The 70,443-nt window shown below is 45.6% G+C and overlaps 4 protein-coding genes and 1 long non-coding RNA gene across 11 annotated transcripts in view; 4 read left to right on the top strand and 1 right to left on the bottom strand.

The window, feature by feature from the left end:
- The window catches only part of LOC120808481 (3',5'-cyclic-AMP phosphodiesterase 7B), an 8,870-nt gene extending 8,571 nt beyond the window's left edge, over nt 1-299 (top strand). The window contains exon 12 of the mRNA XM_040161434.2: nt 1-299. This exon is cut by the window's left edge and continues 1,667 nt beyond it. The gene's annotated coding sequence lies outside the window, so the exon portion shown is untranslated.
- Nucleotides 300-5,300: 5,001 nt separating this feature from the next.
- LOC120807640 (uncharacterized) lies at nt 5,301-8,669 on the top strand. The gene is made up of 2 exons (XR_005709856.2): nt 5,301-5,518; nt 7,783-8,669. It is a non-coding gene; the product is annotated as an uncharacterized LOC120807640 (long non-coding RNA).
- A 13,538-nt stretch (nt 8,670-22,207) lies between these two features.
- Nucleotides 22,208-30,395, bottom strand: myb (v-myb avian myeloblastosis viral oncogene homolog). Of its 4 annotated transcripts, none has more exons than XM_040160919.2 (15): nt 30,193-30,395; nt 28,217-28,334; nt 27,907-27,978; nt 27,723-27,815; nt 26,814-27,034; nt 26,175-26,403; nt 25,987-26,055; nt 25,799-25,903; nt 25,159-25,419; nt 24,698-24,804; nt 24,488-24,602; nt 24,292-24,387; nt 23,923-24,021; nt 23,701-23,784; nt 22,208-23,604 (listed from the first exon to the last, which is right to left on the bottom strand). In XM_040160919.2, the coding sequence occupies exons 1-15, from the start codon at nt 30,213-30,215 to the stop codon at nt 23,491-23,493; spliced, it is 1,806 nt and encodes a 601-aa protein (XP_040016853.1). In that variant the 5' UTR covers nt 30,216-30,395; the 3' UTR covers nt 22,208-23,490. The 4 variants fall into 4 exon arrangements, with proteins under 4 accessions (XP_040016853.1, XP_040016854.1, XP_077949396.1 ...); XM_040160920.2 differs by having other exon boundaries at nt 22,208-23,601; XM_078093270.1 differs by lacking the exon at nt 30,193-30,395 and adding an exon at nt 29,977-30,085.
- A 4,283-nt stretch (nt 30,396-34,678) lies between these two features.
- hbs1l (HBS1-like translational GTPase) lies at nt 34,679-52,713 on the top strand. 4 transcript variants are annotated; one of them, XM_078093269.1, is made up of 19 exons: nt 34,683-35,044; nt 35,646-35,714; nt 35,953-36,081; nt 36,240-36,491; nt 37,465-37,588; nt 43,117-43,121; nt 44,715-44,823; nt 44,949-45,199; nt 46,020-46,185; nt 46,752-46,869; nt 47,688-47,834; nt 47,967-48,041; nt 48,131-48,248; nt 48,796-48,864; nt 48,958-49,062; nt 50,010-50,100; nt 50,189-50,297; nt 50,619-50,719; nt 50,839-50,992. In XM_078093269.1, exons 1-19 carry the CDS (start codon nt 35,002-35,004, stop codon nt 50,990-50,992), a joined length of 2,235 nt encoding a protein of 744 aa, XP_077949395.1. In that variant the 5' UTR covers nt 34,683-35,001. The 4 variants fall into 4 exon arrangements, with proteins under 4 accessions (XP_040016483.2, XP_040016484.2, XP_077949395.1 ...); XM_040160549.2 differs by lacking the exons at nt 37,465-37,588; nt 43,117-43,121 and adding an exon at nt 51,569-52,713 and having other exon boundaries at nt 34,679-35,044; nt 50,839-50,983; XM_040160550.2 differs by lacking the exons at nt 37,465-37,588; nt 43,117-43,121 and having other exon boundaries at nt 34,679-35,044.
- A 189-nt stretch (nt 52,714-52,902) lies between these two features.
- On the top strand, nt 52,903-56,451 carry aldh8a1 (aldehyde dehydrogenase 8 family, member A1). The gene is made up of 7 exons (XM_040160552.2): nt 52,903-53,824; nt 54,022-54,169; nt 54,473-54,628; nt 54,715-54,864; nt 54,956-55,212; nt 55,533-55,694; nt 55,786-56,451. Exons 1-7 carry the CDS (start codon nt 53,678-53,680, stop codon nt 56,236-56,238), a joined length of 1,473 nt encoding a protein of 490 aa, XP_040016486.2. The 5' UTR covers nt 52,903-53,677; the 3' UTR covers nt 56,239-56,451.
- Nucleotides 56,452-70,443: the final 13,992 nt, after the last annotated feature.

Below are 70,443 nucleotides of genomic sequence, written 5' to 3'. Positions count from 1 at the left end.
CTTCCTATTTACTTATTGTGGGGTCAGTTGCCTGATGATTTCAAACTTTTCGTCCCGGTGCCAAATACTCAACAATCCTTTTCTTTTTCAGCCGTTGTGGTTTGAGTGCATCTACTTTTACTCTTGGGTTCTCCCCATTTACCTTTGCATTGGATGTGTACAGATAGCACAGTAAATCTTAGCCACAAAGTTGACCTATAACTATTTTATAATTATCACATGTTTGCCAGCTGACTTTTTGACATTACAATTCTGTTCTGACGACAAACCTCCGAGCAATAAAACAAATGTTTTTCTTCGCTCTCTGTGTGTTCTTAATTTCCCTGAATTTTGACCAATTAACCGCTCGGTTTCCACTAGATGGCAGTAAGATCCTTTCAGCTGCTCTTTGCACGAGAGCAGAGCTCATTATGGTAGTGGGCAAGCTGCTTTGTTGACAGTATAAACACAACAGGCAAGCTATGAATCAACGTGATGATTGATGATATGGAAGCTTAGCTGGGGGCCGGGAGCACATGTGTACACAGAAAACTACCAAAGGGGGACAGCTGGAGACAAATAATGTAAAACCGCGCGCTGGTTGAGTTTGCCGTGAGTCACACTGTTGAACTATGAAACTGCACAGTGCGACATTTCAGGGACGTTGGTGAGAATTCCCCCCCCTGTCTGATAAAGAACTATAAAGCGGGATGAAGCAGCAGAAAAAGAGGTAATGCAGAGGAGTGTAAATGGAGCTGACCTGATTGATGGGGATTTAGTGTTCTAAAGAGAATAAAGACATGTGCAGCTAATGTCAATACGAGGTTGAAAAAGAGGGGAAAGCCCACAGAACAACACATACTGATAGTGTAGTGAGCAGAGCAATGCCTCTGCCCCCCTCCGGCCTCCCCCCTGTCATTTGCATATCTCGGATTTGCAATGCAAAAGAGGCTTGTGACAGTCCTCTTGTGATTGGTCTCCCATTAAAATCACATTGGACTGTACTGTATGTCTTTCCTATTGGAAGGTGAGGAAAGCCACGACTCAACTCTCTGCGACTCTGTGACCTCAGCTTCTGGCAGACGACAAGAGTACACCCCCCCCCCCCCCTCCCCGAAAAGAAGTTCCGCCAAGGAAGACTTAAATCTGCTCATCAGAGCATCACATCTGACATCCATTCACGCTGATAGATCTGTCTGTTCGTCTGCACGCACACACACAACACACACACACACACACAATTCCCCTCAGTCAGTCTGGATTAATTGAGTCATGTGTCACTGTAAATATTGACACTGCAAACAGAGCCCCCCTCTTGTGCCCCTTCAATGACAGTCAGCCAACAACTCCCGATAACCATCTACATACAAATGCTAAACTGGGAAACTTTATTTTTTGGGGGCCTTTTTTCTGCATTATGTGGAACACACCTTTTTTTTTTTAAATAACGGAAATAGAATCACATCTTTACTGAAAACGCCAAGTGAGCTCTGAGACGTCTGCTGGTGTGAGATGGAGAGTGAAGGCTGTGCGCGGAAAGTGAAAAATGAAACCTGCGGTGTACATGTGCTCTGTCTGTCTGGCTACTGTGCTCTGCACTGAAAGGGTTAATCTCTTGCTTTCAGTCAGTATCCCTGCTGGATGTGTGCCGTGTCACGGTCTTTGCATTGGCCAGTCATTGCCACTTTTTTTCTGAAGCATGTGTTTCTGTTTTTCTGTACGTGCGAGGTTTTAATGTACCAGCGATCCCTGAATAAAAGGACCGATAACACGGTTGGACTCCCACACCTCATTGCCCTTTATCAACGACTACACGTTTTGTACTCATAATTGCTTTCTGAATTACAGAGTTGCACTTGCCGGGACAAAGCAACAACTCATGTCACGGTGTTATCTTGAAGTCACAGTACACACTTTATTCCATATGTACAGTATCCACTCTATGCACAGAGGAGTAGTTCCAGGTTCCCTTAATCTTCATTTTATCTGTTCTCTCTCTGTTCTTCTGTTTTCAGGTTACTCTTGTAAAAAGGACACTAATCTCAATGAGATATAATAATTGAATACATGAAAGCTCAGACGTTGGTACACGAAAATTCATTGCAAACTAGATTTCGGCGGGTTTACACTCCGCTACATCCCTACATTTTAGTGTCTGTGCGCAGCAGGTGGCTTCGCGTCGTGGAATGACTGTAAGCGCACACTTAAGGAGAAATAAAAGGTTGATTTGCCATGAAGCATTGCGATATGTGACATGCAACGCACACATATTCACAAAGACTCCAGTACGTAAGACTCCAACAAATACGTGCATGATCTACATCCAGCAGCAGAACCTGTTTGCGCCTCGGACTGCGCGTGCGTGTTTGTGAAGATCACATCTTCCCCTCTCAACCCCTATCCCACGAGCGACACACAACCCTCGGATGCTTTATAAGCACACCTGCCACATTTGACCTATTCTGTTTCCCTGTGTGCGTGTGTGCGTGTGTGTGTGTGTGAAAGAATGACAGATTGATACTCTATAACTTTTCAGTCATCAGTGTTCACATTTTTGCTGAGTGGGAGTTTTTTCGGGGGGGGGGGGGGGGGGAGAGGTGTTATTGCGTGCTCGTGGTCATTTACATACTGCAGCTATGTGTTAGATCGTGTGGGAAGATGAGAGAGCTTTTAGCACCTGAAAAGCACATGATGCTTCCTGGATGTTTTTGCTGTTTTCTGACCATTTGACTCAAGTCTCGTCCACAGATCATTACCCAAGCGGCTCTCTGCGCCAGCCTGCACTGACATGCTCAGTTTCATTCACAGGGACAAGTACAAGATGTTTGAGCGGGTGGTTCCTGGTTTCTTCTCTTTTCCTCATATTTATGTTTTTTTTTTAATCTATACCCTGGTAATGACCTTTGACCTTCACAGTATAACCATACATATCCACCGGTGGGCTTGAGAACATAAACTAAAACTTAAACTGGCAAACTAAGTGTTTAGTTAAACATTCACTAAACTACGTGTTTAGCTGAAGGACTAAAACTTCCTCCTGAATAAGAGATGAAAGGACAAAATACTTTAGAGGGTATTATTTTATCACCAGTCATTCAAGCCCAAAAAATGCCTCTTAGTATTATTATTGTGGTATATATAATGACTGTATACATGAAGACACATCTCCACTGACCCGCGGAGAAGCTTCCTCCAAGTCACGTCTCCACTTGTTGTTTCATGTAAAGCCGACCGGTTTGGCCTGCTCCTTTGGCTCGGCATCATTAGTCATACATTTATCACAGACACAATTACAGGGGCTGAGTAATATTGTTGCTGCTGTAAACAAGGCCTTTATTGTTAGATTATGCCGTCCGTGGCAGTGTTTATTTATTGTAGATTTCGGGGATGTGATATGTTTGTTGTTTGCGCGGTTAGATTTTAGGGGGAGGGTTGTGTCGGTACTCATGCACGTGTAATTCAAGAATCCTTCCTCCTAGAGGTACTGTAGATGATCCTTTGGATTTTTCTATTTAGATGGCTTTAACATGAGAATGTGGAAAATCCACGATTACCCCCCCAAAAAGAGTCGAATGAGCTTTTTAGCATTTTAACTTTAACACAGACGTTTGCATATCCAAAAATGCCACCTGTTTTTAAAATGGACTGTTTCCCTGTAACTCTTGCAGATCTTATATTGGTAGAAATGTCTGTCTGTAAGTTCACTTTTTTCAGCTAAAAGTAACTAGCATTACTATTACTACACTAACAAAAAAACACTTTTACATAACAAAAATCATTGGAAGCTGTACTGATTGGCGATTAAGGCCAATGCTGGGAAAGCGTTTATTATGCCTCTTAGTCCGCTTGCACCAACGACACCAACATGCCACTTGAAAACAATGAGTGTGAGAACTTTAAGCACCGACCTCAAGACGAGGGTCGGGGGTCTTGTTTGTGAAATCAAGGGCAGCGAGGTCTTGACCCCCTCGACCGTTCATTTCAAGGTCATTTCTGCCTCTGTCAACAAAGTCTCTCGCAAAGCCAAACAAATGACGGTGACACCACTATTCTTTCAGAGATCGGCCCAGTGGGGGATTTGGGTGTGTGCGTGTGTGTATAAGCTGAAATAATCTTGTGACGTTCTTGTGTCTTTGCAGCCGTAGTGTGTGCGTGTGTACATGTGTGCATGCACGCAGGTGCAAAGCGTCTATCCAACCAAATGCCAGGGAATCATTGAACAATCGTTGAACAATTGTCCCACGATTTCAAACTGTAGACTTCCCCTGACCTTTTTTCCTTGGAAGCAATTTGGGAGTCTCCCAGCAGAGGGGAATTCCGAGCGAGTTTGCTCTCCCGAGTCAATCGCCTTCTTTCCCGTGCATCTCATTTGACTTGCAAATATCTATGCAAATCTGCTGCGCCGGTGAGTTGCAGACTGCACTCGCAGGCTCCATCTTCTTGGATGCTGCGTCTTCCAGCGTGCTCCATCTTGCCCCCTCCGGCCCCTCTTTATCCCAGGGGGCTCACAGGAGTTTCTTTGAAACATACCCCGTCGACAAGTCGTATTTTACATACGAGGTCGGATAAGAGGTGGGAATAACGCGAGCCTGCGTGTGAGTCTCTGTGTTCATTGAGTCGTCCGCGTTGCGTCACAAACCAATGAGTGACACAGGCACCTTCCTCTTTCTAGTTGCAAAACAACTCTCTTCTCCTTCTCTCTCCTTTCCTGCATCTGTGGTTGAGTTTGTGTGTGCCTGTGCACGTGTGTGCGCGCACCTTTCTTCATTCATATACAGCCTCTGGTAGTATCTCGCCCTGGTAGTGAAAAATGTGGGGAAGTTGTCACAAAGAGGGGAAGTGTGTAGTAAAAAATATGTCAGGATATGTCAAGTATTGTTCACCTCATTCAAACTTAATTTCCTCTTTTCTCTTCTATGCATGCATTGTGTGTGTGTGTGTGTGTGTGTGTGTGTGTGTGTGTGTGTGCAGAACGAAGGTTACACCCAATGCTCCACTACTGCTAATACAAACATAAAATAATTGGGAATCCTATTTTTTGTTCCTCGCACATCAAACTTCCTCTAATTAGGTTGGTGATTATTCAATAAAAGAAAACATGGTTTCCCCATTTTTTTTTTTAAAACAAACTGCTTCCCCCGTAAAACTTCTTACTTCCCAAACTCTTAATTTGACCTCCGCTGACCTTTTCCATGAGAACAAAAGTAGCGGTAGTGTAATGGTGAGGAAAGGCCTCTCTGCTTAGTGGGATTTAGAAGTGTGCTTGTATTTATCACCACCGTTTGGTTGCCTGCATCCTTGTGCGCGTTGGCCTTCACGCGGCGCATCAACACACGTGTGCGCGTGTTTGTGTCCGAGTGACACCGGAAGCCTTGCCTCGCCTCGTCATACTCTTCCCCCAGCTGATGATCACTCAACTTCCTGCTGTCTTTCTCCATGACCGCTCGCTCGGCGTCGACTACGGTGCACGATTTGGTCGCTCGGGGGGGTTTTCATCTCCACGTGACACGAGGACGACCCCTGTTTTGTCATCTTCTAGGTACGCTCGGTTCTTCCCCTCCTCGGGTCCAGGGGTTTAGGACACGCTTGCTTCTCTGCGGTTTTGTCCCTCTTGTCCCTCTTATGATGGCTGATGCATTTAGTTTTTGTCTTTGTTTGACATTAATCTTGGGATGGGAGATTTTTCTACATTGAAAAATGTATTTTAAATAACAAGCTGTTGGCAGCTAAATTCTGTTGTTGTGGATTTAGCTTCAAGTTTTGCCGCTTTGCAATGTTGTACTTCCTGGTTTTCAAGCAAATCCTGTTTCCCCTTCGCTTGCTTGGAAACGGGGAGAGGAGAAGAGGAACGAGGAAGTTTTCTTGAATTTGCCGCTTTTTGTTTTTGACGTGAATGTCATTTATCAGGTATTTAGATCTTTTCAGAATCAGAACTGACGACAGATAAAGTGTGTATTTGAACGACAACCACGTCTCTCCTCCTTGACAGCAGGTTTTTTGACGCCACAAGTTTTTTCACTCTAACTGATGATTTCAAGTAAATGATGATTGTGCAAAAGGGACAAATGGTTTCCGAATAACTATCAATGCTTAGACCTCACTTTGACGGTGTAATACTGACTACAGGATACAATCCCACGTCATTACCTGACATCTGAATTCCTTTTTACATTTTGTGCATTTTAGGTTTAAACATTTACAGTAAATCAATGTATGTTTTGTTAGGATTTGTTGGAAAGCGATGTTTGAGTCAAGTTTGATGTTTACTTACACGTAATAAAACTGAGACTCCAAACCCACCGCCACTGGTAACAGGACTGAAAAAGTGGCCAAATGCAGTGTTGCTAATTATTATTTAGTTGCTCCAAAAGTCACTAGTTTTTGCTTTGATTCCCACTAAGCGTGTTTATGGATACGCAAGACAGGTCACGTCACGTTATCATCAAAATCGAGACCTAGGAGTCTGAGTCGGGGTTATTTGGAAATGTGCTCTGGATCTGGTAGTAGTAATAAAAAATGATCCTGAAAAATAGTGTTTCATGTTTATTTTTGTTTTAACCGCTTCATTTTTAAACATTAAATTGACATTTATTTGATATACTGAATAAAAAACCCTCCAAGCTTCTCAGCACAGTAAATCGTCTGCTTCAAACTGTCATTTCCCTCCATGAAAAAAACGCTGTTTACTGAAAATCACGTGACTCAAGGAGCAGAACTTGACTGGGGACTTTGATAACAGGGTTTGACAATAGATGTACCGTTCTTTTATTGTTCATGCTGCTTAAATTCTAATGTAAAGAAACGCAAGACTCTGTGTTGATGGAGTAAGCTGCTACAGTAAAGGTAGTATTAAAGTACTACATTAGAAGACCTAGTTGTTCAAATTTAAACTCGCTTGGTTGGAAATGACATCAAAAAGAATGGGAATGACATCCAACTGAAGGAAAACGACTGGTGAATATAAAAAAGATGATAAGAAACACAGTGATGCAAGAAAAGGACAGAAACGAAAGCTTGAAGCAGAGCACAGGTGCCGTGTTCAACCAAAACCCCATAATCCGGCTGAGCGAGAACAGGCCGAGTTTCCTAACACCTGTGCGAGTCCTGACACGATGCCGGATCGTGACACGGAACCAGGGATGGGATCGCGGAACAGGGAGTGAGACTAGACCCAGAAAAACGGGATTCCGCTCTCACTCCCTGCTCACGGGGCAACATACTTTCCCACGAGAAAAACCTTTCGGCGCTTTTTTTTTTCCGTCCAGGTAGGCGCAGGAGAAACCAGACAGGAGATACCGGGAGATGGATACATAGATACTAAACCTGGGAGGACTAGGGGCATGTTTCCGTGTGTTACTATAGGGGGGGGGCTTCTGACAGCACACAGACACTCACAGGGATTAAGGATGAGCTCCATGAGAAAATACTCTAGATAGGCATCAGCAGGCCGTCTCTGGTCCACATTAGTGTGTGTTAAGTGTACAATACGTATAATATACAGCGGTTTGGATCAAAGTGTCAGGGTGTCAGAATCCACTGAGTCAACCCGGAGTGGTTGAATACACCCCTGTAGCTGTCTACCATGAGTGCAAACACATTTTGAACAATGTGGCCCGGGTGTGGTTCCTTCAGCTGGCATTGGCATCGCACGTGACCCATCAAAGGACCTGGACAGCCGGTGAAGTGACTTTCATGCCTGTCGACTTCTTCCCTTCGTCCTCCCGACGCCTCCAACCATCCTTTGCGCTCTTTGTCGGGAGGATGAGGTCATAGCCGCTGAACCTGTTCTTTCTTTCCTTTCAGCAGCTGGATGTGGAGAGATCTCTTTGCTGCGACGCCTCTTCCTGCTCTTTTAAGGAATACCAAAGGAAGTGATCATCAGGGAGAACAACAGAAAAAAAGCCCTGTTTACTGTGGATGTTATTTTTATTACTCGTGTTAAGAGGGAGTTCAAGCTGTTGTTGAAGCACCTCTTCAGGCAATATGCCCTCAAACCAGGTTACCAACTGGGGCCCGACCCTGACCTTTGACCTGCATGTGAAGGGAGCAGCGGAGACAACAACGGTTCATATGAGGAAACCGCAAGACGTTTTACTGAAATTTGTGCCAAAACTTGCAACTTTACATTAATAAACGTATTTAATAAAAGAATATTAAAGGTAACATTGTAGAACAAAGTATTCAGATCCCTTTTCACAAGTAAAAGCATAAATACCATAATCACTAAAAGTACTGCATTGAAAGTGAGAATTCTTCATTCAAAAACTAATTACGAGCAAATTCTAATTGAAGAACTGAAGTTAAGTGATGGCAAGAGTATTGTTATTATTAATGAACTATACTAATACTACAAAATAAAAAATACTGTATAACAAGCAAAGGTCTCTCAATCAAGGTTTTTAAAGTGGGAGTATTAGGAGCACAGTTTACATCAAGTCTAAGTAAAAGTACACTACTGTACTTAAGTACTGCATGTTCACAGTTTTTAACAGCTTAATTTACTTTTGAGTACTTTTATATGTAACAATGCATCCTTCCTACCACAAGTAAAGCCATCAAATAAGTGTAGAATTAAAAATGTATATATTTTGTGTGAATTGTAGTGGAATAGAAATATAAAGCACCATAGACTGGATACTCAAATGATGTACAAGTACCACAGCATTGCATTAAACTAGGTTCACTACTAATGTAGATGTGCTAAGCCATCATGTTTGAGATGTTCCTTCCCATTGCAAAGAAAATGTCTCACTGAGCCAACCAGGAATTTTCCATCATTGCGCTTACTCAATCTTTGCATCTGATTTGCATAGCTTTGCATTCCACTGTGTTACTTGCCAGGTTATTTTCTTCAGCAGTGTATTCATGAAACATCTTGCTTTGTCTGCCCGTGTCAGAAGGTCGACGTTGTGATATGAAGTAAATCTCATACTGAGATTTTTCATGTCGTGGAACGCTCTCCTTCCCCGGACTGACAGGTGGTGGTAAAAAAAAAAAAGAAAAAGAAGAAAATGTTCTCTTTTTTTTTTCATCTCTTGTGCAAACACAAGCAAGAGAGGCTCTTAGGCGTTTGCACAGCTACATCCTGTTCCAGAGAATCACCCCCCTCCCACACACACATCCACCCTTACCACAGCATGTACAGTAAACCCCTCATATAATGGTGAGGACAAAACCAAAAAACTGGTATTTGGATTTGTGCTGCGGTGGTAAAATAAACAAATTTCCTTCCATGAATCCTCATCGGGTTTTGCAGCAGCGTGTGCTCAATGTGACTGTAGGAGGAACAGAAAACATCACGAGGACGAGGATTGGTCAATGTCAGTTTTTGAAATATCTCCTCGAATGTTTTCCCGATCTACTGCCTCTAACGCGCAGCGGCAAATAAACGCGACGCGTCTTCCTGATATTCCCAGAGGCCTTTTCGTCTCATTCCACAGTTTCAACTCTTTGAAGTGTTTTATGTGTCATTCTATAGAACTGTAACCCTTATTTTCATATGGAGTGGAAAAAAACAGCAGATATCTGTAAAGCATTTTACTTAAACATCCAACTAACAGGCGAACGATGATATTCCCTGAGTCATATTACATAAAACAAACAAAAAGCAAGCATCCTTTCCAAACATCCTCCCACCCATTGTTTTTATTTGTTTTGAGGATCTGACTGGTGCTTTTTTAGCTCTTCTTCTTCGTTGGTAATACGCATTGTAGTACATTGATAGAAACCTGGACTAAATCTGGACAGAAAGTACACTTGTGAGAGACGCAAAACACTCGTCCTGTTTGATACTATCGCTCAGCGCTGTTGTCCAGCTGTGACAGAATTCCCTCTCATGTAGCAGGTGTCAAATTATAAATGTTGTGTCTGACAGTGACAGTGACAGTCATGTCTGTACTGTAGAAGGCAAAATGCTTTAACAGACAGATCAACAGTTCATTTGTGCACAAGAGCAATTCCCCAGACAAATGAATGCAACCCCCCCACCACGACTTCACAGGGTATTATAAGTATAAGAAAGAATCCTAATGGTGTGACAGCCGCATGACGACCAAGCCATTTGAGGAGGGACGCTCTTTTGTCACAATTATATCTGCAACAATAGCTCGCTCGGGACTCAACCCCTTTTATGTCTCTGATGAGGTGTCACAGTGCCCCGAGTGCTCGTCCAACAAGTGTGCATAGTGTCTGTTTTAGTCATCACGCCGGCGGCGTGCATGTTTGAATGTGTCCAGGACTCACGGAAAAACACGCTGCTCAATGTGTCTGCGTGTCGCTGCAGAGGAACACATTCGGAGAGAGGTGAAGCGAAGTGAAGACGCTGCTTATTCATGTTAACTCTCCTTTCTTATCATTCATCATGTGTTGCCTTTTTGTTTCTTTCTTCTTCTCTTCACTCCACCCCAGGCCTCCCATCTTTGGTACCTGTTAGTCCTGCAGAACGGCCGATGGTTTACCAGTTAACAGCCCCGTCAATCACACTTTGTCACTATTTTAGCACATACCGTAAGCCATGCTTTCACACACACACACACACACATCCTGTACTTGCTGGGCGGTGTAGAGAAGAGCATCAGAAGGTGGCCTTTTTGCTGTGAAACATGCACACGCTCTTTTTTGTTGTTGTTGCCCTAACCCATTTCCAAACGCCCCAGGCAACATGGCTGCGCACTTTGTGTGTGTGCGAGTCGCCTATGCGTGTGCGAGCGGGAGTTATCGAGGCCCTGTGTTTCCTGTTTTGCAATCCTCACATGTCCTCCCATAACAAACACCTGACAGGCGGATTCAGGAACAGCCGGGTTCCTCAGCCCCTCTCTGAGATGGCATTGGAACAAATGTTCAGCTCGAAGAGAAGCTCGCCGTCGGTGCTCCAAACTCCAATGTTTCCCGCTGACCCGGTGGAACGAGGACTTCTTGTTAAAATACTTAAGCCAAAGCTACATGTTGCAGGTGAAATGTTTCCACTTTGATAAACGAAACAACAGACTACAGCACAGCACAATGAAGTATGGAAATTTCATTATGTGTTTTCTTTAGTAGGTCCATGTTTTAAGGTTCACGTACAAGAGAAAAGTGTTATGTGATGTGGACTAATATGTGTGCCAACGAATCGCTATCTTGATCAAGGCAGCGTTTCCAGATTCTTGTGACAGCCCATTATCACAAAACCCCAACAATCCCAAAATGTCCCATCGGATCGAGACCCCGAAAATAAACACCCAGGGTTCGAAATGCTCATCATTTTGAAAATACAACAAACTAAAGAACATGGTTGAACGTCATGCAGAACAATGCCATTGGACGGTCTGATTGCCTTTAATATTTAGCCATTTGCATCCTGGGTGATACAATCGCATACCAGGTTATCTACCTGGATCCACTGTGCATGTGTGTGTGTGTGTGTGTGTGTGTGTGTCTACGCTCCTCCTGGCCAGGCAACGGTCCGTCCAGCGGGCTCTGCACCTGCGCTTTACGACCCACGCCACGAAGGGCCGTGCAAACAACAGCGCTTAGGGCCGACGGAGTCAGGCCAAATTCCTCTGCATGCTGCCACAGCTATTTATCACTAACATGTTGTGTATTATAACAAATAGTTTATTTATCTATGGCCCTGCCCATTGGGGTGGTTCCCCCTGAGGCAGGTGTTTGCATGTTTGCATATGTGTATAAGTGTGTGAGAGAGAGACTCTGCTGCCGGGGGTTTTTTTTCCCTCGAAGGCGTGTAATTTACGACTTGCTCTTATCGGAATCGCACATCGATGGATGGCTGCATGACCATGTGAGACTCACATTCCCCATGCAGCCAAACTGTGTACTGGATTGTCAGTATAGCAGCAAGCATCGTACCCCATAAGTGTGTCAGGCAGTAACCGAGTGAGTCTTTGAGATCCCCTTCCACCTGATGCATCACCTCAGCAAACGTTTTAAACATGGCTGCGTGGTCTCAGCCGCTAGTTCTAAGTCCTCTTCGGGCTAGTTTGATGGTAATTTGCTAAATGACACATGTGTATATTTAGTCGATTGTGCAGACAGTAGAGCGGGCCATGGAATTGGGCGTGGCTACGTCGTCATTGAGGGGTTGGCGTCATTCAGTGTTGGGTTGGACCGAGCTCCGCCCTCTCCTGTCACAAGAGAGAAAGCAACCTGGCGAGAGTCAAAAGGCCAAACTCTAGGCCTCCAAAACCAGAATCCACACACCAATGGTGACGCAACGGTGACACAATAGCAGGACCCAAGGGGGCCTTTAGTTGTTGGCCGTTGCTGCTCAGAAGATGATCGGAGGCTATTGTGTGTTGGAGGCATGTTTGTGTGTACTTGTGTTTTGTGTGTGCGGGGACATTCATGTGTTTGTGTCCTCGAAGCCGACGAGAAAAATACAAAAAGAGCTGACAAATGCACGTCGCACAATACAATGTTTCAGCCGCTAAGCCTCCGTCAATAGAGAGCAAACACACCCTTCACTCATTTGATACCGACTCTCTTTAAACATACATACACGCACAAAAAAGTTGACAGAAGGTATTCCCTGCACGACTGTTAAACACACAAGCAATTCTGATTGATGTTAGGTTACGTAGAGAAGAGGCACGTTTAGCCACAAACAAACCTCAGGCCGATGCGCGACGGCCCTCTTCAATCTGACAAAACCCCAAAAAGTATGAGACATTTTTAAAAATGTAATCACTGTGGCAGGCTGCACCTTCCCGCTGCCCGGCGTGCTTTTGGCACAATGGCTAAAGGCTTTTTAAGGCAAACTCAAGAAAGAACTGTGGAGCCTGCTGGAGAGTCCACCAATACAGGAAATATGTACTTGAAAGTAGATGTTAGGCAGACTGATTATTCACCTTTTGCCGCTGAAAAAAATAAACAATGATCCTCTCTGGCTCCGCCCTTCATTGACCTTCCAACAGCAATGTTCAATACAAGGGTCATTTGTGTCGAGGCGGCTACTTTCTAAGGTGAAAAGGTCATCTTGTTGCGTACCAGCCAATGACAACAAAGGAGCACTTTGTCCGCCCCACTTTCACGCCTGTCCGTTGGTCGGCGTTATCTGTGTCCAGCCGCCCTCGTGTTTGTCGTCGCGGCACGGAGGTGATCCCTCATGTCTCTGTCAGCGAGCAGCTGTCAGTCCCTGCACCTCTGCTGTTGTTGTTGTCTTGATGAGGTACTTTCCCTCCTTCACACTTCCTCCCACAGGGCCCAGTGTTTATGACAGGGTGCGTGTGTGTGTGTGTGTGTGTGTCTGTGTGTGTGTGTGTGTGTGTGTGAGTGTGTGTTTCTAACGCACGTGGCGCGCGCGTGCGATGTGTTCCCGCGGATTCTCGGAACATGGTTTAAACCGAATGCACCTTCACCACTGATGATGTGGGTGCCCTCACACACACACACACACACACACACACACACACACACACACACACTGCTGACACATTTGCAGTGTTTTATTCATCTCGCACAAACACACGTTCGTGGCGAGCTCCACGCTCAAACTATTCATCGGCCGCCGTTGATCCGAACGCGTTTCACTCGTCCAACGTGGTGACGTCCCCGATTGTGTGACGGTGTCGTGTCGCGTGATTGTTTTTGCATAACTCCTGCTTCTCTTTTCCTCACGCGCTGACTCCTCCGCCTCGGCTCCCTCTGCCATCGATGTCCACCGCACACGCGTGTGGTGTTCCGTCGGTGGTTAAAATTAAGCTTTTTTTTTGTAAGAAGTACAGGAAAATGACAGGTACTGTGTCTTTGTGTGTGTGTGTGTGTGTGTGTGTGTGTGTGTGAGCAACTGTGGGCGCATGAACAGTGAGCTGGATTTTCACAGCACTGAGATTATTTGCTTACCTCGGCTGAGTCGCGTGGTGAGAATACGTGAGCGCTCGCTTGAATGTGTGTGTCTGGATGCACTTTTTCTTTGTTTTTTCTGCTGCCCTGTTCTTCGCCTTACAGCATCACTGTGTATATGGACCAAAAAGCAGGCGTCAAACTGCAGGTGTGTGTGTGTGTGTCCATGTATTTGGAGCCACGGTGCGACCCGCGCATGCGCTGCCCCGGACAGTCGTCCCCACTGCTTATTTCGGACGCCGGACGTCGCGTGGAGCCGCGTTCGAGGCTCCGTAGCGCATCTCCTCGCAGGAATATTATCCAACGATGACCTTTCACCCCGAACCTGCTTTTACTGGACTTCTTATCCCCAAATGGCAGGAACGAGACAGTGGGAGGAATCGGGAATCCCCTTGTTAACGGCTTCTTTGATAAAAGGAAAGGTAGAGAGCTGCACCCAGCAGATGGTACTTGGTTAGCGGATAAGGGCTGAACATGACAGATGTACATTATTAACTTGCGCTGTGCAGAATAAAAGACGTTTAAAACACTGTTAAAACTGTTTGATCATCATGTGTGGGATCGCTTGCACAAGACAATGTAATAAATGTTTTTTGTACGAGAAGGAATGAGTTGGTGTTTATTCACAAGCGCTTCTGCTTAAAATGTAACCTCTAATATTACCACCACTGTAGTGAAATTGTGGTATAGACACTCACACACACCCACACACACACTCACACACTCACACCCACACACACACACTTACTCTGTCTCTGTTTTCTCTGCTTTTTTTCCTCCTTGCCGACTCGGCAATCCCACAACTTCTTATCTCTCTGCACGGCTGTGCTCCTACCACCCTGATCCTGCCCCCCCCCCCCTTCACACTCTCCACATCCTCACACACACACACACACACACACACACACACACACACACACACACACACCTCAACCCCCCCCCCCCCCACATTATTTGGCTGATGAGCTAAGATGCCCCTGCTTGAACAAATTACCCGAATGTTGCATCCAGATAACTACATTGTGAAGCCTGTGGTTTAGTGTGTGCGTGTGTGCATCTGTGTGTGTGTGTGTGTGTGTGTGTGTGTGTGTGTGTGTGTGTGTTTGGGCGGGTGAACCCATTTTCAAGGTGTATGTAGTATTCCTAATACCATTTCAGATGAGTGTGACTATTAGTGTGATACATGAATGAACAGATAAGAATTGTCTAACTTTCTCGTTGTCCTTTATCATCATGACATTACTGTGCTTGTACTCCACAGGTTGATAATCACACACACTACATACAATTATGAATGAATCTTCACAATACAAATTAAATTCAGTATCCACTGAGATAAAAAGTTGTACCTCAGTTGCATTTCAAATCTCAAAAGGAAAATGAGTTAGCATCCCTAACAGTAACACGATGACGGCAACACCTCTGTCGTGTGCTTGAGTTTAACTAGTAAACACAAACGTGGACATTCATCGCAGGAGACAAAGGCAGTTCTCAGAGCGACAGACAGATGGCATCCCAATTAATTGCGTTGGAAGTTTTGTGCCGCTGTTCATCATCAGCACGCTGACAGTTAAACGATAAGATGAATCCTTGGATTGAAACGGTCCCCTGGTGTAAGAGCTTATGGCGTGTGTGTGTGTGTGTGTGTGTGTCCATGCTTGCGCGTTGTCAGTGCGTTGCTGCCGCGCCATCTGACTTTTCCAAATTCACCAGCCAAGATAAGACCCTTTTTGTAACACACCTTGTTGGCCCTTTGGTGTATCGTGCTCTTATCTTTAGGGGGGCAGGTGTCTGAAAAACCTGCCGTCCGCACCCCTCGGTACATTTATCGCGCCCACGCTCGCACACAGCGATGTTTGCTCAGATTTCCCGCCGGCGATAACACGCTCGGCAAATAATGCTTGAGTAAGTAACCATTTTGGTACAGCAATGTCCATTTGGGTCAATTGTTTCAACATGAAAAAATGTTTGTTCGAAAAAACTTTCTCTCGCCATCCTCTTAAGACGCTTCTGAGAACTCCACCTTCTCCCTTCTTTCTTTGTTTGCATTTGTTCCTCTTCTGGCGCAGTGACTGTTGAGCCCACAGGCCTTTTACGACTCTAACACCAAAAGTTAAAAAAAAGGCACTAATGGCACCTTGTTAGTACACCGACGCATGCTCACACACACACACACACACACAGACTAATTCGGGTTACTGTCACCACTGTTCCTGTTACCTTCCGGTGAAGTTGGGGCAATTAATAGTGCATTTCGTGACACACTGCACTGGATAATGTCTCTCTTCGTGTGTATGTGTTCGTCCCCACCAAATAAACACAAGATCCAACGAGATGTCTTCAAATCAAATGAAGACGCAGCAGTTTGTGCTCCGTGTGAAACCTTGAGTCAACGCGACCAAAGCTCCGGCTTAACGCCAGGTGATAACCGTACGTGAGCAGCATATCCATTGTGACCCCCGAGTAGTCAGATGTCACACATAGTCACACATAGTCAGATGTGATGACGGTCGTTGTTGCTTGAACTCTACGGGGGAGATTTTCATCAGCGTGGTCGGCTTCCACATGAAAGGCTAATGATGCGATTGTCCCGTCGTGCTGTTGGATGAAGGAGAGCAGCCGATCTAAACAGCTCGCATCATGTAGTGTGCGTCCGTCAGCAGCTTTTCCCTCGTAATGACCTTTTCCCCTGATCGCTGCAATGCCGTCGCGTGAAGCTGCATTTGCACTTGCCTCACATACTGAACGTCCTCTCCAACAATCACACACACACACAGACACACACACATGCAGAGAAATAAAATGTACAGGGGAACATTTGCTCGCTTTAGCCGTCTGACTAATGACGTCAGAACGGGGCCGTCATCACTACGTTCGCCGGTTCATTTCATCGCTTGTGTGCAGTTGTATTGATGGCAGCGCAGGGTGGGGTTATGTTATGAGTGTGTGTGTGTGTGTGTGTGTGTGTGTGTGTGTGTTTGTTTTTTCAACCCCCGGGCGGACTGCAGACCACAAACAAGCTTGAGGTCTGAGTATCGTTATCTCTTTGGTGCAATTATGCTCACTTAGGCACATACACACAACTTTCACACCATTACCTCCAACCACACCCACCCTGCTACATGAGTTCAAGGGCAGCGGGGGGCATCTGAAGAGGGTGTGGGGGGGGGGTTTTGAAGGGGGAGAGGGCATATTGGGGAGGGGGGGGGTTGGAGGACGGCTGTGGGGGGGGCGGGTGGGGGGTGGGAACCGGGTGACAAGGCGTCTAAATCGGGGCGGTCAGGCGTGATCATGCCATGTGAATCAACTTGTCACGATCACTTAGAGATAACAATAGAGTGGACGAAGGAGAGGAGAGGAGAGGAGAGGAGAGGAGAAGGAGGGAGGGAGGAGAGGAGAGGAGAGGAGAGGAGAGGAGAGGAGAAGGAGGGAGGGAGGAGAGAAGAGGAGAGGAGAGGAGGAAACGGGGACAAGGTTTGAAGAGGATACACATGTGTATGTGTTTTGAATTGAGGAAGAATTGAAACGTGAGGGTTTGTGTGCAGTTGTATTGATGGCAGCGCAGGGTGGGGTTATGTTATGAGTGTGTGTGTGTGTGTGTGTGTGTGTGTGTGTGTGTGTGTGTGTGTGTGTGTGCGCGTGTGGTAGGCCCCATTGAAAGGCCCTTCCTTCTGCTCTATTTACCCAGGTGAATAGGGAAGCTGGACCAAGCCTGAGCGGGAAAACATGTCATTCTACGCTGTGTAAATGTGTGTGTGTGTCTGTGTGGGTTTGGGGGGGTACTTGTGACTGTATGTGAGTACTAGTTCTCAAGACAAAAAGTTAGCCACATGACAACCCCCCCCCCCCCCCCCACCACCCACGCCTGAGCCCAAGTAGATACAAACACACACACTGACACACATGAGGGCACATACACACATATCAGAAACCCAGAGCTTGTTTTGGAGACGCTACTAAAAAAAAAAAAGACATCCGCTGAGCATTTGGAACAAAATAACTTGTGTTTCTGGGGTTTTTTTTCGTGCATTTAACGAAGGAAACGCAGACGGCACCCATGTGAAAGCAGACGTGTCTGGAGTGTGTGTGAGTTGGAGAAGTGTTGCTGGGCACCAGGAGGCTGTGGTGACGTCTGTGTGTGGTTACTTATAAAACGCTGCTTCACCTGCTCCATTGAGGTTTTTCGCCCGTCTTCTGTTCGTCCTGAATCGGGGATTGTCTCGCATCTTTCGGTCAAACACATGTGAAAGCAGTCACACACGTGTTATATTATGGGTTATGAGGTTTTCATTCTCAAGCCTGGAGAATTCTTCTTTTTATTACAGCCACTGAAATATTTAGTCTTTTTAGTAGTTATGTTCGTGTCACGTGACTGGGTTTGTTGAGTTGGAGAAGAGGCTGTTGTCGTTTTATAAACCCAACCTCTAAACAATTGATCAATATAGAGAGTTTATATTACTATTATATTAAAAAGTGAGAATAGTAAAATCTAGCTAGGATTGTAACTATATTTAATGTCATTTGTCCTTTTAAATTAGCTTGGTTCTAAACTCCTACCGGGTCACTTTTTTCTGGTGATTTTGCTGGTGAAAGTAACATCCGGGTTGTAGTCCAGAAGCACGTCCTGACCTTGGATTCTGTTTGTTATTATAAAATGCAAGTAAACAATCAACCCAACTGTCTCTCCTGCTTTCTTCTCTGCCCACCAATGCCCTTATTTTTATTTTTTTTCGAATGGTCGTGTTCTCTGCTCTTTGACACTGTTGGCACCACTTTGGCGGTGCTGACCCATTTTTTTTTTATGTTTACAGTTATTGTTACGGGCTATCGGGCGCATGCACATTGCTCTATACATCTCTTTGGGATTCTGAAAAACAACAAACAAACGGCCAAACGAGCGGAGGCCAAATCTGGGAAGACAGCAACTGTTGTTGCAGACCGGTGTAATCACCTCAAGAGCAGCTCCAACAGCCCCCTCCCCCCTCCCTCTCTCTCTCTCCCCTCACCTCTCTCACCCTCCTAGCGCTCCCCCCTCGACCTCCCTTTCCACGTGTCCCCACGTCTGTCTGCTCAACCTGTGAGTTCTGGTGCGCGTGAGCATTGGCGTGCACGTGTGGTTGTGAGTCAGCGGGTGCGTGTGTGTGTCTGCAGGCAAACGTTGGTTTGTTTTATTTTTTCGGGGCCAGTGGTCCTGCAGCTTAGGCTCCATCCGATGGCTCCAAACGGACCCGCCCCGTCCTCTCCATTCTCACTCTGGACCCCAGCTGAGGAAAACGCGCGACCTGATTGGTTGGAAGGACTTTGGCGATTACGGTTCCAAAACAAACTTAATTTTTGGGGGGTTCTGTTTTTACTTTATTTCATCCTCATACCAAAGGAAGAATATGTTCCTTTACGCTCTAAATAAATCCTGGCATAACATCCTAGATCAACTGATGAGATAAAACCGACAATAATAATATAGTTATTATTATTTTTTGAACCTGTTACATGGAACTCAGCCAACATCAATTATATCATTCAAACCAATTATTGTCACCGCAACATATCAAAGTGTCTCATCCGCCCGGTTCTTATGTTATTATGTGCTGAGTCTCTACCACTTACCTGACAACCGCATGGTCATTTATGCCATCAACCAAACCAATGATATAAACTCAGAGGGGCTGGTGGGCACTTTTAACCCCCCCCCCCCCCTCCCTCCCCCCTGCTTTCAGTCGGAGCTGAAGGCCTCACACTTTGGATTTGTAGGGAAGTAGGGAGAGGGACATTTATTCTTTATAGTTTGAGTTCTGCTACCAACTCTCTGGGGGGGGTGGGGGGGCTTATCATTTCACTGTTAATACATGCGGCTATGAGTGCTAATCTCCTTTTGCATAGGAAGGGGCCAAAGTTGCACGGTTTGTGACCACAAAGTCACACATGGCTTTGTAGTGCAGTTATTCTACAGTTTTGTGTGCATTTTACTACCGTTTTAACGCTGTAAAAGTAATCTATATGTTTGTGCTTGTTTACATATTACTTATTTCATTATTTGCATCAAAGCCCTTTTCTGCACATGAGCTCGGGCGAACATTTGTACTGTGCAACTTTGCCGCCGTTTCCCTTCTTCACCCTCCCGCGGACTGAAAACACAGAAAGGAAGCAAGAGCCTCTGTAAAGTGACGACCCTAATTCCAACCTCACTTAACCCGGCTCCTTTCTCCCTTCGGCCTTGTAAATTCATCACTCGTCGTCTTCTCCCCCGATCTCCCCCCCCCCTCCCCTCCTCTCCTCTCCTCTCCTCTCCTCCGTACCATGGTGTAGGCTAGTTATCAGGCCCGGCCAGCGCGGCCCAGCCCTCCTACCTGACCGCTGCCAGCAGGGAGCGGCCGCCCTCGCCTATCTCCAACCACAACAGCGCCCAGGGAATGAGGAAATCAGGCTAGAGTAATCTATGCAGGCCCAGAGCACACTGGCCGGCGTTCGAGCTCACCAAGCGTGTGTGTCTGTGTGTGTGTCTGTGTGTGTGTGTGTGTGTGTGTGAGTGTGTGTGTGTGTGTTTTGCAAGCATGCACGCGCGCGCGCGTGTTCAGGAGCCCGCCACTCCTGCAACATCCGCCTATAAATCTATTGTGACAAGACAAACTGAATTTATGAGCCAATCTGCTTGCGACAGACATTTGAGATTTGAAAAGGGAAAGGAGGGTGGCATAAAAAAATATGGTGGTGAGCGTGGACTTCTGCTTTGACACCGAAAAGAGCATTTACCCTTTTAGAGCGTTCAATCTTCTTTTGTCCAAACACAAATATCCAATTAACTGAATGTGAAAATAAAATCTCAGGCTCCTGTTTGCAAATGGAGATTTCCCAGCGTTTCTTGACCCTCTACAATGATGAGAACTCATTCCTCATGTACTGTTACTCTCTACTGGTTCACTTTTCTCCTCATTAAAGGAGGAAAACTTGGGAGCTGGAAGTTGTGAACACTGTCCAATCAATTAGTTCTCAATCGCTACAGTCAAATGTAGAAAACCTCCTATTTGTCTCCAAATTCCCAAACGCCATAATGACAGTACCCATTCAGGTCTATAATGTTTTTGCTAATAAACCACCACATTCTCACACACACACACACACACACACACACACACACACACACACACACACACACACACACACACACAAGCAGATGCCTTCTCACTCAGTGGAAGCAGGTGTCTGTAAATCTCATGGGGTTTGAGGCTTTTTTTTTCTTCTTTTGGGTGTAGTAAAAGATGGTGAAATTCCCAATGTGAAAGTCTGCTTCTTGCTCTGGCCTCTTTCCACAAGACACCCCCCGCCCCACCCACTCTCTCTCTCTCACACACACACACACACACACACACACACACACACACACACACACACACACACACACACACACACACACACACACTACACAGCTACAATTGCAGGCAGAGAACCTTGTAGATTTCAAAAAGCCGGTCAAACCCCCACCACAGTCTCCTCGCCGTCTATTCACATCATTACTTGTGCATTAGTTAATGTTCCCTTAAGGCCTCATCAAGCGCGTTTCTGTCGGGTCCGGCCTTTAATGCCAAAGTTCCCGTTAGCCGTGTGTCCGTGGAGATGAATGTCATTTCTGTCTGCGTATCCCTCTGAGACTTCTACTTGAGATGGGAATCTATATCTGAGGGCCCTGTGGTGGATCGGGGCGAGGCGGGGGTGCAGGTGCGCGGGGCTGGAGGCGAGGGCCGCGGGTGTAAATATAGCCCCCGGTCAGAATCCGGGCCCCTTGGCTTCCACGGCCTCAAAGGAAAACAAGTGCACTCAGGAGACCGAATGCGAAGTGCGCACGTGTGTGATTTTGTGTGTTGTCGGAGAACCATGAGGTGTTTCGCACAGTTATTGTACGAGCGCCTATTCACCGGATAAAACGTTCCCTTTGTGTTTCTGGAACGTTGCACGTGTTTGATCCACGGAAAAAGAGCCAACAGTTGGGTTCATTTGCTTATTGCCTTTTGCTGGATGATAAACTCCACACTCACTCAGTAATTGGCAGATGGAGGGAATGTTTATCGTGTGCTCGGAATAAATTTATGACAGTAAACCTTTGTTTCACTAGGATTGTGTGTGTGTGTGTGGGGGGGGAAGATTAGGTCGGATTATTTCATTACAAAAGATTTGAACCAAATTTGCATAAACTCCAGAGAGCAAATTCACTTTACGGAACAGCGTACCTTCGCAGTCCTGTTTGCAACAACTTCGGGCTGATTGTACTTCAGTGAAATAGCACAAATGTTTACCGTCTTTGAGGAACCGCTTTTAAATTTTAAACTGAATCCGTTTCCTTTTAGTGAGTCATTTTCTTTCACATGATATTCCAAAAATGACACTGAATGCAAGCTGTAATAAAAACACACTTTATTTACTAGGCAGTATACAAAAGTATAAAAACATGAAAACTTGGCATGTACAAATGCTTTTATAAAATCATTTTAGCTCAAAAGCTAGTATAAAACAAGGCGTACAAAAAGATTGTCTGCTAAGTGTTTGACGTGGGCTACTGCAATGCTGATTGAAGAAGCATTATACAAATATACAAAAACTATCCAAAGAAATGTTTGAATACAAAAAGCCATACAAAAGTTTTGATTGGGATTGGTTTGTACCATCGTATAAAATATCCGTGTTTAGTGCCCTCGCCTTTTCTGGAGAGTAAGTTTCAAGTGCAACTCGGCCTCATGCTTACTGGGTGAAGCTCGTGGTTTCAAACATACAAGCTCAATTACGATAATTATCTCAAATGTAGAAATATATATATATGCTTGAAGTTAACGTTTTTTTCCATTGATTTTTTTTACTGAGAAGGCCAGAAGTGAATGAAAACTGAAAAGGTTGAAATGAAAATCAATTGGTATGAAACAAAAGGTGCCAATGTGGTCGTCAGGTAATACTAATAAGGCTGGCCCCTTCCGTTGTGTAAAGCGCCATCGCTCTGTATGGCACTGTAAGTCGAATAACGATGCCGGGACAGACGCGGCTGCTCTTGTTCAGTAGTTAAGTGTTTACATGAGGTGGCACAGACCAAACACTTGAAATAAACAGTAGACACATTGAAGCCCGTTTAGCAAAGAAAAAATAAACAGAAACGTTTCACGACTGAAATAAAGAGGTCAGTTTTAAAGTTCATTAATATGCCTTTGGATTTATGATAATGCTAATAGGGCTTAAATACTTAACTTACAACACTGATCCATTGGCCAATTGAAAAAAACAACAACATTATGAAAACAAAAGAAATAAATTAATCAACTTGTTCTTTATATTAATATCAAAATTCAGAATTAAAAACTCAACAAGCCCGATGCAAATTATATATCCACCGTTTCCCCATTTATAATACAACATTGATAATAACAACATGACGAGACCAAACGAGATAAGACGTACGACAGAAACCATAGCAAATTATAGGTAGAAGAATTCTGAAAAATAATAATAAAATAAAATTAAAAAAACTTGTTTAGTCTTTGGTTGGTTGAAATCCAACAAGTGTGAGTGTAAAAACACCGACGGCATAGAGCCTCTCCCAACTGTTGTACCACAAATGTGTAATCCGCGCCGTCGATCATCCCCCCCCTCCCCTCCCCCCTCTCCCCCCTCTCCCGCCGCAGCGAGGCGCCGCAGCTACATGACCAGCGTCCTCGTGGAGTAAGTGCTGATGTACTTGCGGCTCTGCTCCGCGGCCAAGGCGTGCTCCTCGGTTTTCCCGCAGGTCGCCTGCTCCCAGGAGCCGAGCTGCTGGTTGGCGGAAAGAAAAGCGGGACGGTGAGCTTCCCCCGGTTTCACACATTCACAGAACTTCACACGGCGGCATGGCGAGAAGCCTTTACGCACCTGCGGCGGGCTGCCCGTGCCTCGGCGAGGGAGGTGGTAGTTTTTGTGCCCGTCTTCGCTCAATAGTGAGCCGGTTAGCAGGTCCTGAGTGAGCAACGTAAAAAAAAAGAAAAAAAGAACATCTCAACGGAAGTTCGAAACTACGGTTTCGGAGATTATTTGTGAGTTATCGAGGACGGCGTCACAAAACATGGAAGCCGCGAGGTCAAAACGTGAGCTTACGGGTACTTCCTGCGCGGCGCCGTTTGGGGAGAAGAGCTGCGTGTGGAGGTCCGGTCCTTCCCACTGCATACACGGGCTCCTCTCACACGGGGTCTCCACCTACAACCCACAACACATCGCGGTTAATATCAACAGAGAGTCACCTCGACTCTCTTGACTAAAGTAAATTCCACTTTTTTCCTTTTGCCTTCTCAACACAAAACATAAAAGTGCATGCCTTGTTTTTTTAAACATAACTGTAAAAAGGAAAAAAGGCGGAGGGAGATAATTACCTCACTAAAACAAATTTGTTCCCACGTCACTTGACAATGCACGAGCCAGATGCATTCATCGCTTAAGGCACACTTTGGGTGTAGAAGCATAAAGTACCTCTTGTTTTATCTTCTTCAGAGGAGGCTGCTCAATCGCGCAGTCCATCGGCTCCTGCTTGATGGATTTGACCATCTGTTGCTCCAAATGGGAGTTCTGGAAAAGGCAGAAATCCCCCGGTGAGACATCAGGACACTGAAGTGAGCCCAGCGGGAGGTAGAAAGACACGATCCCGGCCTCTCTTTGTGTTTCTCACCAGCAGTTTGTCGGGTCCATACTTGGCCTCCTGCATGGCCACAGCTGACCGGAACGGCGTCGGCGTGCAAGGAGACGACTCCTGGATCGAACGGCGAATGTTGGGAGTTCGGAACCTGAGGGTGGGGGTAAAGAGAGAGACGGCTGTTTGTCAACAACGTTGTTTACCGCAGTCCGCATGGTTGGATACATTTGAGAGAAAGCGACGTACATGTCCTCCTCTTTCAAGTGCCGGATGGTGTGGTTGATCAGAGGCTTCGAGTCCACAGGCGAGCCGTCGTTGTCGGAGTGTTCCGGGCTCATTGACTGGTTGAGAAACTGTGAAACAAAGAAAGGGGAGGAAAACAAATCAACTAAAAGTTGCTTCTAAAGGTAGGTTTGTTTCTAAAGAAGCGCCATTCTGGACTTGGAAACTCTGCAAACTACATAAATGGCGAGGAAAGGCAAAAGCACAGCATATACGGTTGATCGTTGGATGGATTCTGATCACACGCAGCTACTTTAACTACCCGTGAGGGGTGGGAAACGGAAGCTTTCTGACCCTGTCTGTTCCGAGAACGCTCCTATCCAAGGGCTCACGGGCAAGGGCAGAAAAATACGGCTCAAAGCCCCCGACTTGTCTACGTTATATACCTGCCCCTTTCTAAATCTAAAGCAAAAGCAGATGCTCACCGAGTCGATGACACATTCCATGAACTCTGGCATGGCATTTGAGAACGTCGGGCTGCCGTGATGACTGCCGCCGTCACCGCTGCTGCTGCTGCTGCTGCTCCTCCGGGTGGCGTGGGCGCGCGCCGCGGAGGCGCTCTCCTCCGGTAGGCAGCTCTGGTCCAGGGGCAGGGCGGGGGCCTGGTGATGAGGCAGTAACATTACGCCCTCGGAGCTGTTGGACGGAGAGCTCTGGCTCGCCCAGCTGGGATAGGACAAATTCATCTGTGGGAGAAAAGGGATATAAGGAGAGAGGGCTATTAATAAAGAATAATCAAAGTATGATCATTTGAAAACGTTTAAGAAACTCAATTAAAAAAGAAAAGAAAAAGAATGTGCCAGCGTGACTATTAGGTAAGAGGTGTAGAAGAATTGAACAAATGAGGAAAAAGAGAAGAAGAAACTTTTATGTAAAGAAGTGTTGAGCGGGGAGTTGCACAAGGGGTCATGCGCGCGCACTGAAATGGCGACGGCGGTCCTATTTCATCACAGACCCCCCAGATGTTTCCTCCGCACACATCCAACCACCTTCCGTTAAGCCGGGGTCAAACAATCACGCACATAAATCGTGCTGTCACCCTGCAGCAGCTCGCCCGCAACTTACTGGTAGTGACGGCTGGCCTCTCAGCTCATCTTCTGTCGACATGAGCAGCAGTTCGATCTCCTTCACCCTCTGCTCCTTCTCAGGGTCCTCCTCACCATAGTGTCTCTGCGGGGGAGGGGGGCACAATTTAGTCCCGTCGCCTGGCTACAGGGATGGGAACTGCGCCGCGTCCGCGCGCCGGTTTTTACCTGTATAGCAGCGGCCCCGTGCTGGGGAATGTTGAGCATGTTCAGATGCAGGGCCATGGGGAACGGCACCTGTGGAGCCAATCGGAAACATGGAAATCAATGAGCCGCCTGCAGCCAGAAAGAACTAAGCGGGATAATTCCGCTTTTCCCGCGTTATTTTTTCCTCCCCCCTTGGCGGCCCAACTCACTCTGTGCGCGTCGGAGATGTAGGCGTAGTTGAGCGGCGACAGGGGGGGCGGCTGCGCGTGGCTCGGCGAGTGGTGCGGGTAACCCATGTGGTGGTTGTTGGTCTTGACGTAGCCGTGGCCGACGGAGTGCGAGGAGTTGCCGTTCTTGGCCTGGCACTGCAGGTAGCCCTCCTGCTCCACCTTCCGCCTCATGGTGGAGTTCCAGTGGTTCTTGATGGCGTTGTCCGTCCTGGAGGCCACAAGCGGCGCGTAAGTAACTCGCAACGCAACAAGAGGCGAAAGTCGTTCTGGAGCTCCGGTGTTTCTTGGTAGCGTTATCAACGCGGTCCCTCATTGCCTTTGTCCTATTTGTTTGACCCTGAGCCTCTCTTTAAACTTATTTCCTACCAATCCTTCTGTACTCCCGTCTTTCAAAACAACCGAAATACTTTCCGCATTCACGCCTTTCTTCTTCTTTTGTGTTCCGCGTGCTCGCTTCATCCCTTTTCTCCTTTTTTTGTTTCTTCTCTTCTCATTTTTTCGTCCATTTCACCCTCTCAACCGCAGCATTGCACAGTCAACCAACTAGTGATTCATCTAGATTCCTTCCCCCCTCCACCCTCACCCGCACTGTTCTGTCTCCTACACCGTGTACCTTACCTGCCGGGGAGCAGCTTGGCGATTTCGGCCCAGCGGTTTCCCAGCTTCTCGTGTGCCTGGTAGATAATCCGGTCCTCCTCCTCGGTCCACGACGTCTTCTTCACCTCCGGGTTCAGGTGGTTGTGCCAGCGCTCGCGGCATTGCTTGCCGATGCGGCCCTTCAGGTGCTTGGCGATCACCGACCAGCGCTTGGCTCCATACTTCTGGACCAGCTCGATCACCTGTGTGTGCGTGTGTGTGTGTGTGTGTGTATGTGTGTGTTTGTGTGTATGGGGGAGACAGAAAGAGGAAAGACAAGAGGCGAAGGGGGAAGAGCGTTGAAAAGGAAGAGAAGTAAATGGTAGTGGAGGGGCACGAGAAAAGAAAAGAGGAAGTAGCCATAACAGGCAGGAGAGGGAGAAGTGAAGGGGTAGAGAGAACGAAAAATAACAAAGTAAAAAAAATGGAATAATTATGGGTGCGTGAGGGGTGGAATGGAGAGGAGAGAAAATGACAGGAAAAAAGTCAGTCACCCGGAAAAATGTTGAACATTGTGTGAAAGCTTCTCCTCCCTCCTTCCCGCTGTCTTTATCTTTATCCTGCGGAGGTGACTGAGAACACCTGCTGGTGCGCACAGAGGGAGTTTCCAGCGGAACCTTAGCCACTCCGCTGATCATTACAGGCGTCTGCGTGGAAATATAACTCCTACGGACGGGGCTCGGCTAATACCTCACAGCCTCTTAAGAGACCGGGTTCGTTGGGTAACGGAAACTTTTTGGGAAATAAAAGCTGTGCAACAGCAGCCAAGACGTTGCTGCACATTTAACCCTGGATGATGCTCAATCACGTCTCCTGTGAGTGTTTTCCCTTATTCAATTGTTCTCCGCCATCATGCAAAGGTTTTTTTTCTAAAAGGCTTTTGTCTCTTACCCTCTGGTCCTCCTCTTTGGTCCACGGCCCTTTGATGAGCTCTGGGTTAAGGACCTTCTGCCACCTGTGCTGGCACTGCACATCTGTCCGGTTCTGTTGGTCAGGGAGCAGAGCGTTAGCACTCACACTGCGGGGAGGACATATATATATATATATACGCGTGTCCACAGGCCGCACGACTTACAGTCAGTAGGCTCGCAATCACTTTCCAGTCTTCTGATCCATGGAGCTCAACCAGTTTCTTTAACTTCTCATCCTGAAAGAAAGCACGTTGCAGTTAGACGCATGTCCCTGCTGCGAGCGGCTATTAACACAATGTGAATAGGGTTGGACCAGACAACTATAAAAAGGTCCCCGGGTACATTGGATGTGTTCCCTCCTGGAGAGATTTCTATTTCTATCCAGCAGCTGTGTTGTTTGTAGTAGGATTTTCAATTGCAGTGTGTTTGTGTGTGTGTGTGTGTGTGTGTGTGTGTGTGTGTGTGTGTGTGTACCTCTTCTCGTGTCCAGCGGGTTTTGCCAAGGTGCCTTTTACCCGACTTGACCATTGACCCATCATAATCGTGGTCATACATCTCGGCCTCCTCCTCATCCTCCTCGCTACTGTAAACACTGCAGACGCACAGAGAGAAAGGGATATTTAAGAAAGGAGGCGCAGTCTGTGGGAAAAGGAACAGTGTAAAATAATAGAAAAGCTAAATACTAGCACAATAACCACCTGTCTAATTCCAAACTACTCCCTAATTATCTCTTTGCAGAGTGCATAAAGAACTCAGCCCACTCGTTAACTCATCAGGTGTCAACACAGACAGAACCAGTCGTTCTTGAAGGTTTGGGTGCAGGCTTTTAGCCAAGAACCCACAAGGGGAGAAAAAGGGAGACAGAGAGAGAGAGAGACAGAGACAGAGAGAGAGAAAGAGAAAGAAAGAACAACAAGTGGGAGGGAGAGGGGGAGATGGGTGAACAGGTTTTAATGTTTTGGGTTTCCACAGATACTGGGATTGGCTATGCGATCATAATTTCGTGACCCTGGCGTGTTGAGACCTGCAGTGGCATTGTACAGCACAGTCATACATGGGCGCACACACACACACACACACACACACACACAATTGGTTAACCAATCAGAATGTAGGAAATGGGCAACGCAAGATAGGTAAGGTACTTTGGTGTCAACAGGTGAACAGGAACCCCAATGAGGTGTGACTGTGACTGTGTGTCTGTACGAGAGGATTTTTAAAGCAGGTTATCTTCCTTATTTTCTAACCATTTACCCAAATGCATGATTAACACAAATTGCCGTACAGAAATGTATGCATAGCAGTCTTTTATGTACGTTCTCTCTTTTTTTTTGCGATATGAGACCACACCAGAAATAAAACACACGCAAAGAGGCCAACAGTGAACGCAGCAGGCTCCACTCATATCGAGAACGACGAATCAAATGAAAAGCGCCCCACGAAGCAGCCCGATGATAACCATTGTTCTTATCTTATCAGAGGGGTGGCTTTGTGTGAAGCCAACTTTTTCTCCCCCCCCCCCCCCCCCCGTTTTATGTGTGTTGCACCATGAGAATCAACCAACAAGCCGCACCGAAACAACGACGAGTACAACTTCACACGCGAACTCAATGAAAGTAACCGCAGGGTTGAAATGATGTGGTGCCCATCAATAAAGTGCAAAACACGGCGAGCGAGTGGAGGGGTTGTATTTGCGAGGACTGCATCGAAACGGGGGGACAAAACACAACAAAATGCGAGGCCGGGCGGCCCCCGTGACAGGTGCGCGTAGCGGGCGCAGCGAAATAAGAGCGAGCGCCCCTCGCTTCAGGAGATGCTGCGTTTAGGGTCCGCTTTAAAAAAAATCACCTCTATTCATGCCGGCTACATCGGAGTATTCGAGCCGCTGTGCAAGTGTAAAAAAGAATTCGGCATGGCGTCTAAACAACTCTGGATTAGCCCTTAGGGAAAGTTTTGAATAAAAAAAAAACAATTATTGCACATGCCTCAAAGAAATATAAAGATGTTTTTTTTTCTTCAAAACCTTCCCTACGGGCTAATCCAGAGTTGTTTAGACGCCATGCTGCATTCTGTTTGACTTTGTATCTATTTAATATAAATATTAATTTAGAATAAACCCCGCAGCACCCTCCTCATGTCTCTCTATCTCTTTCTCCCCCCACTGACAGCAGCGCACATGCCAGATGACCCGCACCTGTCACGAGCGCGCCAGACACACAGACCACTATACTCACCTTTAAATCGGCAAGAAAACCCAAAACGCTTCACAGACACAAAAATGTGCTCAAACCAGAAAGAAAGAAGAAAAAAAAAACATACACCCTGTCAATAACATGCACCCGTAACAGCTCGCGCTGACTCCCAACAGAATGGATCATGCGAGAGAGAGAAAATAGCACCTGCGTTATTAAGTTATAACACGCGCGACTTGGCGGTGCGTTCGGGCTCACCTGTTTCTCGGCCGTCGCGTCATGTTAAAACGTGTGGAGCGGCTCGCAGGTTGCGCTGAGCACGTACTTTCGCTATCCGCGCTAGACTCGTTCTCCCGGCGGCGAGGCACGTTGACATTAATTTAAACTACAGGCAAGCCTTTCACTGCCGCTCCTCCCCTATCCCGGTCACTTTGGCGCTCCTGAACGCGGCCGACTGCGCATGCGCAACGGGACGTGTAGGAACTTCCGCGTGCTGAGAGTCCGAAATGCAAGTGACACCTAAGAAAGTCGTGAGAGTTGTTAAAGTTGTTTTTTTTTTAGAAAGCACGTTAACCTGCGCCTCTCTTGTTGGCTCGGGGGGGAAGCACTTTTAGACATCTAAACCTCCTGGTCCGCCGCGTTTTATTTCAAGATACAAATTCCAAAATACAGGTGTGGCTGGATACTGCGCCACGAGTTAAAAATAATGGATGAATTCAGGAGTAACAATAATGAAAAAGTTCGAAGTGTGGCTGGATACTATACCAATTGAGTAGGGTTGTATTGTATCTGTCTCCATACCATGCCTTACAGTGGGACCTGAAAAGGACACCTAAAGTTACGAAGTGTTCATGAACGCACCGCAGCTCTTCACGGTGGACTTGTCAAAGGCGCGTTTCGCCCGTCCGTCCGCGCTAAATGCTTTTTGTCAACAATATTCGCGAGTTACTTCTCTTCTGCTGAAAAGCAGAAGGAAACTAATACATCTGGACGCCGTAAACAATTGCGGAATGAGTTGGCGTGAGTTACGACGGCCTGGGAAATTGAAGTTGCAATATTTTCTGCATGAGCTCTCTTCTTCGAAATACAGATGTTTCTCAGTAATAAAAACAAAACAAAAAAGTCAATAACTTGGTCTTGTCGTGTAAGCATAAAATGAGCGTTTGTGCTCAACATTCTCCTTAACAGCAGACTTGATCTGTTTTTTTATGTCATCCGAGTTGTTTCCTGTGTCCCCTTTAACCAAAGCGACGTATACAGTACTATACGTGCACCATAATATAATCTTAGCTCCATTGCATACATTATACTGTGTTAATGCTGGTCACTTTTATGAGCCTCTTGTTTTGGTTGAGTTATTCACCCTCCCTGTGCCTGCCCTGTCTTTGCTCAGCAATTCTTTGAGAGTGTGTGTTGGGGAGGGTGTATTTGTATAAATGTGTCTTCTCATTGTACTAGTTCCTCCATACGCGACCGTATTGTCCTGGTCACTTATAATTACCATCACCCCAGACTAGCCTTTTGTCCCAGGCCGGTCATCATAATAGTGGCCTGATAAAGGGCTGCACACACACACACACACACACACACACATGGACTGCACATTTTACTATTTGATGCAACAAGGTGGACGGTGCTCAGTGAAGGGAAATATCCAGATTGACTGAATATGGAAGATATTTCTTAGAATGATTTGTGTGTATTATTAATCACAAAATGTATTGATTAACTGTTTTGGTTCAGAAGCAGCATGCAACATTGAAACATGTTAACTATAAGTCCCACTGATGCCGATGTAAGATGTAATATACTGCACGGTTGCCTGGTCGCAATTGCCAATAAAATTCTACACCTGTGTACACAAGCATTGTTCTGACATTTTATACCTTGAAGGCCGTGGTACTTCGAATCCATTCAAATCCTTATTATATATCTTATGTCGTGCAAGATTGCAATACAAGACGCCCCACATTTTGTGCACATGTGTCTTTTCCCTCCAGGGTAATATCAAAAACTACATCTTGTCATCTGAAACCAAATTATGGGAAGGGAGGTATGCAAATTCCCCTGTAGTAGTTTGAGCAGGAAGCCTGAGACCCATTGACTCCATGCTGAGGACATTTGCATGGGCGCGATTGGACAGGTTAAAGGCAGGTATTGTGATGGTCGACCCCTCTTGCAAAGCACTGTGTGCACAGGTTGGCTCATTTGAATGATTTTTAATGATGCCCCCCAGGCATGAGATAGCATCCCACCAGGCTTTCAGATCCCGTGTTTGAAAGGCCAAACATGGGTATTGTCAATTGTCTGGGTGTCTAATGCATGTAAAGGCCTGCGTTGGTGAAGGGTTGATCCCTAGTCAAATAGGGAATGTAATGCTGAATAGTTAAATAAACCTACATGTTGACTAATTGTTAATGGGGGTATATAAACATGTGGAGGATTTATACGTTAGCATCTTCCTGCAGTACATTAAAATAGCGAACATTATTCAGGAACATTTTAGAAGAATATTTGATTGTGCTACTTAATTAATGCATTCCGTATCAAAGTAATTGATCAAAAGGTTTTCTCAGAACACATAACTATTGCTTTTAATCAGGTTTTGGAATGTTTGCCCTGTAATGTGACTTTTGCTACTTTGAGGACCTTGCGTGTGTTTCTTTTTTTGACTTTAGCTGTTTGGACCACCTGCCAAAGACAGCCAAAGGTGTAGGTTTTGCATTTTCTCTGGGCATGAGTTCTTGTGAAAGACTCTTCTTGTGATACCTTTAGCCCCTGGCAAATTATGTAAAGCATTACCTCATGCACATTGCCAACTTTTGGGACGGACTTCTCCCCCTCACCCACTCGCACATAAGCTTCTACAATTACACCGGGTATAATCTGTTTTCGGATTTGCATGCTGTTGTTTTGTTATATTTGCAATTCTTGCTTTCACTTGATAGTAATACTACTGCAATTCCCTTGCTAACAAATATGTTGTGCATCTCAGAATTGAATATAATATTGTTAAAGACAAGATATGATGGATGGAAACCATAACGTGTATTTGTCCGTTCGACAATGTAATATCTAAATCTTTTAAACAAAGCACTCACCATCCACTGATCCGCTCATTCTTCTAATAATCTGTCCATCCATCTGTTTAATGCATCTGATGTGTCCCACACGTGCACACCACCAATTCATTCCTTAGGCTTTCCGCAAAACTCTGTGGCCACATCGACGGCACAGATTTGACCTGAAAACATATTCAAAGGAAACAAATGTTCAGATCCTGTGTAGAGGTGTGAAAATTAACACCCCAGCTTTGTTGCTACACGACAGACATCATTTTAAGTCTGCCTACAAACACAAAGCAGAAAGACTTAATAAACCAGAAAAACAAATAATTTTGTTTTTGGTTTTAATGTTTTTTTTGTTTAGCAGGTTTGTGGTTTTAGGTCATGAACTGGGACAACGGAGGCAAAACATTCTGGAAACACATTTAAAATTTTATATTATTTTTAACTTGTGCAAAATGTTCCATTTCCATGACATGTCATGTGCTCTTTGCCGCATTTGGTTTTTGAGTGTCCTAGAAACATTTTAGTGATGCAAATGAAGAGTTCCCTCTCTGTCACCTGTGCAACCCTGTGGAGTCAACATGTCTGTGTCTGCTGTGTCTGTGCGGGTGCAACATGTGTGAATGTGTGTGTGTGTGTGTGTGTGTGTGTGTGTGTGTGTGTGCAGTTGTTTATTTTGGCATGTGGATGTGCAACTAAGACATCAAAATGCAGGAAGTGGAATTTTAGAGGGGAAACCACCACCCACTTAGAGGCACACGCGCACGCGCTGATACATACACGCAATATTAAGCAAAGGTGAAACAACACAAGAGATAGTAAGCTATAGATGACGTGCCCACTTATCCATAAAAGCTGCTTATTTGACAAACTGCCTGTTGCAATATGAGCTATTTATTGTAAAAAAGGGCTTCACAATTACCTAAGCAGGCAACTTTATTTATCCTGCTCTATTTTTAGACTATAGGGAGACACACAGAACCTCATAATTAATTTCACCCGAGCTGATGTTGAAGAGTATACTTCACCTGCGTCTCCTCTGTCAGAATTAGGTCTGACATTCTCATCTTCCTCTCTTTCTTAGTTATACATGGCACTGCAGATGAGGACCAGCACAACGAAATGTATCGATTACCACACATGCATGTGACCATAAAAGGCCGCACCAATGCAAAGAACAAGTCACAGAAAAACGTGTAAACAACAAAAGCACACACATGTGATTTACTTTCCCGTTGTGGTAGACAGGTTTCTTGCGGTACAAACATAGCAGGAAAAAATGATGTCACTCGTAACCTTTGACAAAAAATGTTTTAGACATCCACGCCCCAAGATCACAGGTGGGATCGAAAGTTGTTTGTGTATTTTGTGCAGGCAGAGTCTCTCATGTTCCCTCAGTGCACTTCTCTTGACCTCTTTAAGTCATTTTCTCAAGGTGGGGAGAGGAAAATGCTTCTAACCACTGTCATTGTTCATCTTTCTACACATTGACTAGCTTTGGTATCTTCATCATCATACTCATGTGGATCCCTGGGTTTTAAAATAAGTAAACAGAAGTTGGCCCTTCAACTATTTCTTAAGTTCAGACTGAACGAGTATTTCCATATTTTTAATTCTGATGTACACGTATCAATTTCAAATGCTGATAATAGGCTCCCCAAACATACTGACGGGAGATCTGATCCCAGGTCGGATTGGAGGAACTGCAACAGGAAGTTACGTCAGCCCGAACAACCCTGCATGAAAGTTTTTACAATTATTTTATTGTGTGTTTTTTTAGGTGGTTTATCATCGGGAAAAAAAATAGAGGTATTTATGACAGATCTTGAATTAAAATGTTTAATCCGACGCTGAAAAATCAAATCTGATCTGCCGACCGTTACTGGGGATTCCACACAGCAGCAGCAGCAATGGCAGTCGGACAGTGAGACACATGCCGCAACTCTCTGTGAACCGAAAAACATTTACATTGGAGCCGAGAGAAGACATTTAAAGCAGAATGTCTCGGCACCGAAATGTACGAGGTTACAACTACGATGAAGGTAGATGACCCGGACAAGACGCTTTAGCCTTCTCGACAAGGCCCCAAACCGCTAAACTCGATAACGTTAGCTGCTAGGCTAAAATTAGCTGTTGTTGATTGTAGCATTAGCAGCGAACGGTAGCTAGTTTAGCTGGAAGTTAACGTTGCTGTCGTGTCACCTGGCATGAGATGAATTGCGCTGTTCTGCTGCAGTCATTCCAGCACAGTGCCTACACAACAATGCTTTCAGAATAACGTGATACCGCTAAAAATTTGTAACGATTTGTAACGTCATATACCGTTAATAAAATATGTTAACGCTAGCTTGTTAGCTCGATGCTAACTTCCCACTGTTTGATAAACATATTACGAGTTTCTAATACATTGCTGTTTATGGTGTGTGTGTGTGTGTGTGTGTGTGTGTGTGTGTGTGTGTGTGTGTGTGTGTATATATATATATATCCAATTAACTTGTCAAACATCCAAATTCTTAAACGTACAGTGAAGTAATTGCAGAACATTAATGCTTTATCTGCTACATGTCTAACTAAGTTAGGTCTATTTAATGTAGAGGGATGCAGAACACAATTGAGCCTCACTTCCATATATATCTTTTCTAGACTTTGACGATGATGACATATATGGACAGTCTGTGGATGATGACTACTGTTGTATATCACCAGCAACAGGTGGGTATCACTGAATGCAATATTATACAACTCGTTTATATCAACACTAACATACGTTTGGTAATATATATAGACAATATTTATCTGTGACAACTTAGTTGGTATTTTTGACACAATGACACAATTTCAGTTCATTCTAATATGCTACACAGCATTGATTTAAATTGTACGGAATTGTTACGACACCACATTTCCCAGTTTGAAATCAATAAGTCAAGATGTTTGTTGGTTTGTACAGCAAATCAGTTCATCTACTCACGTCAAGAGAGGCAAGCACCAAAGGGGGATACCTTAGAGGAGGAAGAAGACGAAGAGGATGGACCCATGTCCCCTTCTGTCATCCCCAACCTTGACCCTCTTGACCAAGGTAATATTCTGAATAACAAATCTATTTGACCATTAGCTTTTGAGCGTTGTGTTTGAAAATCAACGTTTCCCCGAAGGTTTCCTTTTTAAAAATTGGTATTTATCTTTTTGGATCACAAATACAATTTCTGTGTATAACATCTGTGTCGTACTCTATAGCCAAGCTGTATTCCTGCCTGGATCATATGCGAACTGTGCTGGGAGATGCAGTCCCAGACTCCGCCCTGACGCAGGCAGCCGTAAGATGTGGATTCGACCCGCAGAAGGCACTGGATGCCGTCCTGTCTGAAGACGCCAAGACGGCCCCAGTTACCAGAAGTGCTGGTGAAGCGACAGCTCCGGTGGCGAGAGCGAGCCAGGAGAAAGCACCGCTTCCACAAAAAGCCAAACAAGAGGCCGTGGCAGAGAAAGGTACACCTTGAGTGGATCAATTGTTATGTTTTTAGTGGTTTAAGAATAAAAAATGATTGTTCTCAACTGATCCACTTTAGTTATATATTATAAAATGGTTATTTGTGGCATTTTAAACTTTTAACCAGCTATTTACCTCACCTCAAGTACAGGATAAAATGGTTTCAGTCAGTTTGCAAAATGATTGAGGTATACAGTTGGTTCATAGATGTTTTTTTCTGTTAGCTAGAGACAGCTTTTGTTTCCTTTTTAAATAAACCGTACTCCAGTACCATATTTATGAAAAGTAACGGCTCCTACCAGTGCACAAAATGAGGCCTAGTCTTTTTGCATCACCTGATTCATAAATAGAGGTAGTTTTTTCAGTATCTAAAACCCCCCCCACACATTTCAGTATATTGAATTAAGATCCTTTAGGATTTGTAATTAAAAAGCAAACGATTAAGCGAGTTGGCTTTTAAAGTTGTTCTTATGCCAATAACAGTATTGAAAATCGCACATCTGATTAGTACGGTGTCTGTGCAGTTCTTAATATACATACAAGATTTTCTTTAAACACATTTATATCATAACTTCGAAGTCAGTCCAGGGGTGAAAGCGTATTATTTTAAAGAAGAGAACTATAAACCCCAAGCTGTTTTTATTATTATTATTATACAACGAAAGACAAAATAACTTTCGAGGTTAACGGGTTTTCAGTTAGACCACTTTAACTAAAGCCATGGAATGGAAACCTTGAGAATTGCAAAAAAAACCCAACAATACTATATATATGCTTCATTTAAAAGAGGCTCTTTAGAATCGTGTAAATAGAAGCTCATGTGTGTGGCTGACACATTTTAGCCATGCAAGTGTTTTAACAAAGTGCCTTCTTTCTTTTCTTTTCCCTTTTCTTCATGGTTCCTCTGACTTGTGTTCCGTGGTCCTCCCGTCCCTCCTCCTCGGCAACTGCAATTGGCTTTCGTAAGGTAAGGAGCCTGCTTGTCCGCTTTTCACAAAGACATTACGTCGAATACAAATAAACCCCAGACCGATCTGTGCAAGCACACACCACCGCGTGCGCAAACATGTACACCAAACTTGAATGACCTCTTATTGCGATATAAGGCTGACCCTGCGGTTAGCAGCGCAGAAAATCTAAATTGTATCCACCAAAACAGTGGTCCACTTGTTAGTAGTGGTGCAAACCTTGCACAGCTCATGTCCGAGCATGAGCAGAAGAGTAAAGCAACGGGAGCAGTTGACGCAGGGCGAGGTTTGGGTGTTCACTCTTTAACTGCCCTCACCATGGGACAGAGTTCCCCCCTGTCCATTATGCCTAATCAGAATGGCCTTTCATTGGGAACATTGGCGTCTTTAAGCTTGACTTCAGCATCTCGCAGCTCAGCGCCGCCCCTCCTCCCAGTGTCACTCAGTAGTCTATCTCTAAACAACCCCAAGGTATCATCTGCCAGCCCCTCTCCAGCGGCTCCTCCCGGGTTTGGAAGTCTCAGCTCTGTCCTCTTGCGCAATCAGCCCTCAGTGGGAGTCGGGATCGGCGGCAAAGCCGCAATCGCTGATCCTAAGGGAAGCCCATCATTGGCCGATTTAATGCAGGAACATTCAAACCGCAGCCCAAGCATCAGTGACTGCTCTCTCACACCCCAAAGCAGCGCAGCGTTTGTGACGTATCAGGGGCCGGCCACAGCAGCACAAACACTCTCGCTCTCTGGTCTTGCTTCGCGGAACCAAAACTGGAATATGCACAATCAGTCGCAATCCCAAAGCACTGAGCAACCAGCAAACTCACTCACCTTCCCTAAACCAACCAACCGGACTCCTGCATGCCTAGTTGGAACCTCCTCATTGTCTCAGCTGGCCTTACAGCATCAACTCAGCAGTTCCTTCACTCTGCCTCAACCTCTAAGCGTTGAACCTCCAGGAAATGCACAGAGACAACCACCTGGCACCTCTGAGCCTCTCTCCTTGTCACAATTGGCTTCTGAACACAAAGGCAAAACCTCAACGACCTCAAGTGGGTCACCATACTCTCTCACCTCGCTCCTTTTACCAGCAAAACCAGAGAGGGCTGGTGTGTTAGCAGAAAGCCCTAAACAGGGTGGGGCCAAGGGGAAGCGCGACCACACGCCACTCCACCAGAACGTCGGGTCGCCGAAGCAGGCCATTGATTTGAGTGCACTCATGGCCCAGTCCGATGGAGCAGGCCCCCGTCGCTTTGACAGCGGCCTCCTGTCGCCGTCCTCTCCAAATCCGGCTGCCGAGGGGCCGGATTCTTCCATTTTTGCCCAACCGTCAACATTTGCGATCACCCTGTCGATTCGGCAGAAGGGGAAAACATCGAAGGGAAGAACAAGGGGTCCCAAGGCAGGAAGTGTTTACCGGGCTTTCCAGCTAAAAACCCACTTAAAATCCAGAGAGGAGCACACGCCTCTCTCGCCAATCGTACCATTCTGCTTCGACGCGCCCTCCCCTGATGACGTCGTCCGTGCTAACCAGCGAAAAGCTTTCACCAGGTGAACGAGCGGAAACAAGGGCTCTTGATTCGGCTCCGTCCCGGTTGCGGGCGAATGAACGAGCGTTGGATGAGAAGCTCAAATCTTTTTGGTGGCCTCACGTCCACCAACTGAACTAATCTTGCACTCATGAAACATTTTTCAAAGACTTTGTCCCTCAGTCGAGTGGTGTAGAAACTTTTGGGACCAACACAGACTGAAAAAGAGACTCTGTACTCTCTGTATTTCTTTTTTATAGCGGCACGCAAATAAACTACGCAGAATAAACTACTTAGTCTATCTGGCAGCTTTTAAGTATTCACAGATAAGTTTTAAAGGGCCAAGTTTTTATTAATTGCAGTTATTTTTATACCTTTTTTAAAAAAAGATCTCTTACATTTCTATGCTTTTTAAGCTTTTAAAGTTACATATTTTATATAAAGCGTGAAGTAGTTAAAAAATTTGCTAGGAAAAAGTTTGCCGTCTGCGTGGCCTCTTTTCTGTTTGTGATCTGCGTGAGAGGCTGATTTTGTTTGCAGGTGTGCTGCAGCTATTGGAATATGGATCAGTTAACCATTGTTCTGGTTTATTGCTGCCTGCGTTTTGAGATCTTGGGGTAGACATTTTGGTTTAGAGGACACCTGGAGATTTTCCCATGAGCGAGCGAGAACAAACGCATGCAAGTGCATGCTGACACACACACACACACACACACACACACACACATCCACAAAAGTGAACCCTTTTCAGAGTTAACTAAACACTGAATAAAGATTGCACTGAATGAGTCAAAAGTGAATGCCTTCCGACTTGAGGTAAAAGGGGGTTTCTCGCTCTTTAAACTCTTGACTTGAGGATGTCCAAATGAGTTTGATTCACAGACAGTGTTTTGTAAGAGTTTAAATTGTCAATTTTGAAATAAAGATGTAAATGTATTCCCTAAAGTGTGTGTGTGTGTGGTTGTGTGTGTGTGTGTGTGTGTGTGTGCTTTGTGAAAATGATCTTTTTAGGGTTGTTGTTGTATTCAACTAATTCTACACCACCAGTTAAAACAGTGCTCTATTCCTATTTGGGTTGATAATAGAGCCTAATGCTTGTATTACTACTGTAATACTGTAAGTCTATATTGAACGATGAATTGGCATCAATGTCATTAATATTATTTTTTAATTTCTAATTAAAAGGAAAACTTTGCATTATGTATCTGGTGCAGTGACTGGTTCTTTTGTTGGTTAGTTTGTTGAGGCATCTTTCGTGTTTAGTTTGAGTCATTGGTACCAGTTTCAATGGCGGAGCTTTCCCTTTAAAGAAGCAAGCGTTCTTCAGATTGGAAAAGGACTTGTTCAGTGGTTGGTGCATTGCTGCCCTGATGTCGCTGCTGTCATCAGCACGCTGGCTTCTAGTTATGTCACAGGAGGATGAAGATGAGGGCTGATATCCAACATTCTGTCCTGTTCGTTGGTGTCATCAATTCAATACAACTCTTTGATGTAGCAGGGGTATGAACTTCATACAGGCCGCTGGGCCTGAGGGAAAAGATGGTTGATGGGGAGCAGATAGTGGTAATAATGACAAGTCAAACAGTAGAAGTCAAACCGGTTTCTCTGCACATGGAGTCCCGCGAGCGCTGATTAAATAGATGTGTGTGTGTGTCTCTCGGTACAGCGTGTTTGTCAGAGTCTTGAAATGAATACCAACCTATTAACGAGTGGGTTTGTCCAGCCAACAGTTTTGTCCTTTTTTTCTCTTACGGCGGACCAGAGTGTGGGTTTGAGCAGGAAGCTGCACTCTTGGAGAAAATGTCACAGCGACCGATCGTCTCACTCAGTGTGTCTCATTCGCCACCTACGTAGGAAAATCTGATCACGTCTCTTTGACTTTCACAGCTTTCTGACAGATCAAATCATTTTGTGTCTTTACAGGCGCTGCAGTTCTGCAAGGCGTACATGTTGCACGAAGGTAGCGTCTTGTGATGTGGTGCCAATACTGGAAAATACAAGTGGTCAAAAAGAATGCTTGTGCATTTGGTTTCGAGGTGCCATCTGTACCGCTGCTTTATTGTTGTGCGGTTTGTTTACAGGAATGAAAAAAATAAAAGAAGGGCAGAGAAAGAAATAGGATTCCTTATTCAAATGGAAGGTTGCAACCCTCGTCACAAGATACGGGGGTTAAATTCGAAGGAGGTTGGAGGCCCATCTACTCCTAAACAAGCTTTATGAAGCAGTGATGCGACCGTGGCTTCAGTAACCAATCGGGTTTGTTCTTCAACTAGATGTTGTGGTTGTCCATCAGAAATCGCTGCCGTGGCGGCAGTAACCGTTTGGTGCAGATGTTTCGGTGGAAGTGCAGAAATCGCACCGTCTTAGAGGAGCATTCAGACGTGAGATGTTAGATCAGCTCGGCGCCGGTCGGTCTGGTGGAACTCACCCGTTTCTGTTTCACGTCGCTTTCTCTTTATCGGAATCGTTCCCTGTTTGCCTTTTCATATTACAAATGGTTATCGTGTAGTTTATCTGCAACGTTGGCTCTTAGCGGATCACAGAAAGCCTTTTTCGAGATGTTGTGAAACCCGAACTAAGTTCTGTGTTTAAAAACAAACGGAAGTCTACTTTTTATGCTCAATCGCACTATGTGAAAAACTTTTGCATCTGCCTATGCATGATAATCCCTCATGCCTGTAACGTGAGGCATTATTTAAGCATTTTACCATTATAAGGTCTGTTTTGTAATAGTTTATCATTACTGTTTATTCAATTGCACTGTGTTTTGTGCGTTCTTTTTGCGTAGACGTAACGCAATGAGGTGCATCGGAGATTAATGTCTACTAGTTGTAGGTTTGTGTAGCAGATGAAGATGAGGTTTCTTAATCGCTTTGATTCTCCGACATGTTGAGTAGTGCACGTTGTGTTTGACATTTTGGAAGCAGCCAGATGGCTTCTCGTTTCCCTCCTCTTCATTTCCATCCACATCTTCATTGATTTTCCAAATCTGCGATAAGTTCAACTCTTAGTTACGCGGGTCCAGATCCATTGAGAGACGGTTTGTGTTCAACAGAATCTTTTACAGCCTTTAGCGGCCTCAAGTGGTCAGGAGCCTCTTTTTTGATATTTCATACGCAGAATTCTCACTTTTCATCGGGACGGCCATCCAAGCGGTTGTTTCTTTTTGGGAAGTTGACATCTCTCTCCGTCCACCTCGTCATCTCTGGGCTCTCTTACTAACAGAAGAAGCAGCTCGCCCAGCGGGCCCGTCTCTCTCTCTCCCCATCATCACCTGCTCTTTCAGCACGCTGGTGTGTTTGGACGGGAAGGAGGGACCGTGGGGGAGGTGTGTGTGTGTGTGTGTGTGTGTGTGTGTGTGTGTGTGTGTGTGTGTGTGTGTGTGTGTGTGTGTGTGTGTGTGTGTGTGTGTGTGTGTGTGTGTGTGTGTGTGTGTGTGTGTGTGTGTGTGGGGGGTGTATTTGCATATCCTGGGTGGAGTCCTCTTATCCTGGGCTCAGTTGGGCCCTCGGGCCAAGGCGTACAGATGGCTCACTCACTCACTACTAGTCACCGCAAGGGTCCCCTATCGCTAGGAAATCCTGGATGGGAGGACTCCAACTGTCTACCTGTCTGTCCAAACAGTGCCGAGAGATCAAGCTCTAAGCCTCACAGCCTGATCGCACTGCATTGCTGCCCCCAGGCCTGCCCCAAAAAAGGAAATGATCTGGCAAGTCCGTTGTTTGCAAAGGTGTTACATGTCCAGTAGTTAGCAACCCGGTAGTCTATCAGTGTGTTTACATGATGGTATAATTCGAATCTTTGCTTAGTCGGACTATGCTCTCTTTCGGGGCAAGTGCTATTATCCCAATATACATGACAGTGAATAAATCGAATCATTGGGCGAAAGCGTGTCATATCCGATACGATAGGTGGCGCTGTTTTCATTACAACTAGTTGTGATACAGCCATTTCCACTTGACCGCTTCACCACACAACAACAACAACAACAACCAACAACAACATCAACATAACGAGAAAGATGGCGAACGGGGAGCAAGGTGAAGCTACATTCCTCTACTATGTTTGCATGATGTTAATAGGAGCACAGCGAATGCGAATGGCGCTATTGGCTGATTTGATAACAGAGAGAAGACGCCGTCGGGATCTCAAGCATGTGCAAAGACGCAAAGTCCAGTTCCTCATCCGATTCACCGTTACATGCCGCAATAGTCGAACCATCAACTGGATCGGATCGAGTTATCCAGGGGTGTTAGTCGGATCGGAGTCGGACCGCACGTAGTCGGACAAAGGTGTTTACATGAAACGGATAATTCGATTTCAGTCCGACTAAGCCAGTTATTCGAATCCATGTAACCATGTATGATGTATGATGCGAGTTCTAAAGGGTGTGTGTGTCGGTCTAGTTCACCCCACGTCAAGATGAATGTGGGGATCCAAGGAAGGCCGTTAATAATTGTTTGATTTGATGTGGTCTAATTAAGATGTAATGTGTTTGTGTCCTGTTTGAGAAAAGCCCCCAGCTGCAGGAAGAACCAAAATTCCCCAGAGAATTATTTTGACATCTCATGTTGCCGCCTACTGCAGCACAGAAAAACAGGCCAATGAATCCTCAGTGATGTTACACATCTAGAAACAACGTTTTTACCCCTTTAAGGTTTTTAAATTGGTACCTTTTCCAAGCTTTTGAATTGAGAAGAACCATTGTATGTGTGTGTGGGGGGGAAACCGGCATGCAAATGGATTTTATATATAGTATATATAAAATGCATTTGCATGCAAAAAAGCCTCCTCAGGTTGCAGTGAGCTGCCTCACTTGTGAATCAGTGTTTCAGAATGAGAGGGACTTTTTCTCCAATGCAGAAGCCAGTCATTCAGAGAATGCTTTGTTAGAGAAAGTCCATTAATAATTGGGTTGAATCACACTTCCTTTCCCCCTCTTTTTCGAGGGGTATTTCTTTTTTTTCTTTTATATATAAACCTCAAGAAGCATACGGGGGATCAGTATTCTTTCTAAATGACGTGCTGAAAGTACATTTGTAAACCTTAAAAAGTCCTTAACAAGTTGTAAAAGACATGTACAAGTAATGATTTTTTATTTCTTGATAAATGTCCGAGCATCGCAATCTTTTATTGTCAGGACAGTGTGTGGGAGATGCGTGTCGTGGGCGGATTGTTAGCTACGTATTCATACAGGCTTGTTTCAAATAAGTTATCACACATTCACCTCCAGCCCTGCACTTTGCTGAACTGACACCTTTTCAGAAGATTCATTCTGCGAAATGCTCTGTCACTGCTCTATTTACGTGGAGATGGGAGGCAACGGCCACTTCTGATATTAACCCTCTCAGAACCTGGATGTCACTTTCCCGCACACAGATGCACGTAGGGCGCCGTTCCCTCGGCTGTGCAGCCCAGTCTAAATGAATCAGTAGCAGGTTGATATGACTGGGACCGGTGGCCATTTTGCACTGGGATGACAAGGCAGTGACCTCAACGAGTCTAATCAGACAGCCAGATCGATACTCAATCATCGACTGATTGCGTCACTTGGTGACACTTCAGTATACGCCAGCCAGATACCGGGATACTAGTCATGAACTCTACGCCATTTCAAGCAGATAAAAATAAATGTGATCTGTTCCTCATTTTATAGGTGTATCACTATGAGTCACCGTGATTGCCTTTTTTTTCTGGGTAGGTGAACAGTTTTGTTCCTCTCTTCCCACCAGCTAAAAGCAGAAACGGGTCTGACTATAAACTGGACTCCGAAGTGGTACCCAAAGTGGCCCGCATGACCGTCTCCGGGAAGAAGCAGACCATGGGCTTCGACGTTCCCAGGTAGCCAACGTGCACACACGCCTCTTTCAATTCACATAATGAATCCCCTTTTTATTTCCAATGACAAGCAGCGAGGGCTTAAATTTGGACGGGCCGATGACCCGCCGTCTGTATTCTCTCTTCAGCACGGGGGAGAACGGCGTCGCCGGTGCCTCGGTGCGCCGCGGCGGCAGCCCCGAGAGCAGCGCCGCCACCCTCCCCTCAGAATCCACGCCCAAGCGTCCCGAGACTCCGTCTAAAGGGTTAAAGGGAGACGAGCCCTCCACTGTTCCCACCCCGGGCCGCTCCACCGGAAAGGCTCGGCACACGATTGATATCAAAGCTGAGCTGCAGAAAAGGCTGGGGGGGAAGCCTCTGCTGAATTTGGTGGTTATAGGTAGGAAGAAGTCAATGTAGAAACCACTCTGAAGTTTGAATTTAATTAATAGCACATTAATGGATCAGCAACACAAAAGGCGCATCTGCACGATTAAGATGTGCAGCCTGACAAAGCGATGTTCTCTTTAATCCTCACAATCATTGTTTTACTTTCTTAAAATAGTACATTCATTTAAATAAACTGGAATTACTGTTGATTTGATGACCAAATACAGTTACACTTCAAAATTAGACCAATGCATTCAAATCTACAGCTAGAGAAGAACACGGCAGTACTCAGCATCTTTAGAAATCTATTAACATTTTGGGAGAAAATTATTTTATGAAGTTCTTACTTTAAAAGCAGTTCTTCAACTTCACGCAATGATTAGAATAAATGGCCTGTGCCATCTGCAGATCTACGTTTAATAGTAGTAAATGTGTTAAACCGCCGAGCAGTGCACTTGCTCAATCATTTTATACGAGAAAAGTGACTTGGTAGTTTCAGAAGTGCAGATGATTGTAGTTTCCTGCAGCCTGTGAAACCTTTCGTTTTACCACCCTTCCCTTCCCCCACCTCCATCCTTCTTCCCATGTCAGTCTACGTTCCCTCCACTTGGGCAATGCTGCTTCTTTCCTTCCATCTGTGGCTTTCTTTTTTTTTTTTGCAACACCTTATCTTCTCTCCTCTTATCACTCTTGTTACATTCTTCCTCTGTCCTAACCCATCCCTCTGTATCTCCCTGGTGTCTTCTGTCACTCCCCACACGCTAAGCTCCTCTTATCTTTCTGTCTACATCCTTAAGCCCACTGCACTGTGACATTATTCCTCCCTGCAGGTCACGTGGATGCAGGTAAAAGCACGCTGATGGGCCACCTGCTGTATCTGCTGGGCCACGTCAACAAGCGCACCATGCACAAGTATGAGCAGGAGTCGAAGAAGGCCGGCAAGGCCTCCTTCGCCTACGCTTGGGTCCTGGACGAAACTGGCGAGGAGAGGGACAGGTACATTTTGACGCTGAAGCTACACACAAACATAGATATTCATGTATGTGAAAATGCCCCGACGTCCCCCTGCTCATTGAGGGATCAGGTTCCGAATAGATGTGGACTCTTCCTGCTCTGTATTTGGGTTGTAACGCAAAAGAATATTGTCCTAGATCGGGGAAAAAAGGTCTTGGCTATGAGAAGGACCAAAGTGCTAGTTGGGATGTGTTGTGCTGGCGTATAACATTACAATTGGTGAACTGTTTATCAACAGAAATAGATTTTAAATAACTCATGTCCTCGTCCCCATTGTTGTTGCCAGAATGAGACACAAGCGAAATACAACAGAAAGTTACTCGGGTGGGAATCCGTATTCAGTTATTAGTAACTTGTAAGTGAATGCATAGTACTTTGCTTCGCCCGCTAGAGGACGTCGCTCTCTTTCAATCAACATGAACTTAGAGATAGTCCGTCTACTCGGCACATCCTCCACGTCCATCTATTTTTATCATCAACAGGATTTTTAGATGATCATTTTTAACTGGGTCCTTAAAGAAGTCCCCTCATTTCTCTGTTTGCTGCAGGGGTGTGACGATGGATGTGGGCATGACCAAATTTGAGACTAACTCTAAGGTGGTGACCCTGATGGATGCGCCGGGACACAAAGACTTCATCCCCAACATGATCACAGGAGCTGCACAGGTATCCCAAGTATCCAGGCCGAATGACAGATCTCCAGTTATCAGAATCTACACCTCCTGATGTGGGTGTTAGTGGTGGCAGACCCCATTATATAAATAATGTAATATATACATGTATATTTTTGCATTTTATTTCCACCCTGGGATAGAAAAATGTATTATAGTTATAATATAACTAATAATATATATATAATATATATACACTATATAATGGGGAAATAATCTCCCCAGCATCACATAACTATGAATATGAATAGTATACATGTAATGTAGCATCGGACAGGATGTGAAATTTGTACTTTTCTATAATGCAGACTCACGACGAAACCAAGAATCTCTCTTTAAGTTAACGAACTTCCGCCCCATCAAATTAAGTTCCTTTCCCTCCACCCTTGCCACACCCGTCAGGGTGAATTGGAATAACTTTTGTGGTTTTGGGTGTTTTTGCAGCCATGGGTGTGCTTGTCTCTGTCTGTTTTGAGGCAGTAATGTAATTTCTCTTTTTACCTTATGACTGTGCTCACGTTCCGCCCTCATCGTGTAGTGACTAAGGGGTTTCTGTTACATACCGTTAAATCTCAAGATAATTGAATCAGCCTTTAATTATCTCCCATCAACCTTCATTTCATTTATCACAAAAAAACTAGTATTGCCTTTTGTATGATGTATTTGAGGGTATATAGCTTTTTGATACTTCCAAAAGACTTATGGATTCAATTGCAACATGACAATGAATCGTAAGTAGTTTCTATCTTGCGTCATAGGGACTTTGATATAAATCAAATTTGTACATTGACGTTTGGACGCCTCTCTCCGCAGGCCGACGTGGCGGTGCTCGTGGTGGACGCCAGCCGAGGGGAGTTCGAGGCGGGCTTCGAGGCGGGGGGTCAGACCAGAGAACACGCCCTGTTGGTGCGCTCGCTTGGCGTCACGCAGCTGGCTGTAGCCGTCAACAAGATGGACCAGGTGAGAGCTGCTGCACGTTACTGACACAAAGTGGGGAGGTTTTTATTTTTCCTTGACCGTTAACAAGCTTCAAGACACACTTGTGTCTGACTTTTTATTTTACTTTCATGTATGTCTGTTTGTATCAATCAGGTAAACTGGCAACAAGAGCGTTTCCAAGACATAACCTCCAAGCTCGGCCATTTCCTCAAGCAGGCAGGATTCAAGGTCAGTTTTCTTTAGAATATTAAGTTTGTCTGCATCGGTGCATATCCTAACTTTTTTTTTGTTTGATGCATCGTTTTCATGTTTCCCAGGACTGCGATGTTTTCTACATCCCCACCAGCGGCCTGTCAGGAGAAAACCTCGTCACCAGGAGTTCCGTGACCCAACTCACCTCCTGGTACTCTGGTCTCAGCCTGCTGGAGCAGATCGGTAATGTGCAAGCTGCCGAGAGCGTTCACCGTGTCTCTGACACATAAGAAGCATAAGCTGTTGTCCTTCATAGGTTTTCATACAAGTCCCATTTCCTGGTGAAAGCATTACTGTCTTAATCTGTGAAGGTGACGCAGTGATCTCTTTATCCAAAAGTTCATAAACATTTGTTTGCATCAGAAGAAAATGCTTGGGTATTATATATGCAGTAGTTTCCTCATTCACACATAATTGCAGTTTTACTAGTTTACTGTGGATTTCAGTGGAAAGAAGTTTGCACAGTGACAATGTGACCTGTGCGAGGTCCTCAGGGGCTGAGCGTTTCATTCGTTTTGAGTGGAATACTACTTGAAAGTGACTCGCTGACGAATTGAGGGAAGCTTTGTTTACTAATTTCAATAAATTGCTGATTGTCCGTATTAATGGCCAGTAAGGGAACTGAATCGTTGGTGATTCATCACCACCGGTATCCAGGTCTGTCGTCATATTTCTTTCTCGAATCTCTTTCTCATGTTTCTTCCTCATTGTTTTCTTCCCCTTTCTTAAGACGCCTTCAAAGCTCCTCGGAGGTCTGTCGACAAGCCGTTCCGTCTGTGCGTCTCCGATGTGTTCAAAGGTAAAATCACTCATTCTTCCAGCGCAAATTATTTTGCCCTCGTTTCCTTCTCTTTTTCTGCGATTAAGCTGATGTTGCATATTCTCCTCCCAGACCAGGGTTCAGGCTTCTGTGTCACAGGAAAGATTGAGGCTGGTTACATCCAGACCGGAGAGAGAACGCTGGCGATGCCTCCCAACGAGACCTGCACGGTCAAAGGTACGTGCGGACGTCTCTCTGCTGCCACTCATGGCACGGTGGCAGACTTTTGCACTGCACTTTTTCATTTTCCGCTTTCCGTATAGATGGCAATGAGAACATTGGGCCCACAATGATTCCCCCAAAACCATGTCGGCCTGTTATTACTCATTAGGGCTCAATAGAGGAAGCATGAGGCCCGTATCCTGCCTCTGCCACGGACGACCTTCAATGTTTACGCTCGGCTCACTAAAACATCCATCACTCAGGTGGAAATACAAATAGCACGTTATTAACATACCGTAATTTCCCGACTACAGAGCACACCTGAATATAAGCCACACCACCTAAATTTATAAAGAAAAAAAAGTGTGCATATATAAGCACCTGTCTATAAGCCGCAGGTGTCCACGTTGTAACATGAGATATATACAGTTTTTTATTTTTAATTACCGGAAATAAATGTATTTTTCCAAAAAGTGCCTGTAACACAACAATAAGCCTGCAGTAACACGGCAGAAAAACGACAATAACCCTGCAGTAAATGGCGGAAAAACGACAATAACAATAATTGAACAGCCCCAGAATGACTTTGTCGGACACTTTCACAGTCTCTCACGTCAAAGGTACTTCATCCATATTTCTGACCGATGGAATTCTCGGCTATCTTTGTTTGCAGCGGCTTATAGTCCCGAATTTACGGTATTGTCAGCATCCAGCAGCAAAAGCAAACACTCCCGCACGCACTTCCTCACTAACATTTTGAATGAACTGTGGATACAGGATTTTACATTGTAAGACGACAAGAACTGGTTTTGTCTGTTGTGTTTGTTCTCTTCTATTTGCTGAAGTAAGTAACACCTCAGCTTCAAACACACCTGTCTTCTCCGCGTATGCCTCATTGAGCGGTAAAACGCTGCCATCTTGTGGCGTCTTGGGAAACGCGGCTGAACGTATTTGCTCTGCAGGTATCACTCTACACGACGAGGCTCTGGACTGGGCTGCAGCAGGAGACCACGTCAGCCTGACGGTCACCGGCATGGACATCATCAAGATCAAGTACACACATCACGTCATATCATATGGGGGGGGGGGGGGTCGTGCCCACTCAGGGGTGTAATAACTAGTGCTAACTGCTCCCCTCCAGTGTGGGCTGCGTGTTCTGTGATCCCAAGGAGCCGATTCGAGTCTGCACTCGATTCAGAGCCCAAATCCTTCTCTTCAACATCGAGGTCCCCATCACACAAGGCTTCCCGGTAAGAAAAATGCACACAAACACACACATGCCGTCACACTGCCAACATGTTTTTTAGGTGGTCGGTACATCCGTTCAAATGTCCGGATGACCTGTTTAAGTTTTGACTGGTCAAAAAACTCCTGAAAACAATTTAGGGCAAAAACACAATAATTGATATGCTATTTGTAGCCATTTAACATGAATTTGTAGTGATTCAATTTTGGAGACACGTGGCTGCAACATGCAACTCGACCGGTGGGTGGAGGCCTTAAACCACGGAGCATGTGAACCCTTTCATTGTATCCGCGCGTTGTTCATTCTGTGTGTGTGCTCGGTGCAGGTTTTGCTGCATTACCACACGGTAAGCGAGCCGGCCACCATTAGGAAGCTGGTCAGCGTTCTACACAAGAGCAGCGGTGAAGTCCTCAAGAAGAAACCAAAGTGAGTGTGCGTTGTGTTGTTTTACATGACAATCCATAAGGATGTAACTTAAAATGTAATTCTCTTGAGAACGTTCCTTACTCCTTGTGTGTGTGTGTGTGTGTGTCTTTTCTATCAAGGTGTTTGAGTAAAGGTATGAATGCCATTGTGGAGATCCAAACCCAGAGGCCGGTGGCGTTGGAGCTGTACAAAGACTACAAAGAGCTGGGCCGCTTCATGCTGCGATATGTCGGCTCCACCATCGCTGCCGGCGTTGTCACTGAGGTAAAGTAGGATAAAGTCCCAGCAGCAAATAGATTTTATATTGTTGCATGAAAAATAAATTGCACCTTTTACTCCAAATGTTTCTTTTCCATCTCAGTACAACACTGAGATTGAGTGAGTTCACCCGATCGTCTGACATGACATTAGCTGTTGTGTAGTTCCCCCTGGACACGAGGATGTTTTGATCTTGTCCTTCCTTTGTCATTTCTTCGTTATATGGAGGATCACTTTTAAACCATTCCAGAAACCGTTATTGGCAGCATTTTCTTCTGATGCAAACAAATGTTTTTTATGAACTTTTGGATAAAGAGATCACTGCATCACCTTCACAGATTAAGACAATAATGCTTTCACCAGAAAATTTACTTAGGACTAAAAAGGACAATTGTTGTTCTTAACTCTTTTCCATGAAACTGACCTATCAAAACTCCCCAATTCGTATTCTAATTGTGTCAATTACACACAAATATTTACCGATAAAGAGTGGGCAATTTGGACCGACGTGCCGGACGGGCGGCGGCTCACAGACGCCAGGCGGAAGCCGCTGATTCCTCTCTCTGACCCGGTGTTCTTTGGATTTTTCAGATCAGACAATGAGGGGCATTTCCATCGGCACATCCGGTCAGACGACCTCTGGGGACCACAAGCTGCTGCAGATTTCAGTGCAGTTCCTCGAGAGACATCCCTCGTGGACTCCACCGCTCCGCCCGCCACACCGGCTGCTTCTCCTTTCTGCTCCGATCAACACTAACCGCACCGACACCATGTGGCAAGATGCCGAGGAGACGCCCCAACAGTCCACCCACTTCACATTTCTCCCCGTCGAACCATTCACCCATCACTCTAAATTCACCGTTATTTATAATAATAACTATTTTTATTTTCGATTCCATAGCACAATCTTACCACGCCGAGAGTTCTACAGTGGATGATGTCACTGTACTTTTCCGTAAGATCGTTTATCTTGATTCAGAAAGTAAGAACCCTGATGTAGCGTTAAAAAAACAGCCAGCTGTGGAGCAGGGATGTCCTCAACCTCTTGCTTATGTACGGACATTTCTTTTTATACGTGAAGTTAAGATGAGGATTAACATCACCGCTCTTTTGCATCATCACAGCCTGAAATGAGACAGGAATAACTCAACGACCCGTCGTACCGGAGTTGCCGGCAGACATTTGATATCGTCGTTATCACAAATATGTTTGCATCTCAAGCCACGTGGCCGAGGAGACGCGGTCCAGTCCGACCAAAGTAGTTTGTGAACAAAAAAAGGGAAACTCTCTGCAGGATGATACTTGAAATACTTCTACAGTAAAGCACCGACATGCTTTTTGAAGTACTCCACTTTTTGAAGTTTTTTTTCTCCTCTCAAAGACTCGGCGAAGAAGAAGAGGACAACAGTTGAAGAAACTGTCTTTGTTTTTTTTTTCCTTGTGTTGGGAAAGATGCAAAGGATGCCGATGCCAAATGAACATGACATCAATAATGTGTGTTTTGACTTTTGATTTCGGCGCTGCGAAGTGCCTCTTTCCAGCCTGTAACAAGAGCATCGACATGCTGACTAGAACATTTGTGCAAATATATAAGATAATAAGTTAATATAAGAGAAAATTATTTCATGAATAGTTTTCCAAGAATCTTCATAACCGTCTACGTCATGCAAACAAAAGACAAAAGTGCAAATACATCAAAGGAGATCAAAGAGTGAAGAAATAAATCAAAAGGTGAACGTGTAGTCCATTCTTTGCTGCAGACACACCTGCTTTTTTTATTCTAAAATGTTCAATTGTTTGAATAACTCTTAAGTTTGTATTTTTAACAAACCTTCCTATAGAGGGATAAAAAGATGAGTTAATGTACTCTGCCTGTCAGCAAAGGATGATGGTACATAAATTACAATAATATCGTATTACGTTACATTACATGTCATTCAGCTGATACTTTTATCCAAAGCGACTTAAAATAAGTGCATTTCAACCATAAGGATACAAACTAAAAAGGATAGAAACAAGAAGATGCAATTGATAAATAGAAATAATAACAACCAAATACAACTGCACACAACGCCCGATGGTGTTTTTGCATTCGTTAGTTTCTATTATGAAATATTCAATTATTTTATCAACAAAAGTGTGATTTTGTCAGATTATTGGAACATGTCATTGTCTCTGTTAACGGAGTAATGATACTAAATACCTCCGCGCAAACCTTTCTGAATAAGAACTTCCTAAAGGGGACATTAACATGAGCTACCAGCATTTTGACTTGTGCTCGCAGGAATAATAAACTGTTTTAGGCACATGTGCAACTTGTTAACCTTTTTCTCTGCAAAGAAAAAATCAATCTGGTGTCAAAGTCCATGCTTCACTTTTATGACAAACTTTATGCCAAAGTCCAAGTTTGTACTTGCACTTTATTGCGCTCAATGGGGGGGAAAAAAAGACTTCCAGGTAATCTGCATTATTAAGTGATAGATTTTATTTAATCAGCACGAGAGCCTTTGATTCCTAACCAGCGCCCGGGACAATAATTAGCCCGACCACGGTGCATTTTATTGTGAAATGTGACAGAAGAGGCCCGCTTTAAAAGTGGGAGGATCGATCGATTAAAAAACCCGGAGGTAACTTCTGTTCACCGTTCATCTGGTTGGAGACGCATCCATCCCCCCCACCACCCCCACCAGACCCGCAGCCATGCAGAACCCCGCGGAGAGGAGCTCGTTCCTGGTGCTGGAGAACTTCATCGGAGGGAAGTTCGTGCCCTGCGGGAGTCACATCGAGTCGTACGACCCGTCCATCGGGGAGGTGTACTGCAGGGTGCCGGACAGCGGGGAGCAGGAGGTGGGTCGCGTTTCACAGACAGCGGGTCCGGTCGCGCTGTCAGGCCACTTTCCGCACCGACGGCCGCAAATGTTTGCATCTTTGTTTGCGCGTGTGCGGCGTGTTGGTGTCTGCGGGGCCCTTTGTACGTGACCAGCGTTTGCCACGTGTTGTTTATTATTTTAATTTGTATTCTTCTTGTCCGTCCCCCCCCCCAGGTTGAGGCGGCGGTGGCGGCCGCTAAGGAGGCCTTCCCCGGGTGGTCCGCGCGCAGCCCCGAGCAGCGCGCGCAGGTCCTCCGCAAGCTGGCCGACCTGATGGAGGCCAACCTGGAGGAGTTGGCCCAGGCCGAGTCCAGAGACCAAGGTGCACATCATCTCATTAATCCCATCAAATCAATGCATGTTATTTCATCAGAATTACAGGGTCTGCTGTACAGATTATAAAGCCCCGAATGTATCAAACTAAACTATTTTGCTATGAGTGTGTGCTTGTGAAGGCAATACAACAAGGCCACCATGTAGCCTACTGGTGTCATTCAATTCAAAATAATGTGCAAGAACTGACCCAATGTAATGCTAATTGTGTAGTAGATTAGAGTGACCCCGGGAGTGGAAAAAAAAGTATTCTCTGCAGTTAAATTCTAATATATTTACTATCACATTCCAGGTAAAACGGTAGCGTTGGCACGAACTCTCGACATTCCCCGGTCAGTACACAACTTCCGCTTTTTCGCGTCGTCTGCGCTCCACCACACCACTGACTGCAGCCAGATGGACCATGTGGGCTGCCTGAGCTACACCGTCCGCTCCCCTGTGGGAGTAGGTGAGCGCTCAGGGATTTTTGCCTTAAACCCTACTTGCGTATTTTGATTATTTTTTTTTTTCCTGAAACTTTGTTGTTGTTTGCAGCTGGTCTGATCAGCCCGTGGAATCTCCCTCTGTACCTCCTGACCTGGAAGATTGCACCTGCAATCGCCGCGGGCAACACAGTGGTGGCGAAACCCAGCGAGATGACCTCCGTGACCGCGTGGATGATGTGCAAGTTGATGCAGCAGGCCGGTAGGACTACAGCGCCCACAATGCATTTGTGATCCTGCTTGTATGCACAGAAGTTCTCTTAAGAATGAAGCCCACCCGTCCATCTCTGTAGGTGTTCCTCCAGGAGTCGTCAACATCGTATTTGGCACTGGGCCGAGAGCCGGCGACGCCCTCGTTGGCCACCCCGAAGTCCCATTGATCTCTTTTACTGGTTCCACGGCAACCGCCCAGCGCATCTCAGAGCGGAGCGCCCCGTACTGCAAGAAGCTCTCACTGGAGCTGGGCGGTAAAAACCCTGCCATTGTTTTTGCTGATGCAAACCTGGACCAGTGCATCGAGACCACAGTTCGCTCCAGCTTTAGCAATCAGGTAAGAGGTCATTGTTAGGGACTGTTTGATCACTCTGTTTAGGACATTGGGTAACTTTTACTATTGCTGTCATTTTGTTGTATAAGGTACATGCGCTTGTGAGGATTGTAGTCAACGCTGGCACCACAAAGTGCTGGGGGAATTAATGTTGATTATATAAAGTCTCTGACCTGCTTGAAGACCGTTTCTGTGGCTCCATCGGATGAGGATGCAGTTATATATTTGTCCACACGGGGGCGATCACAGTCCATAATTTGTTCCTTCAAAATCTGCCTAATGACAATCGGTGATTCGATCTGAATCCTCCCTCTTGATCTCAGGGAGAGATCTGCCTGTGCACCAGCAGGATTTATGTGGAGAAGAGCATTTACCCAGAGTTCCTGGAGAAGTTTGTGGCCGCGGCCAAGAAGTGGACGACGGGTGCGCCGTCTGACCCCAGCAGTAGCAACGGCGCTCTCATCAGCAAAGAGCACCTCGAGAAGGTAATGAAACAGTTTCTTAAAGCAGATTTTCATGCTTACAACACTCAATTTTGCTTTGGGTCTAAATTCCTTTTTTGTCTCAATGCCTCAGGTTCGACGATTCGTAGCACTCGCCAAATCCGAAGGCGGCACCGTCCACTGTGGCGAGGGGGTCGACCGCCTTGACCTCCCCGAGCGCCACGCCAACGGGTACTTTATGCCGGCCACCGTCGTTTCAGGCCTGTCCGAAGGCTCCCGCGTCATGCAGGAGGAGATCTTCGGCCCGGTCACCTGCGTCGGCTCCTTCGACACCGAGGACGAGGCCGTTTCCAAGGGCAACGGCGTGCGTTACGGCCTGTCGGCCACCGTGTGGTCCCGGGACGTGGGGAAGGTTCACCGGGTGGCCAGGCGGCTGCAAGCGGGTCTGGTGTGGACCAACTGCTGGTTGGTGAGAGATCTGAACCTGCCCTTTGGCGGGATGAAGAGCTCCGGCGTGGGGAGGGAGGGCGGGAAGGATTCCTACCACTTCTTCACGGAGGTGAAAACCATCACGATCAAACAATGAGGAGCAGAAATTTTTAGATAATAATTTATCTCTTTTGGCAACTACTAGAAATCTGTGACAAATTTCTCTTCCCATTCTGTCGGATATCCGGAGCCTATAAATAAGTCTCTTAAATATTAAACAAAAGTCATCGTGGAAAAATGCAGTTGGATAAATAAATGTAAGGTTGTTCTATAAACATTGTGAATAAATGCCACTTGTGGTAGTTCAATTTGTTTTTGTCATGGAAACATGTCTGTGTAAAGCCCAAAATCTTCATGGTGTTTAGGAAGTAACGTCTGTCAGAGATTTCAGATTCACTCTTTTTAACTCGTTTTAGATTTTGATCAGCGCACTTTTTGTTCAGGGCAACAATGATGAAACACCCAAGTCTTCAGTGTCCGCGCATACATCCTGAAACTAACTGTTTTTACATGGAGTTGTTTTTCATGTCCGACCTGCTGACGTAAAAAAGGTGAAAAAATCCCAAACTGGACAACGTGTTTGCATAGAGGATTCTCTCGAGCAAGCGGAGTGAACCGGACGTTAGATATTTGGCGCTAAACCCAAAGTACAGCCGACCATTCAGCCATAAAACAATCACGCTGGAGTGAAATGACAAATGTTTTCACCAAATTGAATAGCATTACAATTACTTTAAAAAAATATATATGTTCTGTAACTTCAGAGGCTTGACAGCCAGTACGTGCGAGTCAATCTGCCAACCGGAGGCTCGTTCATTCCACCTCCTGATTGTGTGTTTCTCCTATTTTTCCACCGTTCTCCGGCCCCCTAATGAACACGTCTTCTCCCCTCGCCATCATGATTCGACGCCGTGCATCAGGCACTGGAGTTTGAGTTTGAGCTTAGCAAAAGAGGAAAGGCGGGCCCACCGGGGCCGTGCCCGGTCCGTCACGCGTGTGTGTGAAATCACGTTCCTCGCCGAGGTGTATGTGCCGTTCACCACGGGGCCCGTGTGGGTCCCACCCTCCTGTGTTTTGGCTAGGGAAGGGGCATTGTGCGAAGCCGAGCTGCACGATTGCATTCACACATCCGTGCTCGTGTGCCTTTAGTAGAACTTAGCGTGACATGGATCCAACCCCGAAACTCAAGTTCTGTTTAAAAAAGAAAAAAAGGATTGTCTTTAATTATATTTTCTTCCGTTGCCGCTCTGTTTTTTCAAGATTTATCTTCCGCCCCCCCACCCTCCTCGGGTGGATGTTTCACTGTGAAGGAAAAGGCTCATTGAAGCAGGTCTCGCCCCCCCCCCGCCGCTGTACGTGACTTCGACGACTCCCCCGCCGGGGTCAGCCAAACCAAGCATTTCACCTTCTCCTCACTTATCGGGGCAAGAAATGAAAATAGGGCATCCTTCCATTTTGTAACCACAAGGAAGCTTCAGCGTTTCGCCTGCCAGAATATATAAAGGATATGTTTTCATACTGCCTGCAGGGATATGATAGGCCTCATGCAGAGGGCCATCTCATTCACATGTGGAAAGAACCAACAGCTCACACTCTTTTCCCGGGCCAGAAGTCTGTAAAACGTACACACATTCACCCAGGATTTTCTTTTTATTTGCAAACCGCTTTGTGTACGTGTTTGCGAGAGAAAGATCAGATAGACGCGGATAGAAGAAAGTAGCAGAGAGAGACAACCTCGCTCAACCAGGCAATTCTGTCTCCTGTTTTTCCCCAGATTCTGCAGATTTGTTTTCATGTATCATTTCATCCATCAACCTCGTCCACAACGACATCTCTAATTACTTCTTTGCTTTGGTAGTTTTATGACAAAGGGGAATATGGAACAGTGGGGACAAAACCGTCAATCAGTGGTTTCCCTGTGTCTCCTTCCAGTTTTGCAGGAAGGGACGGGGCGAGTTACTTAGAGTCAGCAGGTTATGTAATTCAAAAAGTTGTTCATTAAGCTTTTTTGGTGAAAACCACGGATGCGAGTTTTAACTGCAGCTTCTCCATTGAAGTTGATTCGAGAGAGCAACCTCCAGGGGTCCTTGGCTGAATCCATCACACTTCTTAACATCATCACAACATAAAGATACAAGACAAAGGGAACAATGACTTGAATGTTAATGGCACGGTCGAATGTGCTTGTATAAATATTGTTTGGTTTGAGGCAGACCTCTTCCTGTTGAGCTGTATCCAACGTGGAGGAATCTTAAACCTGCTTTCTCTCTCACGCCCAGCAGGGGGCGACTCTTCTGGTTGTCTGGATTAGAAGTCGATCCCCACCTCTCACTGGATTTACTTCACCAGTTTATTGTCTCAAAAGTCTCTCTCAATACACCATGATATTCGTATTGTAAATTGGGGTCTAATGTGGACTAAACAAAGACCTTTATATAAGCAGATTTGTGAGGGCAAAAATGAGCTGCATGTGGTCTAAACGTGTTCACGGATCGCACACGCACTTCACTTAAACTCCCGAGGCAGCAATGATTCATGCTTGAATAAATAGTTCCTCTATCTTGAAGTGATTCCTCGCTCATTATCTTCCTGGTATTTGGCCATTGAGAATTCATCACACACATTTAGGAAGAGCAAGTTCGAAATCTCATTCTCCACACACACACACACACACACACACACACACACACACACACACACACACACACACACACACACACACACACACACAGGAGGCTCTGAGGGGATTAAACAGACATGTAAATAGTGTGGAGAACATCATTGTGCTCTTGCTATAACATCCACCCTCATCATCATCCTTTTGGTGTCTAAAAAAACGATATGATCAAAAGCTACGACCTTTGCGCAGTGAAGTCGTGCATTTGATCGGTAACCTCTATCGCCGTACCAAGGCCTTCTCTGCAAAAGGAGTTTGATCGGCATCACGTATCCAATGCAGGATACAAAGGCTGGGCTCAACCGCAGCGGAGCAGACAATACAGAGAAAACCAGCTGGGCATAGAAACGTTAGACGGTTACACGAGGGCGTCTACCGACACAAACGCCTTGAAAAGCCCAGAGAACAAAGGACACGCAATAGTTCATTCTAGGAGCACGTGAAATATGTAAAAGCGCGTGAGGCGACCTTCCAGTAGAGAGAACTGCTGTCAAGTGTGCATAAGCAAGTGGACCTGACGTTTTGACGGTTGTCATAGCAACGTGGACACGTTTGCCCAATGTTTGTTCACGTCAGATGCTCTCCAGCTGAAGGTACAGTGGGCCGCGGGGCGAGAGGGGAGACTCGCTTTGTGTTACCTAACAGCTCTCATCGGACACCAGGGAGGGAAATACTGAGCGCGTTGACACCTCCGCCGTGCAGGACATCACTCATCTTCAGTGTGTGTGTGTGTGTGCGTGTGATGCTCTGTCCTACATGTCTCGCATTCACTGTTTGACATAATGATGAATGTCGTTCCCATAATCCCATGCTCCTCTTACGTCGTACACTTTATACTTTCATACTGTCTGTGAGTAACCTGCACCTCACCACGTGAAACGATAACACCTTTGGGTTCATTATAACATCTGCAGAATGGCTGAGGTGGAGAGTGGAGGAGCAGCCTTTCAATGTCTTTGATGAAATGGCTTCAGGCGTTTCATGGGCTCCGTCTTTGTTGCTTCACACGACTGTCTGTGATATAAAAGAATATTAATAAACCTTCCTTTCATTCGCTCTGTATTTAGCGTCTCTTATCTCTGCATTTAAAATCGAGCTGGATCTGCGAAGCGCTGAGGCCGGGGGCCCCTGGGTGACGGCCCGGCCTGGATTTATTGAGCCTTAATTAAAAAGCGTGAATGGAGGCAGACAATTGACCTTTCAGGTGAGTATATTTGGTTCAGGGGGTCCTTTCACTGTGACTCACTTTATCTGCTGGATGCAAGTTAATGAAGATAATGAGATGTTATATAAAACACACTTCAATTTGAGAACGTTATTGATAAATGCAAGTATGCTTGTGCAGAAAAGCGGCACCGTGCAGATGGAGAAGGACGCCGCCGAATCGGCGCCTAAACGGAGAAATAACGGAGCCAACGTGTCGCGGGTGGAACGGCGCGCAGAGCCTGTCGCCTCCAGCGCGGCTGCCTGACAAAGGCCGTCGGGGTCCCGCTGAGAGCGGCGCCGAGCCGAGGCCTGTCTGGGACCATGTGTGCATGAGCGGGGAGGGAGGGAGAGTCGCCCACTTAACGCTGACTAGTCATTTCCAGGCTCCGAGGCCAGATGGCCCCAGTTTTGGCCTCTGATTCCCGACGCCGTGGTCCGTGCGAGCACTCGTCTGCACATTCGTGGACAAACACAGAAGTATGCGTCCTTGAAAAAAGTCTCACCTCCGAGGCGACGGTTTAGTTTTCGATTCCCGCCTGAAAAGGTCACGCATCAGGTCACGAGCTGAGCCTCTTGCCCGGTCCTCCTACCTCGGGAAGGTTTCTATTTCAGGCTTATAAATGACAGAGCAGGTGAAAGATGTGACTTTAATCTGCTAAGGAACGTCTTTAAAAACCTAAATGTTTCTTGCAGGTGTTGTAGCTTTGGGGGGCGTGTCTGTGTCAATGCGTCTCTTCCCACCTCAGGTGCACTGAACATCATCTACCTGTTTTTTAAGCCACCTCCCTTTTTGTTTCATACTACCTGTGCGTGCCTTCGTTTTTTTGGGAGGGGGCCTGGACTCTTTCCTGCCGTCTCATTGGTTAGCCCGTGACACACCGCCTTCGGGAACGCCGCTGCAAAACATCACAACGTGACACAAAGTACACAACGAGTGGTCGACCCTTCCTGACAGAAAAAGGCGCCATGTGACCTCTCCCTCTGTTTGCATTTGCTTCCTGTCCGCGACTCATTGATCCCTTATCACGTCAGTGGCAAAGATAATAAACACACGCAAATTCCTGACATAACTCAGAGCTGCACGTTATTGTCCACACATACATTTTGTAACATTAAAGCGAACACATTCCACGATTCCACCTAAATGTAGGATGTGATATTTCATAATATGGTTAAAATGTACCAATCAGATCAGTACAAGGCCAATTCCGTTCAATGCTAAGTGCATTGACTCTGTGTGACACACACACACACACACACACACACACACACTCCTTGCCGTCCCGTTCGTGCTAACAATAGGGCCTTGTCTCAGTGCATTTCCTGACTCAGTGCAGAGAGAAAGGCAACCTTTCCGGGGATTCTTCTGCTGTGTGGCCTTGTCCGTGCCCATTATTACGAATACACACACATCTGTGCATAATCCACACAAGTAATTTCCCTCATCTGCCGCATGCCGTCATAAATGCAGGCACTTAGTGGGCGGACAATGAGCTGGTTCATGTCCTGTGCTGTGTAACTTCTGATATGATCAAAGGCGGTTCTCCTTTCATGCGAAGCGTCGCTCCAGTTCTCTACGTGCAACATTACGGAGACTCTGTACGGCAGCAGTTTATCGGGAAAACAAAACTCTGTTTTAATGGTAGTTCAGTTATCAGAAAAGTTGCCTTTCTTTTGACATTTGTGCTTTTCTTTGCTTCTCTTTGGGGATTTCATCTTAACTTATTGATTATCTCTGTGGGGTCCGATTCATCAGGGACACAATAACAAACAAATCTACTCATTTAGAATGTAATGTCAAATAAAAATGTCAAATAAAGACGCCACAAATTTAGCCTCTTATGTGAAAAGTTGTATTATTTATTTAAATTAACTTCATGCGTGTACAGAGAGGACGTCATGAGATCAATAGGAAGGTTTTCTGTGTTAAATGGCGTAATTAAATAATATTGGTATTATTTAGTGTGTTCATTTATGGTTTAAGGAGCAAAATATTTCATAATACAGCCGGGTTCTGTACTTTTAAGTGTTATTTAAACTAAGGACTAAGCTTCTGTGGGGAATATCAACTCTGGAACACAGAATGTTTCTTTTGGACTTATCTTGAAGGACGTTGAAATGTCTAATTATTTTCTCTTCATGTCTACAAAAGTATTCAAATGTGGCCTCATCGGAGAAAATACAAATAAAATTGGCAGACCTTATATTGATGTTTTCTTCCCCATTCTGCTCCCACTTCCCGGCTAATTGGATGCATTATCATTAAAGCGTGATGGTATCGGTCCTCCTCGGTGTGTGTGTGTGTGTGTGTGTGTGTGTGTGTGTGTGTGCGCTTTGCGTAACACTGTTGGAGAAGTGCTCGGAGAGAAAGCAGAGCACTCGTCACGCGATGCCGCCTATTGTTGCGCTGTCTCTGAAACCGTGGTTTCAAAACAAAGAGGAGGATGGAGACAGAGACGATCTGAGGGAGGCACGAGAAGAAAGGAGGTTGTGTGGATGCTCAGCGGGGGCCTCACAACACCCGCAGGCCAGCCGTCTCTGGGCTCAGGACACAACCAGGCCGGCCGGGGAGCGGAGGAGAGGAAGGCGGGCAGCGAGGAAGGAAGTGGCAGCCGGAGACAAAGAGGGACCCGAAGGCTTCTGAGGAAAAGAGTCAAAAAAAGAAAAAGAAAAATGGAAATCAAGATGAGTTATGGTTATTTTGTTTCCAATAGTTCCACGTTGAAATCGGAAGGTTTCCAGAACTAGGAGCAAGTTTAAATACTTGTTTGGTATCGGATTGGCCTCTTTTCTGTATCATCGTGCTGAGGTTTCACATGAGAGTTGAAAACTAGTGTGAAATCTGTTTAAGGATAATGTTCAAGCAGACGACCCGGCCTGCGCCCGAAGCACTGGACCACAGCAAGCAGTTACGTCGTTATATACTGGAAGCTCCTGAAAACATATTTCCCCTGTCTGATGAAACGCAACATTTAAAAATGTGACGTCTCTCAGTGTAGCCAGTGGATTCACAGCAGGTACAGACTCGCAGGCCGTCATCACATCTCCATGTCCACTCAGCTTAGAGCCTTCTGTCCTGTTCACAACACAAAGCCGTGATTGTTTTACTGCTGATTTCACTGCACGGCGCTGGAATGCACAACGGGGGGCGTTTGAGCGAGTGGAAAAAACGATAAAAGACAAGAGAGATTTGTGAATGATCGAAAGATGGACGGTTACATCCACCAAAGAGACCGGATGCAACGATGGAGCTCCATCCCAATGTGACCGTGATCTGTTGCTTCATGCAGTGTTTTCCAGCATACTATTCTAAATCAATTGACCTTATCCCCCCCCCCCCTCAACCAAACATTCAAAAAACACTGCTGACGTACAGCTGTTTATTTACATAAATAGGGCGAAGGGGGCGTTTTCGGTGACGGAGGGCAGGAGGGGTGGAGGAGGAAGAGGTAAATGTTTTCGTTTGAAGAGGGAAAGTCTGCGTACGGTTCGTTGTTTGTTCATGGTGCAAAAACACGAGAGGAAACATTGCGTGTGACGTGGATGAAGGTTACTGCAGCACACGCACGGATGGTGGAGTTATTGGCCTGATGGATGGACGGACGGACGGATGCTTGAGTGCAGGGAATACATTAGTTGTGTGAACAACAATTGTGTCATTACATTTTTATAGAATGTAGTTTTCACACCTAAATGCACAAATAAAATGGCTCTGTGTTTAAAAATGTGCAATAATACCCAAGTGAGCAAAGGTTAATCTGCACGTAATTCATTACACTGACTATGTTCTCCTCATTACTTCTGTTGCTGAGCAAACAATACAGGTGATGACGAAGGACGTGATAAATAACTGTGTGTGGTCTCTGAGATCAGCACTTTCCTGCATATGAGCCCAAGTAATGTCTTCCTTTGAAAATAGCAATCACGTAGTAGTGGTGTGTGCATAAAAAATATTATGACAACATTATGTTGAAAGGGCACACCGCCAGTGACTGATGGGCTTGATTTCTTTTTTTAATTTGACACAATTCCCAATTCTATTCACTTTAATGAAACCGAAACAATCGTGTTCCGCCTGCTGCTTTAGCAGTAAAGATAATAAGTGGTGATTCAGAGAGGAAAGATCAGGGGACAACGAGACACGAGACGATCCGGATTGGCTCGTCCCCTCCTCGTGGGCCGATAGAGGCTTTGTCCTGTCTATTAAAAGAGCGGTGTTGAACTCTGGGTCGAGTGAAAGTGTGTGTGTGTGTGTGTGTGTGTGTGTGTGTGTGCTCTCGGCGGTTAAAGGTTAATGTCTGTATAAACAAGGGAGGGATTTTGTGCATCAGTTTCTGATTCCAAGTCACTATCTCGGTCACACATGTCATCAGACGTGTGCTTGTATTTGACCTGCAGGACAGCAGCTCAGACTGCTGTCTCCACGGCGACGGCTGCTTCCTGCCATCGGAAGGCCGGGCTTCCTGTGCTGACACGGCGCTGTTGTAGTTGGTGCGCGAGAAACTCACACATGAGTTTCTCGCGTTGGATCATTTTTCGGGGCGCCGCTCACGCGTTCGTAAGCGGCGAAAGGAGAACGATGTACATCCCACACACGTGGAATCAAATGAATGAATGCTAATCTGACGTTACCCCTGACCCCCAAAACCCCCCCCCCCCATCGGCCGGTCTTCAGCCCATTGTTCGGATGGCAGGAGGTCGCCGAGGCAGAAACGACATCCAGGAAGCTGTTTCAATTCAATCCACAAGAAGTTCTGCACACTGTAAACCCCCCCGCCTCCCCCGCACCCCTCCTCCGCCCCCAGATTCTGCTAGTGCGAGACCACAGAGAAATGGAATGTGGGAGCCTCTGAAAATAGCGGAGACGGGACAGGTCAAAGCCATTGTTTGAACTGTCCCAGTGTCTCCTGCACGCGGGGCGGACAGCAGACACGGAGGCACCACGGGGCGGGGCGGGGGGGGCGACGGTTTCACCGCACGCTATTCTTTGAGGACGGCCATTGTACAGCGTCAATAGGACAATGGGAAGGTGCTTTCAGTAAACTCAACATTTGTTATCGTATGTCGGTATACGTCACATTTTATGCATTTCAAATAACCGCCGCTTTCAAGTTACCAAACAACTTATAGTCTGTGTAACTGTGTTGATGGCGAGGTCAAACTACAAATGTGCTCATTTTAAAACAGATAAACTAGACTTCAGAAGTGCTGCAATATTTTACACTCCATTAATGTTTCATCTTAAATAAATGTATTCTAACACGTAAAGGTGCTTTTAAGAGGGTGATGTATCTCATGCAGCTGCAGAGAATCCACAGTCTCGGGATCAATCCAGGTTTGAAATTCAAGTCAACTAAAAACCACTAATGAGGAACTAAATACATTCAACACATTAGGCTTAAATGATGCAGATCATCTTTTAGTGGGCAAAAAGCTAACTGTGTCTATTTAGATAACGATGCCAAAACGCTATTGAAGGAAATGAACCAGCATCAGTTCCTCAACCGTAATGCTGAAATGCATTTGTATTGCCTCCTTTGCTAAATGAGAACCTAAGGAATGTTAATCCATTCTTTATAGTACCGTTTCAAAGTAATGACTTAATGCCACAGTAAAAAACTAAATCTAAATTTTAAAGGCAATATTATATCAGATAACATAATGATGCAAGTGGACATATTCTGTTACTCTACAAGTGGGACTATAAAGCAACCATTCATGATACCGTTTACGAAGACATACTTAGTCACCCTGTTTACTGTGCACATGTTGACTGTTTACTGGGGGTTTTTTCTTCAATAAGGCACTTCTTAAAGTGCGCACTGCCGCGCTGAGGCATCGTGTGCCATTTATCTAAAGGGCCCTGGGAATATTTTGGATTTGAGACAGAGCTGATGTCCATCTGACTTTTTGTCTTCAGTTCGTTAAGATCCAGTTTGTTTGAGCTTCCCTTTCTCTCTCCCGGGTCGCTCCCTGCGACACCCGAACAGGTTTTTATCAAAATGTCTTGCTACTGGATTGTTGACAAAGTCAACTATGCAGAAGCCAACTTTGAAGAGCTTTCTGCAACACTTCAGCCGGCACCACAAAAGCCAACGCACCTTCCCACCAGACAAAGTTGGAATGCAGCGCTGTGGCATCTGACGTCACTGTCCTCCTGACATTTCAGCGCAGCACGGCGTCTTTATGTTGCATAGCTGATATGTATCAAGCCGAGAGATACAGAACAAAAACTGTGTGTGTTTCTGCAACTAATCGTTCCACAAGACGCAGCAGGCGTCACAGGAAAAATACGCAGTTGCAAAAGCGAATTTTCAAACCAGGAATGTTGCCGCCTACTCAAAGATAAAAGAGAATAAACTGAGAGCACAGGCATCGTTCTGAATTGGAGACCAACCACTCAAACCAGCACTGAGGTTTACTTACTAAAATACTTTTAACTTCACTCAGCGCTTGGACAAATGAAAATGCAGTTAATCGACTCTCAAATAATTTCCTGTGATTGTTCAAACTCTATGACTCATTTCGTCGTCCTGCAAGGCAAACCATCTGGCACGCTGAGGAGGATCAATGGAAACCTGTGAAATAATTTGCAAATAGCATCTGTCCAATTTTGGCAGCTATCTTCAAAACTGGCCTCGACGCCCATAGTGCAACCAGCACGCACACTTACGCACACTTGCAACCTCAAAAATAGACACAAATAAGTGCTATGTCATAAAGAGGGTGATACTATTTTCCATTAAGGCGTCCTTTATAATGGTCAGTGGTGGAAGAGAAACATTCGCTTTAATGGTGCAGCCTTGCTTATATTTCCACGTGTTGACCACACCGACCTGCAGCAGTTCTCTTTACACAGCTCACATTGCACACGTGTGCAGCATGAATTATTTTACTTACTCCATCGGTGGGCGAGTAGGCGGGTTGTGTGGCCCGCAGGGCGGAAACGGCATCACACTGACCGAACGCCACCTATAACCAACTGGCAAACATGATCAGATATCATGGTCCAAGTACTGCTTCAGTCCAGCGTCAGAATGGAGGAAATAGACGATTTGCTGAAACAAAGCAATAAATGATTAACTTTAATTGCTATCTAACCCTGTGTGTGCGTGTGTGTGTGTGTGTGTGTGTGTGTGTGTGTGTGTGTGTGTGGTAGGTCGGAGCCATTCTTTGTTCGTATTTTATCAACACCACCGGGATGTCCCATCCGAACCTTCCCTACGAGTACAGACGTGTGAATAAAACATGTCGAGGAATGCAGAAGTGTGTCTGACGTTGTATAATTGATCAAAGAGACTACGTGCTCACACGTTTCCCCCCCTTTTGACCTCTCGCTCCCTCATCCAACTTTATTCAGCTCAATCTGCTCTCCTTCGCTTTCATCCCGTCGCGTCGTTCGCAGATCGAACCCTTACGTTGTGCTGTGTTTCTCAATGAGAGCACAAGAGGAGAAAGGGAGGGAGAGATGGAGATGATGGAGATGATGGAGATGACTGTGTGGAACAGAGGAACGATGGAGGAGCGGCGAGAAATATCGAGCCAGAAGCACGTGGGAGGGAGAGGCGCGCTCGCTGTCATCGAGGAGTCAATTAGGACGGGCTGATGAGAGGAGGAGGAGGAAGAAAGGAGGAGACGGAGCAGACGGAGGACCGAGCGCACACGCAGAGACACGCGAGCCGAGCAGTCACCGGTGATAATAGCGATGTCACGTTTGACTTCAGCCTCTCCTGAATACGTCTTTCTCTTCGAGACAGATGGGACTGCTTTGTATGCCAGACACGACCCACTACGCCTCATCTGCCCTCTGTGTGTGTGTGTGTCTGTGTGTGTGTGTGTGTTTATCAATGTTCAGTCACTGGTATTGTGCAAAGTTGTCTTCATACAGTAGAAACATCTGGGTGGGATTGGAGTCTTGTATCTTTGCAGTGACGTAACGATGTGCATGTGTACCCACCGGACATGGATATGCATGTTCCTTGTGATATGCATACCCCCCCCCCCCCCCCCCCCCAATCGGCAAATCACCTGCTTTTTGGATCCAATTTGCTGTCTTTTGTTTTTGCTGCGTGGAATGTAAAAGACTAAAAGACAATCCACCGTGTTGCAGTGCACCACTCACTGGTTGATGCTTCAGGTCTGACGTTTCGGAGTCAGTAACATTACACAACAGCCGCATCAGACTGGATTCCTTCCATAGTGTTTACAGCTTTGGCCTATTTTGACAAACAAATCTTGAAAAATCCTACAAAGGCAGACTATGTCTTTAGGGATTATTTGATCTGCAGGCACCGGAATCTTTATTCTGAAGTTATTTTCTTTCTTTTTTGGGGGGTATTTTTGTTTTTCTCTGTTGTCAGGAGAGGATATTTTCTCAACTCACTATTCCCTGGAACACGGCAGAAACATTTCCATTTCAAAGCAGCCTCTGAGTCAGTGTGTGTGTGTGTGTGTGTGTATGAATATACAAATATATAAATGTTCAGTGACTCTCTTTGCTGCTTATTGTCTCACAGACCCGCTTGAAAGGCTCACAAATTAATGCACTTTTTTCCCCCAAAAAGGGAGTCAGTGAGGTCAATACGAAAAATAAAAATGATACATTTTAAAACAATAAAAATCCTTAGCACACTTCAGCCAGGGACTGTTCATAAAACCTGCTGTCTGGTAGAAACTTATTTAATTAAAATAACGTTGGCAACAAGAAAAAAAAGTAATCTTACAACAAATCACATTCGTTTCACATTTTTGTGAAAGTCCTTTTCCTGCCCTCAAGTCAGCTTTGGATTTTCTTGATTCCAGCACGAGGGATACCTGACCTTTTTATCCAACACCTTTATATAATCTGTGCTAAAATAAACTGTCCTCCTTTGAGGACATGAATCAGTCATGCACTGAAAACAGCCCGAGAGCAAGACTCTCTCTCCCTTTGCAAAGAGGGGCCATTGCAGAAAGGCCTTCAGTGTGCATCTTCCCTGCTGGCGACGAAGAGGTGCCCCCCCCTGGTTGCAAAATGAATGAGTGAATGTTTTAGTTTTGCGAATAAATACACATGAATGAATGATGAAGTACAGTCTTGGGAGTGGGTGTAATATGAGAGCTCCCCCCCCCCCCCCCCCCCAACTGCATGGCTAACGAATACAAGTAAATAAAAGTTAAAACAACAAGCCTGACAGATGAAAGAGAATACGAGATTATAAGTATTTCTCACTGGGGGGGGGGGCGACAGCTCCGTCTGCTTCTCTTCAGAATATTTTACATAATCGTGAGTGTGCAGAAGTGGATGTCACTGCATCTTCATTCCACATAATACATTGTCGTTAAGTTGCATTAGTTCGAAGTTGTAAGGAAATAAAACAAGCGTTACAGCTACTGTAACAGAATCAACATCCGTTTTTAACGATGAATATTTCCAGTCAGCCTCCGGGGGGGGGGGGGGGGGGGGGGGGCGGCGGCGGTGAATACTGTCCATGCGTCTCTTCATGCGGCCAAACGTTTAGTTGGTGTGCTCTTGGTTGATGCTGGCGCGTGGATGTGTACGTGTGTGTTGGGGGAAAAACAGAGACAGCCCGAGGCTCATATCCAATGCTCTTTGTGAAAGAGAGCTGTCCCCTCTGTCAGATCTCTCCTCTCCCAGAGCCGTCACCCTCCCTCCCCCCTCCTTCCCCCCTCCCTCCCCTCTCTCTTCTCTTCATATTCATCTTCTGCTTTCTCTCACATCTACTCACCCCTCCAGCACACTCCCCTGTATTTCATTCATCTCTCGCTATCTTTTCTCAGAATCCATCAGGATTTCACTTTGAACTTGTTCTCTCTCTCTCTCTCTCTCTCTCTCCCAACATGTCCACAGCATTCATGATGAAATGAAAATACTTACCTTGCAGCTAAAGCAGATGATCATTTATTACAGACCTGTAATAAGTCTCGCAACGAATGACTAGTTAATAACCTGTGCTCTAACAAAGGAGGCCATCAAATATGTCTGGTGAATCATTCAATTATGCTGTTTCTCTATTGGCAAAGAAAAATGCATTTTCTTTCCAGGTGGTGTCCAACATCTGTGTCTGTGACACAATTATTAGGCTGCATGGAAAAATCCCTCTGCAATTTCCACACTCTGCACAGGTTTCAACAGGGGGACGTCCCTTTTCTTTCTATAAACATTTCTCATCCTTCCTCCCTCTGTTCTTGACCCCCTCGTAGTGTTACCGTGGCGATGGGGGACGGAGGGGGGCGGGGGGGGGGGACGGGGGCGGGTTGCCCGTTGGTGTGGCGCCAGATAGGAAGCAGTTGACTGCTGTGCAGGAAGTGGACAATAAAGGACAAACTTAACCTCGGGAAAGTAAAGAAAAGAACGAGTGTGTGTGTGTGTGTGTGTGTGTGTGTGTGAATACACACAACCAACGCATGCATCAACAC

This window comes from Gasterosteus aculeatus, chromosome 18 (assembly GCF_964276395.1).
Source record: "Gasterosteus aculeatus chromosome 18, fGasAcu3.hap1.1, whole genome shotgun sequence".
Classification (NCBI taxonomy): domain Eukaryota; kingdom Metazoa; phylum Chordata; class Actinopteri; order Perciformes; family Gasterosteidae; genus Gasterosteus; species Gasterosteus aculeatus.
Note: the sequence above shows the minus strand (reverse complement) of the source record. Positions and strands in the feature narration are given on the sequence as shown.

Bases quoted from the DNA above. Each gene is read 5' to 3' on its own strand.
- myb (XM_040160919.2), bottom strand. From the start codon at position 30,215: ATGACGCGACGGCCGAGAAACAG. The intron at 26,404-26,813 runs GTAAGGTACACG...TGTGGCCTCCAG, and splicing joins GCCAAGCTGCTCCCCGGCAG to GACGGACAACGCCATCAAGA. The intron at 25,420-25,798 runs GTAAGTTGCGGG...TTTCTCCCACAG, and splicing joins GAGGCCAGCCGTCACTACCA to ATGAATTTGTCCTATCCCAG.
- hbs1l (XM_078093269.1), top strand. From the start codon at position 35,002: ATGTCTCGGCACCGAAATGTACGAGGTTACAACTACGATGAAG. The intron at 48,249-48,795 runs GTAATGTGCAAG...CCCTTTCTTAAG, and splicing joins CAGCCTGCTGGAGCAGATCG to ACGCCTTCAAAGCTCCTCGG. The intron at 50,720-50,838 runs GTGAGTGTGCGT...TTTTCTATCAAG, and splicing joins GTCCTCAAGAAGAAACCAAA to GTGTTTGAGTAAAGGTATGA.
- aldh8a1 (XM_040160552.2), top strand. From the start codon at position 53,678: ATGCAGAACCCCGCGGAGAGGAGCTCGTTCCTGGTGCTGGAGAACTTC. The intron at 53,825-54,021 runs GTGGGTCGCGTT...CCCCCCCCCCAG, and splicing joins CGGACAGCGGGGAGCAGGAG to GTTGAGGCGGCGGTGGCGGC. The intron at 55,213-55,532 runs GTAAGAGGTCAT...TCTTGATCTCAG, and splicing joins GCTCCAGCTTTAGCAATCAG to GGAGAGATCTGCCTGTGCAC.